Genomic DNA, 72,089 nt, shown 5'->3' on the forward strand with positions numbered 1-72,089 from the left:
CCGAAAGAAGGAGTGCACGAGAGATGACAGCCACTGCTTGGTTTTGAAATTAGATTTTAGATTCCCTACATTGTGGAAACAGGCCCCTTTGGCCCAACCAGTCCACATCGGACTCTCCGAAGAATAACTCACCCAGACCCATTTCCCTCGGGCTAATGCACTTAACACTACGGGCAATTTAGCATGGCCAATTCACCTGACCTGCACATCTTTGGACTGTGGGAGGAAACTGGAGCACCCAGAGGAAACCCACACAGACACAGGGAGAATGTGAAAACTCCACACAGACAGTTGCCCGAGGCTGGAATTGAATCCAGGATCCTTGTGCTGTGAAGCAGCAGTGCTAACCACTGTGCCATCCCAATTAAGTTGATATAATTTTAATTCGGGTGGTTATTGGAACATGTATTGTTGTAGTTGGAGGCAGATAACAAGCAGTTAAGAGAAAGGAGGCTTAGAGTTGTAAATAGTTGTTTAATGTTCACTTTTAGAGTTAAGGAATACATTGGTTTTTTTTCTTTAAATAGTGGAATTTGGGAGTTCTCTATCACTCATACTTTAACAGATTATGAGGTGAGGTGAGCTTTTCTCGGTGTTTGGTTTAATTAACGGAAGGGTTCACTGCCATGTCATAACAATAGATAAGAATGGAACCAGGTGAGAACTTGGTGGATAGTAGTGGAAGGGTCATGGAGGAGGGATGGTTTTGTTAATCATGTTAATCTTTGTAGACAGTCCACAAATGATGAGGGGGATTGGTTTACCATTGTCACAGTCACATCAGATGTAAATTGTGACTTTACTGAAAGCTGTTTTGACGTTGTTGTGGAAGCAGAGACTAAGCTGCTCAGAGAAATAAAAGAATACTGTTGAATAGCACAAGGCTTCCAATAACCAACATTACACAAAAATAATTGACTTTTTGATTCAAAAGTAGAAGAGGCTGGCAACATGAAGGTGGATTTAAATCTGAAATGAGAAAACACAGAATGCAGTTTTTCCAATGTGCATCTTTTACCATAATGCAAGTAAGCTGCATTTATCAATACCAAAACACTAGGAGGAGCACTTTCTGCACATGTTGACTTGAAGTGGCCATGACCAAGCCAGCAGCTATAAGCAGCGGCCAAGTCCAAAGATTATGATACAAGACTTTTCCAATTACTTCGGCAAACATGATCTCAGCCGACCTTTCTCCTCTTTTGTCCTCTTTTGTCCTCTTTTCTCTTCTTTTCTCTTCTTTTCTCCTCTTTTCTCATCTTTTCTCCTCCTTTCCACTCCTTTCCACTCTTTTCTCCTCCTTTCTCCTCTTTTCTCCTCGTTTCTCCTCTTTTCTCCTCGTTTCTCCTCTTTTCTCCTCTTTGCTCCTCTTTTGTCCTCTTTTCTCCTCTTTTCTCCTCTATTCTCCTCTTTTCTCCTCTTCTTATCGCTTTTCTCCTGTTTAACCTGTTTTCTCCTCTTTTCTCCTCTTTTCTCCTGTTTTCTCCTGTTTTCTCCTCTTTTCTCCTCTTTTTTCCTCTTTTCTCCTGTTTTCTCCTGTTTTCTCCTCTTTTCATCTCTTTTCTCCTGTTTTCTCCTCTTTTCTCCTCTATTCTCCTGTTTTCTCCTCTCTTCTCCTCTTTTCTCCACTTTTCTCATCTTTTCTCCTCTGTTCTCCTGATTTCTCCTCTTTTCTCCTCTTTCCTCCAGTTTTCTCCTCTTTCCTCCAGTTTTCTCCTCTTTTCTCCTCTTTTCTCCTCTTTTCTCATCTTTTCTCATTTTTTCTCAGCTTTTCTCCTGTTTTCTCCTCTTTTCACCGCTTTTCTCCTCTTTTCTCCTCTTTTGTCCTCCTTTCCCCTCCTTTCCCCTCTTTTCTCCTCTTTTCTCCTCTTTTCTCCTCTTTTCTCTTCTTTTCTCCTCTTTTCTCATCTTTTCTCCTCCTTTCCACTCTTTTCTCCTCCTTTCTCCTTTTTTCTCCTGTTTTCTCCTCTTTTCTCCACTTTTCTACTCTTTTCTCAGCTTTTTTCCTGTTTTCTCCTCTTTTCTCCTCTTTTCTCCTCTTTTCTCCTGTTTTCATCTGATGTCTCCTGTTTTCTCCTGTTTTCTCATCTTTTCTTCTGTTTTTGTCTCTTTTCTCCTGTTTTCTCCACTATTCTCCTGTTTTCTCCTGTTTTCTCCTCTTTTCTCCTCTTTTCCCCACTTTTCTCCTGTTTTCTCCTCTTTTCTCCTCTTTTCTCCTCTTCTCATCGCTTTTCTCCTGTTTTACCTCTTTTCTCCTCTTTTCTCCTCTTTTCTCCTCCTTTCCCCTCTTTTCTCCTCTTTTCTCCTGTTTTCTCCTCTTTTCTCCTCTTTTCTTCTGATTTCTCCTCTTTTCTCTGCTTTTCACCTCTATTCTCCTCTTTTCTCCTCTTCTCTCCTCTTCTCATCGCTTTTCTCCTGTTTTACCTGTTTTCTCCTCTTTTCTCCTCTTTTCTCCTCTTTTCTCCTCTTTTCTCCTCCTTTCCCCTCCTTTCTCCTCTTTTGTCCTCTTTTGTCCTCTTTTGTCCTCTTTTGTCCTCTTTTCTCCTCTTTTGTCTCCTTTTGTCCCCTTTTGTCCCCTTTTGTCCCCTTTTGTCCTCTTTTCTCCTCTTTTCTCCTCTTTTCTACTCTTTTCTCCTCTTTTCTCCTGTTTTATCCTCTTTTCTCCTCTTATCTCCTCCTATCTCCTCTTTTCACCTCTTTTCTCCTGTTTTCTCCGCTTTTCTCCGCTTTTCTCCTCTTTACTCCTCTTTACTCCTCTTTACTCCTCTTTTCTCCTGTTTTCTCCTGTTTTCTCCTCTTTTCTCCTGTTTTCTCCTGTTTTCTCCTCTTTTCTCCATTTTTATCTTCTTTTCTCCTCTTATCTCCTCTTATCTCCTCATCAAAGTGAAATATAAAATATGTTGAGATTCACACACACACACACACACACACACACACACAGACACATAGACACACACACACACACACACAAGTTTTCACTTCTCTTGATATATTTTTTAAATGTCTCTTGCTGAGATTGTTTAACCAACCAGCACAGCTGACTTATTTCTGAACATGGTTTCTCTAAACACCACTTCCATGGTCTTGTGCTCCTGGAGCTTTTCTCTTAGTGAATATTAAACCATTTAAAACATTTTTGACCTTTCTCAGCTTTGCCGATTTTTAAGCCAATATGACCTTTGCTAACATTGACGCAATTTTCTTGAAAGGAGCTTGCACACACCCTAACCTTCTGCATGGTTCCAATTTTCTAAAAGGAAACTTGTTTCTGTGTCAGTCTGTCTGTGTCAATGGGCATCTCATTGCGATGTAATAGTCCAAACGTTTTCTCCCTTTCTTCTACCATGTTTTCTAAAGCACCGAAACAATCATCTCCTTGGGTTTTTAAAAAAATTATTTAAATCTACATTAAAAAATTCCAGAAAACTCTGTGCCCCTTACAGAACTAATCTAATATTAAAATAATACTATGCCCTTCCCTTCTTAATCCACATTGTATAAAAACAAAAATCATATTTAAATCTATATATACTACTATCCACTTTTGATCTTAAGTTTCCAAAAAACCAGTAACAATGTAACATGAACCTTTATTACAGTTTTTCTCTGTAGATATAGCAGTGGAGTTGAGTTCCTTCCTTTAAATTTCCATCCAATTCACGTGGAGAGAGAATGAGTCGATAATAATAGCCAATACTCAGAGCGTTCAAATTGTGTGGAAAAAGCAAGGTCGGAGGAACTTTGCTGAGCTTCTTAGGAGCAGCACTCAAAGGGATTGGCTTGGACTGTGACCCATCTTCCCCACTCCCACAATAGAAACATAATCATACACTCCAGTTATAACTTGATTGGCTCATCGATTAGCTCAAGTCTAATGAGTTAGCTTAAACCAGGATCCTGTGTTTCAAGCCTTTAATGGTCCTTTTTAAAAATTATTCATTCATGGGATGAGGGTGTTGTTGGCTAGTGCAGCATTTATTGCCCATCCCTAGTTGCCCAGAGAGCTGTTAAGAGTCTACCATATTGCTGTGGGTCTGGAGTCACATGTAGGCCAGATCAGGTAAGGATGGCAGTTTCCTTCTCTAAAGGACATTAGTGAATCAGATGGGTTTTTCCTGATAATCAACAATGGTTTATATAGTCATCATTAGTATCTCAATTCCAGATAATTATTGAATTTAAAATCCACCCTCTGCCATGACAGGATTCGAACCCAGGTCCCCAGAACATTAGCTGGGTCTCTGAGTGAACAGCCCAATGACGGTACACTAAGCCATTGCCTCCCCAATATCTCAGGCAAATGTCATAGCTCCCTTTTGAGTGAGGCAGGAGATGTGGGGCCTTTCCTCAGAGGGTCATTGACTGTGGTGAATCTTGAAAATTTGCTACCTTCATTCCAATGCAGAGGTAGATAGACAGTCAGTGAAAGTAAGCATGCAGGTACTGCAGGCAGTGAAGAAGGCAAATGGTGTGGTTCTTTAGAGAGAGAGGATTTGAGTACAAGAGCAAGGATGTCTTGCTGCAATTATACACAGCCTTGGTGAGATTGTACATGGAGTATTGTGTGTAGTTTTGGTCTCATTATCTGAAGAATGGTGTTCTGTCTATAGAGGGAATGCAATGAAGGTTTAACCAGACTGATTCCTGGGATGGAGGACTAATGCATGAAGAAAGCTAGGAACTGTTGGGATTATATTCACTAGAATTTAGAAGGATGAAGGAATATCTCATAGAAGGCTATAAAAATTTAATTTGGGCTTTTAGATTGCTATTATAGTGACAGTATATTAAACCATGTCTCCCCACGGCCCCCTGAAATAAGTCCATGCCAAATAAAAGTGAGTATAGTGGTGACTTTCATAGAAATAGAGAAAATAACTACAGTGAGTTAAGTACGGCTGCAGGTCCTCATTAACCCCCAGATGCTTCTCCCCTCCACTCTTTGTTGTTATCCACTGATCTTTGTATACATCTCCTTAGTACAGTCCTCATATGACCAGTACTGCTTGTACATTATATGGGAAGGGTAATAATCTGAGGGGTTGCATTTTCCTTCGATATTGTGTAATTTGTCTTGTCTCCATTTTAGACTGATGCTCCTTCTTCATGCTTGGAAGGGAATGTCATAGAATCCCTATAGTGTGGAAACAGGCCATTTGGCCCAACAAGTCCATACCAACCCTCTGAAGAGCATCCCATGCAGACCATTCCCCAACTCTATTGCCCTACATTTTCCTCTGATTAGCATCCTAATCTACACATCCCTGAACACTATGGGCAATTTAGCGTGACCACTTCACCTAACCTGCATGTCTTTGAACTGTGGGAGGAAACCGGAACACCCAGAGGAAACCCACTCAGACAAGGAGCATGTGCAAACTCCACACAGAGGGTGGAATTGAACCTGAGTAGCTGGTGGTGTGAGGAAGCAGTGCTAACCACTGAGCCACTATGCTGTCATATGTGCCCCTGAAAAGCCTATGGATAAAGCAGGATGGTGAAGTTAGGAAAGAAGTTTAAAAATGATTGGTGATCTGATCTTGCCAGAAGCACACAACTATGAAAAGGTGGAGTCGGGAGAGGGGCATTCAAAACAGGAATGGATGATGTAATACAGTATACAAAATAAGGTAAATAAGCTTGTAGCACAGTTTGAAATTAGCAGGTACGATGTTGTGGGTATCATGGAGATGTGGCTACAAGGGGATCAGAGTTGGGAATGAAATATACAAGGATACATGTCCTGTCAAAAGAACAGACATCTGGGCAGAGTGGGAGGGTTGTCTTGTTCATAAGAAATAGAATGAAATCAATATCCAGAAGTGATATAGGGTCGGAAGGCGAATCTGTGTGCGTAGAGTAAGGAATCCCAGAGGAATTATGTACAAGTCCACTAGCAGTTGTTAGGATTTGGGGCAGCAAATAAATCAGGAAGTAGAAAAGGCATGTAAGAAAGACATTATGACAATTATCACAAAGGACTTCAATATGCAGGTGGACAGGAAAAATCAGGTTGGGAGCAGATTTCAAGAAAAGGAATTTGTAGAATGTCTATAAGATGGCGTTTTGGAGCAGCTTGTGGTACAGCCCACTAGGGAACAAGCAATTCTGGATTTGGTGATGTGTAATGAGGCAGACTTGGTCAGGGAGCTTAAGGTAGTGTAATTCTGCTACTATATCTTATGATCTCATTAAACAGAAAATTTAGGTCTTGAGAGATGCTTTCTTTGAATGATACTATAACATACCTCTGGGGCAGGTGGGATTTGAAACTGAGCTTCCTGGTCCAGATGTATGGATACTGCCACATCACTATGAGACCCTATCCATCTCAAAGTTTCTATACATAATTACACATTTAAAATGCCTAAAAATCCACAGCACAATTTGCAAATGAATCTGTCCAACTTTTCAGACTCAAAACCCCTTACTCATGGCAATAACTGAATGTTATGAGTTGAATCTCTTGTTTACAATGAGTAACAGAAGGAGGTTAGCTGCAGAGTTCCTGCCTTCATTATAATATATGTAAATGAAGGGACATTAGGGCTACATGATCGGTAAATTATAGAAATGGACCAAAACAGCATAAAGGGTCTCAGGTTTGGAAGTGAGGTTGAGTGATCATTGGGAATGGCTTCTGCCAATTTGTCCTGTCACAATCCTTCACCAACATCTTCTCAAGTCAATGACCTCTACATCTATAAGGATAAAAGAGCTGATACATGAGAACACACTCACCTGCAACTTCTCCTCCAAGTCACACACCACACTGATTTGGAACTTGCAGTTCCTTTGCCCACTTGCCTCCCTCACATCACTGTGGGCTCACATATGGAACAGTTCATGAAAGCAGCTCCCATTACATTCTCAAAGACAACTAGGGATGGATAACAAATGTTGGCTAAACCAACAATGCCCACATTCTGTACAAGAAAAGTGTCATAAGGGGGTTATCTACCAGAAATAGACTGAAAACAATCATGGATTTCTAGTACCATCACTATACACCCACCATCACCTATGTGTTTAAAGCAACAAATAATTTATGGAAACTATTGCAACAATTTATTATTTGTGACCAATGCCACATGATGACTAATATAATATCTTTATTGATAAGTTATTCCCAGAAAGCCATCCTACTGATACTTATCAGTTTCAATTTTGATGATCATTTTGCATTCCATCAACGTACTGCACTTTCTGACATGAAGGTCGCAACATTTTAAAATTCAGAAATGTCATTCCTCTGAAATCAAACCATCATTATTCGAAATTCAATCAGAAATGGCTACAGTAAAAACTTCTACCTTATGCATTGAAAATGCTCTCTGCTAAAAGAAAACTCTCAGGTCGTGATTGTAAGACCAACCAGAACCATAGGCAAGAAATTAAAATCACAGATTCTCGTTATGTCTTGGATTTTCTTATCATTTCAACAGTTCGGCAAAACAAACGGAGCAATTTTCACCTGAGAGATCAGTTAATATTTTGAAAGGAAATTGTTATTAAAAGAATGACACATCACTGTCTTTTTTGTACAAATGCGTTTGGGAAAATTCAATTTGGCCTTTTTCACTGCATCATTTTGTTTTGTGTTATATTTATTTTATTCATTTTAGTTTACAAATCAGTGTGTTTTGGAATAAAAAGGCAGCAATTTTCACGTTTTTAAATGGGTTTGTGTTTCTACCCATTTTTAGTTACTCAGCGAATTCTTTCTGCTCATAACTTTTAGGATGCAAACCCCTTTACACCATGTGATGTTAACTTCAATGCATAACATTTAAATAACTTTGAAGTATCTTATAATGATGTGGAATTAACTATATACATCTGTTGTTATAGTAGTTAGCTCGAGTTTTATTCTTTAAAAATACTAATTGTTTGAGATTTAGCTGGAGATTGAATTAGATTTTTCCAGTATTTGTTTTTAGATGGAGGTGTTAGGCTTGTGGAACAAAAGTAAGTAGAAGGAAATAAGATGCAAGATCAAAAGTAGTCATTCAACTGGTCGTGGCCTCGTTTTTTAATCATCTAATTCAACATCATATTAGTTAAGTTAACAAGCTTCCATTGATTGATACTGCCTGAGTCATGATCAATATATGGCTGCATTTATTAATTTTATAACATTGGGAATTGTTGGTCTCTCATCTGTTCCTGAAATTCAGAAAGATGCCATTTGAGCAGTCTTGTCTATTGGAGTTCTCTGAAAGAGCCATTAGCTCTTCGCATTCCACAGCCCTTTCTCTGTAGCCCTTCAAATTTTCATTTCGCTTTCGATATGCATTCAGATCCCTTTTATCACATACTATCTCAGCCAATGCATTCTATGTACAATAATGAGATTGTCACGAATACAGTGATATAAACATGACATCAGTGATATGCTAGGCTTCAAGATACAGATAAGCAATAGTCCAATGGAATGATGGAACAGGGTTGTGCAGTCAATGATCTAATGCTGTATGTCTGCTCCAATGAATATATTCGTCATCATGAGTTACTGAATGCCTGGCTGCCAAGTATCTTGGGTGTTCTGAAAAGATACAGTGTAAAGGTTTAAATTGTTACCATCCTTTTTAGTTCGATTTAAAAACTCACGAGTTTCTATGGAAACATAATAATAAATTATTCCATCCAGGCAGCAGTTCATATTAGCTATAGATGAAGACACACTCATAAAACGACGTACATTAGTCAGCAATTTGCAATCTGGCTTTGACATCTCTTGCAGAAATTCAAGCAATAATCCTGTGTGAAAAGGCATGAAACAAAGAAAAAAGATGATTAGATTTGAGACGACAATTTTTATGCTTCGTCCGAACATGAGGTTTCCCTGGGATTCTGTACTTTTTTTGCAGAGAGTCACGATGACGTGATATGAGCAAAAGCTCATAATGAGGAAAGGTATTACAAATCCAAACAACTCAATGGAAATGATAATCCCAGCTTTTGTTGGCTGTACAGTGGTTTTCTGAAAACAAATTTTCTCATCGATGGCATTATTAAATTTTACTTTCAGGAAAATTGAAAGTGAACACACTAAAGTCCAAGTTGCACCACATACAAATGTGGCTGTCATTGGTGACCTGAAGTACTTTGCCTTAAATGGGTACTTTATTGCAATGTATCGATCTACGGTTATGCAGACAATGGTGTAGATGCTCACATACATGTTCACAAAATACAAGCATTCGAGAAATGTGCAGTAGCTCGATCCAAGGTTCCAAGTACTCCTGTAGCTGTACATCTTGAAGGGTAAAGACATGAGCAGGATACTGTCTGAAATCGCCAGGTTTGTCAAAAAAATAATGGTCTCTGTCCATTTCCTGAATTTGCAGCAGAATGCCCATAGGGTCATTGCATTAAATGTTAATCCCAGGAGAAATGTTGGTATAGATATTCCAATCAAAATATAATGCATTTCTTTCGTCAATGAACCATTGCAGTGCACAGTCACATTGTTCGTCATCTTTCCAATTTGCCAAGCTGTAAAACATCAGCATAATATTAAGATTAAAATTGTATGACTATGGAGCTTTGGTCAAATAACTTGTTACCTGGCTTTCTTCAATAGTTATTGTGTTTTATACCATGTGAATTGTCAACTCTGGTTTATATACACCTTAACAGTTTACCTTGCAACACATATTTCTTAATGTGTTGTATCAGTGTATCAGGAGTTGACTGCATCTCATATATAAATTCCATTGGCATTGGTCACATTACCTTTTGTATATCAGTTCCATTTCTTGGAGAAATGTTAGTCAACAGCACAGAGTTATGACGGCAGAATGTGAACCGATCTTTTCCTCTCTAGCATTTCAGTCGCTCACATTATTACTTTAACGTGTATTACGAAGAATCCCAAAACCCATCAGAAACACCTGTCCGATACTGGCCTCTAGCTGCATCCAGGCAGTGAGCTAAGGCACAGAAAACTCAGCTGACGTTGTCTTCATTCACACACACTTCCCAACAAGACAATACAATTTGAAACAAAACCTCACACTGACCTTCAGCCACCTAAAGTCTATCGTCTGGAATTCCCTTTTGATATCTCCCATTTCCATATATTTGTTGAAGGTCCCTGCTAAAGGTAGCCTTAACATCATCTAACCCACATCAAATCCTCTCTCCATGTTATTTTGGCAGTTTAAAACCTGACAAAATGCTTTTTATGACATTAAATGGTGTATAAATTCAAGCTGCTAGCCCAGCAGCCCTGCAATCAAGTGGAATACTATGAGCTATGAGCTAAATCATTGGGAAGGAGGCAATCATTTTGGTACCTACTGCACTTGTTAATGCATTGAGAAATGAAGTATACTAATCTTAGATAGAATGGGTTGTGGCTGTTTCTCCCTGTCAGTCAAAAGTTAAAAGTGAATAAGATTCTGCCCCTTGTCTCTCAGACAAAGGATCCTATGAGTGTCACCGAGAGGTGGGGTAAAGAGCAGAAACATAGCTGATGTCATTCTCTAGTAATGGATAGCAGTTGCTGCCTACAAATGGCATTGCAGGATATAAAATAGAGTTTACTGTATTCCAAAATAAAATGTGTTTTACTTTAGTTTGGAATTGATCTCTCTTCTTTGCAGCATCTCTCTCCTTCTCCATCCTGGAAGTCTCAGTCTCTCTCTCTCTCTCTCTCTCTCTCTGTCTCTCCCACAAATCCAGTGGCCTCCCATTTTCCTCCAGGCTTCCTGTCATTTCCAGGCAAAAGGAAGGCTGGCTGTCTGCACAGGCCTGAACCCTGTTCCACTATAGTCTTCTCCTCACTCCCAATCCCAAAGTGCTATCCCTGTTTCTCCTGCTCCCAATGCAGACCTGAAGCTTGCACCCCTTTGGGTTCTCCTCAAACCCAATCCCAAAGTGCTATACTGACCTCTTCTGCTCCCAGTGCAGTTCTGGATTCTGTTCTCCTATAGGATCCTCCTCAAACACAATCCCAAAGTGCTAACCCAAACTCCCCTGCTCCCAATGACCCTGCTCCCTGATAGGCTTCTGTTCACTCCCAGTCCCAAAGAGCTAACCCGACCTCCCCTGCTCCCAATGCAGGCCTGAACCCTGCTCCCCTATAGGCTTCTCCTCTCCCAATCCCAAAGCGCTATCCCGATCTCCCCAGCTCATATTTTGGAATGATCCTGGTTTGTATGTACATATAGGAGGAGTCCTGGGAACAGACTGTAGAGCACAGAGTCCTGTGTCATGGAGCTGCTGGGACAAACCTCAACAAAAACAATTGGATCTCTCTCCAGAGTCCCTTTGCAAAGACCCATTCCAGAAGGAGCCTTTCTTTTATTTCAAAAAATACTTCATTCATCAAAAAATCTGTTTGGGTTGTGTGACAGTTTCTATCCCTCCACAGCCACTTCGATTGAAACTGGCACTGTTTCAGTAAGACGGGGTCTGTCTTTTCTCCCATTCATTTCGCTGTGGGTGATTGTCTCCGGGTCTTCCAGAGTACCTCAGACATACACTTACAGATAACTTCCATTTCATGTACCTGTTAATCTCTATTTTTAACACTTACTCTTTTTCTTAGACAATTTAATCTGGATGTAGCAAGTGAAGAGTATATATAATTGCAAAAAATTACAGCTTAAACTTAAACTGCATGAGGTTAAGGTAAAAGCAATGGCTTACCCACCTCCTTCAAAAGAAGGCTTTTGGCCAACATTATTTTCTTTAGAATTAGAATTCCTACAGTGTGAAACAGGTCTTTCGGCCCAACAAGTCCATACTGTCCCTTTGAAGAGTATCCCACCTAGGCTCATTACCCTAAACTTCCCCTGACTAATGCATCTAACCTGTACACCCCTGAACACTATGGACAATTTAGCATAGCCAAATCACCTAACCTACTCATCTTTGGACCGTGTTAGGGAATCAGAGCACCTGGACAAAACCCATGCAGACACGCGGAGAATGTGCAAACTTCACACAGACAGTCACCCAAGGCTGGAGTTGAACCCGGGTCGCTGGCACTGAGGCAACAGTACCAACCACTGAGCCACTGTGCTGCCCCTTTATGAGTATAACATGCTAGATATCTGTTATAGATTTGTAGCCAATATTAGGTTTGGGCTTTTGTGGGAAATTTAATCTTTTGGAATAAGTGCATGCAATGAATACTCAATACAACATAAGATAGGTAAGCATCACAAAAGACCTGATTCTGATGTGGATAGAAATGCACAAATCCCTTTTAGTGGTTGGACTACATGTCATTCCACGTATTGCTAAATCAGAATTGAGCAACAGGAAAACCGCAACAGGTTGGGTAACCCATTACTCATTAGTTGGTGACTGAAAAAAAGCAACTGGCTTCTACCAATCAGAGTTTATTTATCATTCAAGTCAAACACTGTATAAATTGTGTATTATAAATTGTACTTTCCTTTGAGATTTTGTATTGTGATTCTATCCTGGTATTTGTTCAGCTTTTCTCAAAAACTTTTAAAAAGTTAGATGCACTCGAAAGCTGACGGAAACTGAGTTGGCATGAAGTGTTTAGTTCTCCTTGTCACGGACAAAGTTTCACAATTCAGGTTCAGAAATGCAACCTCATACTGTGAATACAGTGAGGTTACTGAGACATCAAGCTCCAATACAAGAGGAATAAAGCTCAGGTAGGACTTAAAGTTGCCCCAAGAATCAATATGAAACTTAATAAGGACGGCATGGATGCCCAGTGGTTAGCACTGCTGCCTCACAATTCCAGGGACCCGGGTTTGATTCCAACCTCTGGTGATTGTCTGTGTGGAGTTTGCACAGTCTACCTATGTCTGCATGGGTTTCTTGTGGGTGATCTGGTTTCCTCCCACAGTTCAAACACATACAGGTTAGGCTAATTGGCCATGCTAAGTTGCGTATAGTGTTCCAGAATGTGTAGGTTAGGTGCATTAGTCAGGAGAAATGTAAAATTATAGGATAGGGGAATGGGTCTGGGTGGGATACTCTTCAGAGGGTCAGTGTGGACTTGTTGGGCCTGTTTTCACTCTTTAGAGATTCTATGATTCTAAATGCCCATTCAAAGGTACTGAATTATTATTTATCAGTGACATCAGTGAGAAGCCATTCAATTTAACAAGAGGAAGGTTTTAGGTATAAGCAGGAAGTGCAAGAAATAACTGCAGATATCTGTGGAAATGAACAGAAGAAAATCCTTCAGAAAATTAAATGCCTTCCACAAATCCATTAGAAAAGAAACAAGATTTCAGCTGAAACCATGATCAAGAAAAGGTGAGGGGATATAGAAAGATTTGCTGATGGAAAAATTGGCTTTGATGCCATTAGACCCTGAAAGACCAATTACAATCTCAGTTTATGCATCACAAATTGCATTATGGAATTGTGCAGCAGATGTGGGGTCTTTTGGGGTGGAGGAGAGGGTAGGGAGACAGCAAATGTGTCACCCCCCCGAATGCTGTGGAAATAAGATGATCACAGATCATGAGGGAATGAATGAGCTGGAAATTTGGTTGTAAATTATTTAATTGGTTTCTGCTTCAGTGTTTTTTTTTCAATGCTTGGATGACAAACAATTAGTTAAAGGCTCATTCTTGAAGTCTTTAAATCAGTAGCACAAGGTTTATGTTGAGTGATAATAAGGAGAAAGTGAGGACTGCAAATGTTGGAAAGGTCAGAGTTGAAAAGTGTGGCACTGCAAAAGTGCAGCAGGTCAGGCAGCATCAGAGGAGCAGGAGAGTCGACGCTTCAGGCACAAGCCCTTCATCAGGGAATATGGAGGGGGAAGGGAGATGAGAGATAAATAGGGGGGCTGGGGGTGGAGCTGAGGGAGGGTAGGTGGGAAGGTAATAGGTGGATGCTGGTGGGGTATAATTGTGATAGGTCAGTGTGGTAGATGGAGCAGGTAGGTGGGAAGGAAGATGGACAGATAGGACAGGTCAAGAGGGTGATGCTGAGTTGGAGAGTTGGATCTGGGATGAGGTGTGGGTAAGGCAGATTTGGAAACTAGTGAAGCTGATGTTGATATCCTGTGGTTGGAGGGTCCCAAGGCAGAAGATGAAGCGTTGTTCTTCCAAATGTCAGGTGGCTTGGGGTTGGCAGTGGAGGAGGCACAAGACTTGCATGTCCTGGGTGGAGTGGGAGGGGGATTTGAAGTGATCAGCCACAGAGCGGTTGGCTTGTTTGGTGCTTGTGTCCCAGAGATGTTCCCTGAAACGCTCTGCAAATTGACATTCTGTCTCCCCGATGTAGAGGAGACCACCTCGAGAGCAACAGACACAGTAGATGAGGTGGATGGATGTGCAGAAAAATCTCTGCTGGATGTGAAAAAATCCTTTGGGGACTTGAAGGGAGATGAGGGGGGAGATGTGGGCACAGGTTTTACACCTCATGCAGTGGAAAGGGAAGGTGTTGGGAGTGGAGAGTGGGTTGGTGATAATAAGATTATAAAAACATGACGTCAGAGAGTCCTGTACAATACATGTACATCACTGACGCATTATCAGCATCAATGAATGAGAACACGAAGGCAATGAGAAACATATAGTACATTGATGATTCCATTCAACATGGTTGTATAGTTTTATAAATATTTGAACAGGAGATGAAGTGAAGGTGAGGGCTGATGCCAAGGAGGGCAGGCAGAGGAGATTACACCATTAGGCACTGGCAGTTATTGCCCAGGTCAGTGCTGTCTCTACAGAGGGGACAAATGGCCAATAGCTCTCAAGAGTTTTTATTGCTCGCAGGGTAAATACCACCCACTTCTCTGCTGCCTTACACTTTATTTCTGCTACTGCATTCACCTCCCATCAAGGCTCATGTTCTATCCTCCTGACCATAGGCTTCACAATCTTCCCTCAGTACCTCTCACCCTCTGAAAGCTCCCACAGCAATAACCCCACATGCTCACTGCACTGCCTACTCATTCCCTCAGAACACTTGCTGCAACAGTGAGCCACCCAGTTCATCTCACTCAATCCCTCCCTTTTTGTCGACAATAGGCCAAGCAACTATAACCCACCTCACTACTTGTCAAAAGCATAGTAGATGGATTGCTCTGGAAGTCAAGAAAGGCCTTGCTGGAGTTCTTATCATATTCTGCCATTAATTTCACCATAGCCCAAGTTGCTTTGACTCCTGTAAGATTCCACCTTTTATTTTCTTAGATATTCTGGTGAATTTGATGGTGCTCCCGGGAAAGAATTCTTTCGACAGCTTTGACCATTGCTTCTTCCCATTCCTCTTCAAAGTCTTCTATGTCTGCAATGAGCAGCAGACACCATTACATTCAAACTTACTTAAGCCCTAACTTGCAAAGAACTCTGATAAACTAATTCCAATCAATCCTTTGACATTGTAAGCGTTTTCTTTATTCTGATCAACTACAATGCCTATTACCTTATCCAGATGCCTAGAAGTCTCCAGATGTTTCCAAATGATCCAAATTTTACTTGTGTTTGTAAGTGGATTTACATCTGTGGTTACTGTTGCAGTAAGGGGTTGTTGATTCGTCAACAATAACCTCCATATAATTCAGAACAAAGCAGTTTTTCAAAAAAGTGCTTTAAATATTGACTAGTGGCAGTGTAGAGAGTCAGCTAGCTCAGCTTGTTGGTTTGCAAAGCAGTGAAGTGCCAAAAGCTTTGGTTCATTTCCTGTACCTGCTGAGGTTACCATGAAAGACTCATTAATATGAATGATTTGGTTGTGGATATAGGGAATGTGGTTGGTGAGTTTGCAGATGATACCAAATTCGGTGGTGTAGTGGACAGTGAAGGTTATCTCAGAGTACAATGGGACCTTGATTATTTGGGCCAATGGGCTGAAGAGTGGCAGATGGAGTTTAATTTAGATAAATATATGGTGTTACATTTTGGTAAGGCAGATCAGGGCAGGACTTATACACTTAATGGTAGGCTCCTCGGGAGTATTACCAAACAAAGAGACCTAGGGGTGCAGATGCATAGTTCCTTGAAAGTGGAATCACAGGTAAATTGGTTGGTGAAAAAGCGTTTGGCACACTTGCTTTCATTGGTCAGCTCATTGAGTATGGGAGTCTATTCAGAACATTGGTGAGGCCAATTTTAGAATATTGTGTATAATTCTGGTCACCTTTCTACAGTCATAGAGATGTACAGCACAGAAGCACACCCTTTGGTCCAACTCGTCCATGCCGACCATGCCAATATCCCATATAAATCTAGTCCCATTTGTCAGCATTTGGCCCATATCCCTCTAAACCCTTCTTATTCATATACATATCCAGTTGCCTTTTAAATGCTTCATTGTACCAGCCTCCACCACTTCCTCTGGTAGCTCATTCCATACACACACCACCCTCTGCATGGAAAAAGTTGCCCCTCAGGTCCTTTTAAGCCTTTCCCCTCTCACCTTAAATCCATGCCCTCTAGTTTTGGAACCCCACCCTGGAGAAAATACCTTGCCTATTTACTCTAACCATGCCCTCATGATTTTATAAACTTCCATAATGTCACTCCTTGGCCTTAGTGCTCTAGGGAAAACAGCCCCAGCCTATTCAGCCTCTCCCTATAGCTCAAACCCTCCAACCCTGGCAACATCCTTGTAAATCTTTTCTTCACCCTCTCAAGTTTAACAACATGCTTCTGTAGAATATTACCAGGTTACAATTTAAAAGGCATAAGGATGGTCATATGAATAGGAAAGGTTCAGAGGGATATGAGCCAAATGCTGGCAAATGGGACTAGGTCATATTGGGATGCCAGGTCCAACTCGTCCATGCCGACCAGTTGTCCTAAGCTAATCTAGTCCCATTTGCCAGCACTTGGTCCATATTCCTCTAAACACTTCTTATTCATACACTCATCCAGATGCCTCTTAAATGTTGTAATTGTACCAGCCCCAACCACTTCCTCTGGCAGCTCATTCCATACATGCACCACTGCCTGCATGAAATAATTGCCCATTAGGTCCCTTTTAAATCTTTCCCCTCTCAAGCTAAACCTATGCCCTCTATTTCTAGACTCCCCACCTCAGGAAAAAGACCTTGTCTATTTAGACTGTCCATGCCCCTCCTGGTTTTATAAACCTCGATAAGGTCATCCCTCAGCCTCCGGCACTCCAGAGAAACCAGCCCCCCAGCGTGGACAGGTTGGACAGAAAGATATGTTTCTGTGCTGTATAGCTGTATGACTCTATGGCATCCAAGGAGAAAGTGAGGACTGCAGGTGCTGGAGATCAGAGTTGAAAAATGTGTTGCTGGAAAAGCACAGCAGGTCAGGAAGCATCAAAGGAACAGGAGAATCGACGTTTCGGGCATAAGCCCTTCTTCAGGAAGAAGGGCTTATGCCCAAAACGTCGATTCTCCTGCTCCTTTAATGCTGCCTGACCTGCTGTGCTTTTCCAGCAACACATTTTTCAGCTATGACATCCAACCCCGTCATCCGCGAGGCGTGATGACCCACCACCTATTGTCTGTCTAATGAGACACCAGTTTCTATGCTCTGACAGGATTATAGTGACTTTAGCTTTACAGTAGTATTGTTTTTAAATTGTTCCTTATAGAGGAGTAGCATAGTCGTGATATCACTGGACTAGTAATCCAGGCTAATGCTTTGAGGATGTGGGTTTGAATCCTACCATGGCAAATGTAAAATCTGAATTCAGCAAAATCTAGAAATGAAATGTGAGTCTAATGGTGACCATGTAATCATTGTTGTAAACCACCCATTTGCCCTTTAGAGAAGAAAATCTGTCATCCTTAGGAATTCTGACTTACACGTGATTTGAGATCCCAAAGCTATGGTGGTTATATCTTAACTGCCACTTAATTCAAAAGCAGTTGGAGATGACAAATGTTACACCCACACAGAATGAAGAATTTGCATATTTGACAAGACTAATTTGTGACCTTTGAGTTAGTTTTACCAATGTTGAGCTAGCAGCTGGTCCCACCTAAACACTCAGTTTCCTTCCTTTAGACACCCCGTCATAGCCCTTTAGGAGTGAATTAATCACAGACTGGGGGTTTGGACTAATTGCATTTGTCTGCAGGACAGTGCAACTTAAAAAATATAAATTGGCTACTTAGGCTACAAGGACACCAAATAATCTGTTTTATAAGATTTTAAATGGGATTATTGCTTTAATTTGTTAATTAACTGATTGGTGTAATTAATATTATCAAAATAATTTTTGGTGTCTTTTTAACCACTGAATTTGACTGATTTCAAATCAGATTGCACAGAGATAAAGGATGGATATTTTGCAGGTTACGGGCAGGTGGATGGGAATCTTGTTAAACAGTGGGAAGACTGGTGGAGAAAGCCAGTTGGGTCTGTGGGGAAGGTCCAACAGAATCTGATGCCCATCAAGCACTCGAGTGGAACCCATCAGCCTGTTCCTATGTGAGATGACCAGCAACCAGACTCCTGCTCCAGAGAGCTGCAGACGTGTTGACGAGTCAGAGGCTTATAGAACATAAAATGTTACAATGCAGCACAGACCCTTCAGCCCTCGATGATATGCTGACCTGTGAAAAATAATCTGATGCCCATCTAACCTACACCATTCCATTATTATCCATACGTATGCCCAATGCCCATTTAACTGCCCTTAACGTTGGCAAGTCTACTACTGTTGCAGACAGGCCGTTCCATGCCCCTGCTAATCTCTGAGTGAAGAAACTACCTCTAATATCCGTCCTAAATCTATCACCCCTCAATTTAAAGCTATGTCCCGTCGTGTTTACCTTCACCATCTCAGGAAAATGGCTCTCACTGTCCACTCTTTCTAACCCTCTGATTATCTTATACATCTCAATTAAGTCACCTCTCAACCTTTTTCTCTCCAACAAAGGCAGCCTCAGATCCCTCAGCCTTTCCTCGTAAGATCTTCCTTCCTTGTCACTTCTAAATATATTAACAAGATATTTTGATGTAAAACTAATTTTACAAACAACTGTATTTTAATAAAGGTTGTACGATTGCACTGGCTCAGGGTAGATCTTGCACTCGGTGATATTAAGTTGGTTTGACAAAAAAAATCTCAAGGTAAGTAAAATCACATTTCAAAATGGGTGCAATTCTGGGCAGAAATTATGTCAGAATCAGCAAATGTACTAAATCGAAAACTTTATCACTCATTTTATATGATTACATAAAATCACCAGCAATTAATACAATCTGTTTTTCCCACTGTACTTCAAAGTGACTAACTTCAATAAGGGCAGTCTACGATACTTCTAAATGTACTGAAAGCTTTAATTATTCAAAAGGGACTATTGTATCTTTAGATCATTCTCAGTCACATGTATGCGTCCCCATTAGCATCTCTTGCTTATTCACCAACCCTTCATTCTATTTCCAAGTTAACTGCAGGTGGGTTAGATCATTAGACTATAAGAAACAGGAATGGGAGTAGGCCATTCAGCCCCTCGAGCCTACTCTGCCATTCAATAGGATCATGGCTGATCTGACATTCGCGTATCTACTTTCCTTCATTTTCCCCATAACCCTTGATTCCCCAATGACCAAGAATCTATCCCTCTCAGCTTTAAATAGACACAAACCCCGACAGCTATATGTGGCAACAAGTTCAAAATACTCACAACCCTTTGAGAGAAGAAGTTCTTCCTGATCTTAGACTTAAATTAGGGCCTCTTTATTCTAAGTCTATGTCCTTTGGTCCTAGACTCTCCCATAACAGGAAAATTCCTCTTAAATTTACCCGTCAAGCCCCTTAAGAATCTGATATGTTTCAATGAGATTGCCTCTCAATCTTCTAAACTCCACTGAGGAGAATCTCAATCTGTTTAGCCTTCGCTCATAAGATAACCTCTCTATACCAGGGATCATCCTCATGGACTTTCTCTGAACGTTTTCCAATAAAATAATATTTTTCCTTAAGTAAAACTACTCACAGGATTCCAGATGTGGTCTCACCAGCACCTTGTACAGTCGCAGCTAGATTTCTTTACTTTTATACCCCTTTAAAATAAGGGCCAGCATTCATTAGTCTTCCGGATTGTAGGCTCTATGCTAAATTTCTGTATTTAGTGCACAAGTAACCCCAAGTCCCTTTGTGTTGCAGCTTTTTGCAAAATTTTCTCCATTTATATAATACTTTACTCTTTTATTCTCCTTTCTAAATGGACCATTTCATATTTTCCAGCATTATACTACATTTGCCAACTTTTTGCCCACTTAACTTATCAATACCTCCTCTAAACTGTTTGCAATCCTCTCACAATTTGCCTTTCTATCTACTTTTGTGTTGTCTGCAGATTTGACTACAGTACGCTCACTTTCTTCCTCCAAGCCATTAAGGTATTGGAAACAGTTGTGGTCCAGCACTGATCTCTATGGAACCCCACTGGTTATAGGTCACCAACCTGAAAAAGAACCCCTGATCCCCACTCGCTGTATCCTGCCTATAGGCTAATTCTCTGTCCACGCCAATACACTACCTCCAACTCAGTGGCCTCTTATCCTATGACTTAACCTTTTGTGAGGTACCTTGTTGAATTCCATTTAGAAGTCCAAGTCCAACCTCAATCCACCTCTGGTTGAGATTTCCTCAAAAAACTCCAATAAATTAAGTAGCCATGATTTCCTTTTCATGAAGCCCTGTCGACTTTGATATATTGGATTATGATTTTTTCAAAAGACTTACTATTAGCTCCTTTATAATGGATTGCAATACTTTTCCAGCAAAAAATGCTAGTCAAATTGGCCTATAGTTACCCACATTTGCCTCCCTCTTTTTTGAATAGGAGAGCCACATTGACAGTTTTCCAAATCTCTGGTATAACTTCGGCATCCGGGGACTTTTGGAAAATTACAACCCAATGTATCCATTATCTCTGTCACTTCCTCTTTAACTATCATAGGATCCAAGCCATCAAGACCAGGCCACTTCTCAGCTTTTAGCAGTTTTTATAATGCTACTTCTAGTGATGGTCATAGCATTTCATTTCCCTCCTGTATTCCTTAGTATTAATGGGATGTTTGAAGTATCTTCCGTCATAAAGACTGATAGAAAATATCTATTTAACTCCTCTATCATTTTTTTGTTCTTATAACTGTTCCTCCAGATTCATTTTCTAATGGGCCTATGTTCACTTTGACCTCTATTCCTTTTTATATATTTAAATAAGCTTAGTTTTTGTATTCCTCACTAATTTGCCCTTATAGTTTACTTTTTCTGTCATTATTGTCTTTCTACGTGTTATCTCTTTAATCTTTTTGACCCTGTGTGAGTTTGCTCGTGGCTCAGTTAGTAATCTGGAGTTTATGACCTTTTGCTTCTGTTTATTAATTTAGCCCCTAGCTGCTCATATCCATCAGCAGAACATCTTTCCATTTTCTACCCATATCGCTGATATCCACATAGACCATAACAACTGATCTTTCCCCTCCTACTCCAAGTTCCTCTGCAGCCCAGATGAGATATCCTAAACCTGGGCACTAAGCAGACAACACAACCATTGGGATGCTCAATCTTGGACACAGAGAATAGTGTCTACTCCCCTGACTGTACTATCCCTGATTACAACTACATTTCTTTTTCCTCCAACCGCTTGAGTGGCTTCCTCTACCATATCACTATTGTCAGTTTGCTCATCCTTCCTTCGGTTCCCACTCTCATCTACACAGGAAGCAACGATCTCCCATAGTTTATATTGTATTGAAATGTATGAGTGTAGGAATTAGAATACTGTAGGACCATGTAATTAAAATAAACTTTAGACAGACACATAGATAAACCAGGTAGTCGGTTTAGTACTACAGAGAGAAATGTGAGAAAGGAACATCAGCCACTGAGTAGATTTCTGAATAGATAAAGAATAAGCCATTTTTTCTATAAAGATTGAAGGGGATAGGGGATTATAGCCTGCAATCAATTGTAGGAAGTATTTGTGCACATAACCATTCAATATTTGTGTTCCTAAATTCTCTGCCTCAAAGCAAGCCTTCAACCATTATTTGCTGAAATATGGCAAAGTGTTGAATTTTTAGTTATTGGTAAAGGAAGGAGGCAAGCATTGAAGTTCACATTCAAAATGTAACATTTACTTTACTTGATAGTTATGATGAAGTAAAGCAGTGGAATTAACTATGAAGTCAGCTGACATATCAACAAACTCGCTCTTCAGTCTGCTGCCAGATATGTATGAGATGCTGAGAGGAGCTAACTTATCAGCTTTGATAAGTCCTATCTATGCCTGTGGATTTTAAGGTCAACCTCATGAGTATTTGCAATCATCTGTATTCATGTGTCTCTTGATACAAGTCATTAAACGAGCCAACATGAAAATATGTATAAATGTGTGGAGAGTATTAAACAGACTAAGATAGTTCATATGATATAGAACTGCATAACTATTTAAATTAGAATACTATAGGATAATTAATATTGTTTAATCCTTGCCAATCAGACAGCACTGAGGTAAAGCATGATGAGTATACTTAAAAGAAGAAATGAGACTGTGGGCCAGGAATTAATCTATAAAAGAAAGTACTTCATTTCTCTTTGTCTGACAATTGGAAGACTTATTCCAAACTACTGGACAGTGTACAAAGAAAAATTTACCCAGGATAAACAGTCAGAATTGTGCACACAGGAAAAAAAATGTAAACATAATGTTACAAACCCTGGCTGGATTGCAAAATTTAGGGTATATTTTGCTGTGCAATTCATATACTAGTATCATAAATGGGAATTCATCATCATCAAAGAACATTACTGACAAATTTCACAAGTACTTCATTAGTTGTAACATACAATATTGTATCTTAGAGTCATGAAAGATGGTGTAAAAATGCAAGACATGTTGATTGCAGAATTTAAGGGCAGCAATAGACCATTTAGGATGGAGATGAGGAGATATTTCTTCATCCAAAGAGTGGTGAGCCTGCGGAATTCATTACCACAGGAAGTAGTTGATACCAAAACATTGAATGTATTCAAGAGGCAGCTGGATATAGCACTTGGAGCAAATTGGGTAAAAAGTTATGAGGAAAAAGCAGGATTAGGCTATTGAGTTGGACAATCAGACATGAATGTGATGAATGGTGGAGCAGGTTCAAAGGGCCGAATAGCCTCCTCCTGTTCCTATTTTCTATGTTTCCATGTTAATAGGACTAGTAGCAATAGGGTAGCAACCAATCACAGAAAATAATGTAGCTAATTTAGACTGGAGATAATTTTGACTTGTGAATGTGAACAAGCAATCATTTTACATGTTTAAGCTACTTTTATGCAGTACAATATGAAACTCATGATGCTTTTGTAAAATAAAAACTGACAGCTTTGGACCCAGATTCAAGATTTGTGTGCTTTAGTTCCAAGAATCCATAACCTTTCTTTCAAAAGGCACTGATGCAAGAAAAGTTAGTGAGTAAGAGAAAAGCATTAAGCAAAAATAGCTGGAATTTAAAAGTAGATATCAGTGAATATTTTATCCTCTTTCAAACATATTTAGCTTCATTCTAATAGATCAAACTATTTTGGGACCTGGAACACATTAAAAGACTCCTAAGAAGTGCAGTAATTGCAACCATCAATGGGAATTCTGCTTGTGTAATGTTACCACAGTTTTATCAGATGATATTTTGTTCATTTGACAATTAGGACCCGTAGTAATCTTTGGTTTAATAATATTTTATCATGCTGCTGCTACTCAAGCAGCTGTCTCTAACTGTACTTATACAAATGAGAATAATCAGAAATGCTTACCAGTTTTCTGAAGAAATTCATAAAAGAAGTATTTCGCCTGTGCCCTTAGTTTTCTTAGGTATCAGTACTGTGCATCTGAAATAAATTCTAAATATTTGTATTATGCCTCAGAAAGTGGTTTGACTTTTATACAAATGTCATTGGTCTGTTCTTATCAGTATTGAACATATTTAGAGAACTTCCTGGAGCTCTCACTGAGAGAATCGGAGGGTGTTAAGCAAACCAGATCATATTTGTGGTTTGGGTCTGGAAATGTCATGCTCCTCTTGGTTTCAGAATCTCAAGCATATCGTTAAAGGTAATTACTGCTCTGATCGAGTCTTCAGTAGCCCATTTGAAAATAGCTGAGGAAGGAAAATCCAATAACAATGATGAATGAGACATAATAGTTCAATTGGTCTCATATAGTTCGAAATGGAAGTCCAATGTGACCAGAACAATCATTTCCAAAAAGAATTGATTTTGTTATCTGTTTCCCCCATAATTATAGCTAAAAGATGAACAATGAATACAGCAGGAGGTTGGGCCTGATGCCTTCAGGCCAAACCAGTTCCTGCTTGGTGCATAAAATAAGCATAAGGCCCCTTAGTCACACACTACAAGGCCTGGTGTTTGTTAGGCTGACAGAGAGGCCCCAACCAGATCAGGGGGATATGATGGCTTCATGATATCATGTAATTGGGTTAGTATGTGATGTAGACTAGTCCTTGGGGATGTGAGTTCAAATATCATGACAATGATTGGTAGAATTAAAGTTCAATTAATTTGGTATTGAAAACCTGTCTCAGTAATGGTGAAACTATCATTGATTGCTGAAAGAACCATTTGTTTCACTAATGTCCTATCAGGAAGAACATTTGCCACCCTTATCTGAACTCCCTACATAGGACTCCACAGCAATGTGTTGGATGCCTATCTCTTGAAAACACCCACTCAGTTAAAAGGCATGGATGAGTTGGGGTATAATCTCTGGTTCCATGCTATATATCTCTGTTCATCTTACTCTATGGCAATTAGGAATGTATCATGCAAGAATATTAAAAAGTAAGCCAACCTTGCCATCCAAATAGCCTTACAAATGTTTTTGGTGCATCATTTCTTCATTGTTTGTGGGATATAGATATCACTAGTTGCCCGTTCCTCATTATTCTTGAAAAGGTGGTGATGAGATGTCTTCTTCAAGCATTGCAATCCACGTGATGAAGGCACACTGACCATGCTGTTAGAAGGAGGTTTACAGGTTTTGGAGGCAGCGAAGACTGTGAAGGAATGGGAAAGTAATGGCAGTAGGGATCAGAGATTGGGAAGGTGTGGTTCAAAAGGGCTTGATTGTTTCTATAGTGCATCTTATAGAGAGTACACTCTCCGCTGTGCATTGGTGGTACTGGGATTGAACATAGAACATAGAACATAGAACAATACAGCACAGAACAGGCCCTTCAGCCCACGATGTTGTGCCGCACTTCTATCCTAGATTAAGCACCCATCCATGTACCTATCCAAATGCCACTTAAAGGTCGCCAATGAATCTGACTCTACCACTCCCTCGGGCAGCGCATTCCATGCCCCCACCACTCTCTGGGTAAAGAACCCACCCCTGACATCTCCCCTATACCTTCCACCCTTCACCTTAAATTTATGTCCCCTTGTAACACTCTGTTGTACCCGGGGAAAAAGTTTCTGACTGTCTACTCTATCTATTCCTCTGATCATCTTATAAACCTCTATCAAGTCACCCCTCATCCTTCGCCGTTCCAACGAGAAAAGGCCGAGAACTCTCAACCTATCCTCGTACGACCTACTCTCCATTCCAGGCAACATCCTGGTAAATCTTCTCTGCACCCTCTCCAAAGCTTCCACATCTTTCCTAAAGTGAGGCGACCAGAACTGCACACAGTACTCCAAATGTGGCCTAACCAAAGTCCTGTACAGCTGCAACATCACCTCACGTCTCTTGAATTCAATCCCTCTGCTAATGAACGATAATACTCCATAGGCCTTCTTACAAACTCTATCCACCTGAGTGGCAACCTTCAAAGATCTATGTACATAGACCCCAAGATCCCTCTGTTCCTCCACCTGACCAAGAACCCTACCATTAACCCTGTATTCCGCATTCTTATTTGTTCTTCCAAAATGGACAACCTCACACTTGGCAGGGTTGAACTCCATCTGCCACTCCTCAGCCCAGCTCTGCATCATATCTAAGTCCCTCTGCAGCCGACAACAGCCCTCCTCACTGTCCACAACTCCACCTATCTTTGTATCATCTGCAAATTTACTGACCCACCCTTCGACTCCCTCCTCTAAGTCATTAATAAAAATTACAAACAGCAGAGGACCCAGAACTGATCCCTGCGGAACTCCACTTGTAACTGGACTCCATGCTGAATATTTACCATCTACCACCACTCTCTGACTTCGACCGGTTAGCCAGTTTTCTATCCAATTGGCCAAATTTCCCTCTATCCCATGCCTCCTGACTTTCCGCATAAGCCTACCATGGGGAACCTTATCAAATGCCTTACTAAAATCCATGTACACTACATCCACTGCTCTACCCTCATCCACATGCTTGGTCACCTCCTCGAAGAATTCAATAAGACTTGTAAGGCAAGACCTACCCTTCACAAATCCGTGCTGGCTGTCCCTAATCAAGCAGTGTCTTTCCAGATACTCGTAAATCCTATCCCTCAGTACCCTTTCCATTACTTTGCCTACCACAGAAGTAAGACTAACTGGCCTGTAATTCCCAGGGTTATCCCTATTCCCTTTTTTGAACAGGGGCACAACATTCGCTACTCTCCAGTCCCCTGGTACCACCCCAGTTGCCAGTGAAGACGAGAAGATCATTGCCAACGGTACTGCAATTTCCTCTCTTGCTTCCCACATAATCCTAGGATATATCCCGTCAGGCCCGGGGGACTTGTCTATCCTCAAGTTGTTCAAAATGTCCAACACATCTTCCTTCCTAACAGGTATCTCTTCTAGCTTATCAGTCCGTTTCACACTCTCCTCTTCAACAATACGGTCCCTCTCGTTCGTAAATACTGAAGAGAAGTACTTGTTCAAGACCTCTCCTATCTCTTCCGACTCAATACACAGTCTCCCACCACTGTCCTTGATCGGACCTACCCTCGTTCTCGTCATTCTCAGGTTTCTCACATACGCATAGAATGCCTTGGGGTTATCCTTGATCCTATCCGCCAAGGATTTTTCATGCCCTCTCTTAGCTCTCCTAATCCCTTTCTTCAGGTCCCTTCTGGCTATCCTGTATCCCTCCACTGCTCTGTCTGAACCTTGTTTCCTCAACCTTATGTAAGCCTCCTTCTTCCTCTTTACTAGACATTCAACCTCCCTCGTCAACCAAGGCTCCCTCACACGACCATTTCTTTCCTGCCTGATCGGTACATACATATCAAGGACACGTCGTATCTGCTCCTTGAAAAAGTCCCACATTTCCACCACATCCTTCCCTGACAGCCTATGCTCCCAACGTATGCTCCTCAAATCCTGTCTTACAGCATCGTAATTTCCCTTCCCCCAATTGTAAAAACTTCCTTGTTGTGCGCACCTATCTCTCTCCATAACCAAGGTGAAAGTCACAGAATTGTGGTCGCCATCACCAAAATGTTCACCCACTAACAAGCCCACCACTTGTCCCGGTTCGTTACCGAGTACCAAATCCAATATGGCCTCCCCTCTGGTTGGACAATCTACATACTGCGTTAGAAAAGCTTCCTGGACACACTGCACAAACACCGCCCCATCCAATCTACTTGATCTAAAGAGCTTCCAATCAATATTTGGGAAGTTGAAGTCGCCCATGACTACGATTGAATGGGATGCTGATTAATTCGGCTGCTTTATTCTTGATGATGTTGAGTTTCTTGAATATGTTTGAGTAGCACCCAGCCTGGCCAGAAAATACTGCATTATATTCCTAACTCATGCTATTTAAAAAGTGGCAGATTTGCCAAGTCCAGAGGTTAGTTAAATACAGTGGAATTCTGAACCTCTGTCTTGCTATTCTGCACAGGATTGAAATGACTGTTCCAATTCAGTTTCTGATAAATGGTAGGCCCCATAATTTTGATGGTAATAATGCTGTTGAATGTGAAGAAGAAATGGTTAGTCTTTCTCTTTGTCAAAATGGTAATTGTTTGCCATAATGTTGCACAGTCAAATTGCCACCTGTCAGCCCAAGCCTGACTGCTTCCTTGATCTTTCTGCAAATGAACATGGACTGCTTCAGTACCTGAGAAGTTGCGCATGGGACAGAACACTCTGCAAAATGTCCTTACCTTGGACTGAACGATGGAAGGCTGAGATGACTGGCATCCAGCAACCGCAATCATCTTCCACGTAGAGAGACCTGAACTTAAGAGGGAGGAAAAGACAAGGGAACGGCAAAGACTTGAATTCAAGTTTTCCAAAAAGGAAAGAAGCTGGAAATTAGAATTGGACAGAGAATGTCTTTGATTGTGTAAACAAGGAGGAACAAGAAGATTTGATTATTTTAATCTTGTTTTCTATTTAATTGGGAATATTCACATAACGTGAAATGCTAGGTGTTGAAAGGTATCTTGTGCCAGGCTTTCTGATGAGTGTAGATTGCCACTTCAACCTTTCTTTTTTACAAAAGTATTCCACTCGAGGCTCCCTCAGCAACACAAAGGGTGTCCTTCCATATGGTTCTTACATAGCATTGAACTTTCAGGAGAAGGCAAACCATGCCCCCTTTTCACAGCTGTCAATGTGAAAGTTGTTGTGTTGTTTTTTTTGGGGTGTGTCCCAGGACGGGGACGAGTATTGAGGTTGTTGGGCAGGTACTGAAGCAGTCCATGTTCATTTGCAGAAAGATCAAGGAAGCAGTCAGGCTTGGCTTGACAGGTGGTAATTTGATTGTGCAACTATGTATTTGATAGTCTAACTTTTCCTGAGTAACTATTTAACTTAATTGTATCAGATCCATCCAAAATCTCTGTTTTTGTTATTAAGACTTTCAGAGGTTTCCAGGAGTAGAGGAATTACCGAGTGGAATCTTCAATTTCCCAGGCAATTCCTTTGGAGTCTGCTATAATGGTCTCCATGTGCATCTTCTATCTACACGAGAATAACAACTGTCTGGCTAGTGGAGTGCCTACCCCCTTCTTTGCTTTGAGAAGGTTGCTACATCGGTAGCTTGCCTATAAGAGTTGTGAACAGAAGGATTTAATAAGAAAGTTTTAGATGTCCTCTTAAGCAAACAACTTCAGGTAATGTTACAATTAAGGCTGTAATTAAGGCATATGAATCATCATAGAATCCCTACAGTGTGGAAATGGGCCATTCAGCCCAACAAGTCCACACCGACCCTCTGATGAGTAACCCACCCAGACCCATTCCTCTGCCTTATTACTCCACATTTCCCATGACTAATGCACCTAACCTACATATTCCTGAATGCTATGGGCAATTTAGCATGGCAAATTCACTTAATCTGCACATCTTTGGACTGTGGGAGAAAACCAGAGTACCCAGAAGAAACCTGCACTGACACGGGGAAAATGTGTAAACTCCACACTGACAGTCAAATGAGGTTAGAATCAAACCCAGGTCCCTGGCGCTGTAAGGCAGCAGTGCTAACCACTGAGCCACCATACTGCATTTCCAGAATATAAACCTTGCAGTTAAAAAGATAATCATATTAAGTACTGCACTTGACATTTTAGGACAAGTTTTGTTAACTGCCTACATGTAATGTGAACTCAAGATGGTATTTTTCTTTGACATTTTTCTGTTTTTCAAAGGAGTTCCTTTTCGTTTTGTAATTTAATAACAAACTGGGAATTACTTTATCCAAGTGTAAAATTTGAACGACACAAACATATCTAAATTCCACTTATATCATTCAGATGTCTTTTTAGCCTACTTTATAGTATTTCAAAAATTTGAGGATTGTGTTATCTCAATCAAAACCACTGCAATCCTCGTAGTGAAGGTACTTCTACAGTGCTGGAAAATAGGGAGTTCCAGTATTTTGACTCAGCGATGATTGAAAACTTGAGTTCATCCAAAACAAGTGTTGATATTTTTATTATAATACGATATTAAACTTAAAAACCTAAAATGTGACTGGTATCATTGCTGCAAAATCTATGATGCACTGGAAATTTATAGTCGAGCAAAAATCCTTAATCTTAAACAAGTTCCAAAGTAGTTTCTTTGGCTGTTTGTATGTGTGCTTGAGAATTGTGTTGCAATTACTCACCTTTCACTTTAAACCCAGATACCAAGTTGTGCGTGCAGCCTTATTTCAAGTGTTTGTGAATCATGTGCAACCTAAGGTGAACTGTTCTGTTTCACACAAATGTCTTTGATGTTAAAATCTTTATTCTGCAACCAAATATTGGGGGGAAAAGAGGAGAGGCAGTATACTGTAGAGGCTAGAAATCTGAAACAAACAGATTCCTGGAGAAACTCAGTGATATGAAAAAGTCATATTTCACTCAAAATGTTAACTCTGTTCATCTCTCCACAGATGTTACTAGACTAAATATAGGAGATAGTTGATTTTTGGGAACAATGGAAAGGAAGCATGGAGCATGTCAAACTTGCTTTTTCTAAAATCTCAATTAATCTCAGGCCTATAAAAGACTAAAGGAAAATATCTTTGCATGAAAAGACATGTGAGATGCAGAAAGCTATGGAATAAAACTTCTAAATCTGAGGATAAACTGAATCACACATTCATAGAATTGGGTTGGAGAAGAGAAATGTTTTATTTATTGGAAATTGAACAAAACTTTGAGGGAGTTATTGTGGCTGGATTGCTCAACATTGACAGTGACATGAATGATAAGAAAGTTAGGTAACATTGCTTTTTAAACTTAAAATAGATAAGAAAACAAGGAAACAAGGAAATAAGTAAAAAGCAAGTTTGTAGGTTTATAGTAGAACTGAACCCTGGTGAATGTTCATATGGCAACGTTCACCCACTTTGTGACTGTTGATATGACAATCATTTCTGATCTCAACTCCATCAATTATTATCTCAGAAACTGGTTCAGTTTTCTTCTCAATATCTGCTCAATCATCAGTATCATCTTCTTCTAAATCTGTAATATTACCAACTTCAGTCCATCTCTCTGACATCATTTCCAGACTCAAATTTTCCAGGACCCGCCCAATCAACTTTGAGATTTATGGGGAGGAAGTGGCAGAGTGGTAATGTGGTGGGACTAGTCATTTCCATTCCATGCTGCATATCAGGATAAATAAGAAATTGGAGTTAAGAATTTGTATAAGACAAGAACATACTGGATATTTTTAACGATATAAATTGCAATGGTCTTAGTTACTTCCAGCCAATAATTTGAAGCTTTGTCTGTTCCAATGAAGAGATACTGTTTTTCCTGCTACATTCTAGCTCTCTGTCATTTCCTCTTACTACATGCAATCCCAGAGAATGCAGCACATTAGTTCTGAAGAAGGGTTACTGAACTTGAAACGTTAACTCTGCTTTCTCTCTCCACAGATGCTGAGTTTCTCCTGCTCTTTCTGTTTTTATTTCAGATCTTCAGCACCTACAGTAGTTTGTTTTATTATCACAATCGTCATTGGGTTGCTGTATGTTTGGATGTTCCTGACATTGTTGAATACGTGCAGCCACGTAATTTGGGTGTAAGACTCGCATCTTGGGGAAGTGTGTGAATGAGGTGAAGGTCAGGCTTGAGTCCTGACACGTGAGTGATGGGGGCTTTAAGCAGTGTATAATATTAGTGCTTTGGTAGGTACAATGTGTGTAAGAACGGTGGAACATTTGCAGCACTGCAGCCAGGTTCTTGGGACAGTTTTCTTGCACAGACCTCCACAGCTACCTGCTCTCATTACCTTTCATAGTGTTTGTGTCTCCTCATTCCCTGTGAAAACATGACTTCTTTCCTCCTGACAGTGTTCCTTCTGACCTGATGATACTGTTCCTTCTCTAAAAAATGTGCATGGGCTGCTACAGTCTGAAAGTACCCTCCCTTAAAGTGAGCGGGTTGCCTTTAAGAAGTGCAGCTTAACTATTATTTGTAGCTCTGATCAGCCACGCATATACCTGAGACCACTGTTGAGCATGCATATTGACAATAATGTGCTTAGCACTCAGATGTACACCACAATCATAGTGATAAGCAAGCAGCATACACTTTGTGTGTCACATCTCAATTTGGCTTGGGGTAATTGTGCTTCATTCTTTCCATAATTTGCACAAGCCTTATTAAGTTTTTAGATTATGATTAAAATTACATTCATATTTGTGAAGGCTAGAGTCAGGAATACAAATCACAAAGTGCTTAGATTACTTGCAGTCAACAAATTTGTATTGATTAAGGAAATGATCCCTACGACTTTACCGAATATGACTATTTCTCAATTACATGCTAATTTGAATCCATTGCCAAGAGTTGGTGTGTCCAACTCCACACAGAGTCTACATGTCCACAAAGTCCACAAACCACATGACTGCAAGAGAACCTGTCCCATTATACTTAAGTGTGAAGGTGGCAGTAGCATGAAAATGGACGTAACCATTGTCATTGATACTTCTATTGGAGTTTGTTCCACCTTTCAATCATGGCTGATACATTTCTCAATCCCATTCTCCAATTTTCTCCCTGTAATCCTTGGTCCCTTGACAATCAAGAACCTATCTATCTCAGTCTTAAATACACTCAATGACTTGGCTTCCACAGCCTTCTGTGGCAATGAATTCAATAGATTCACTACTCTCTGACTGAAGAAGTTTCTCCTTATCTCCATTTTAAAGGTCTTCCTTTTACTCTGAGGTTATGCCTTGGGTCCTAGTCTTTCCTATCAATGGAAAAATCTTCCCAACATCTGCTCTATCCAGGCCATTCAGTATTCTGTATGTTTCAATTAGATCCCCCCTCATCCTTCTAAACTCCATTGTGTACAGACCCAATGTCCTCAAACATTCCTCATATGTTAAGCTTTTCATTCCGAGGACCATTCACGTGAATCTCTTTTGAACATGCTCCAGGGCCAGTACATCCTTCCTGAGATATGGGGCCCAAAACTGCATTCAATACTCCAAATGTGGTCTGACCAGAGCCTTATAGAGCCTCAGAGCTACATGCCTGCTTTTATATTCAAGTCCTCTCAAAATAAATACCATCATTGCATTTGCCTTCCTAACTGTTGACTCAAACTGCTAATCTAACTTGAAAGAATCCTGGACTATAACTCCCAAGTCTCTTTGCACTTCAGACTTCTGAGTTTTCTCCCTATTTAGAAAGTAGTCAATGTCTGTATTCTTCCTACCAAAGTGCATGACCTCACACTTTCCCATGTTATTCTCCAAATGCCACATGTTTGCCCACTCTCCTAACCTGTCCAAATCCTTCTGCAGCCTCCCTGTCTCCTCAATGCTACCCACCCCTCTACCTATCTTTGTATTATCTGCAAACTTAGCCAGAATGTCCTCAGTTTCTTCATCCAGATCATTAATGTATGATGTAAAAGATTGTGGTCCCAACACTGAATCTTGCAGAACACCACTTGTCATTGGCTGCCATACTGAGAAGGACCCTTTTATCCTCACTTTCTGCTTTCTGCCAGACTTCTATCCATGCTAGCACCTTGCTGCTAACACCAAGGGCCCTTGTCCTACTCAGTAGTTTCCTGTGCCTTTTCGAAGTCCAGGTAGATAATATCCATTGGCTCTCCTTGGTCCAACCTGCTCGTTACTTCCTCAAAGAATTCTAGCAGATTTGTCAGGCATGACCACCCCTTGATGAAATCATGCTGACTTTGCCCTATTTTACAATACACTTCCAAGTATTCAGAAATCTCAGCCGTCACAATGGATTCCAGGATCTTACCCATGACCAAGGTTAGGTTAATTGGTCTATAATTTTCCATCTTTTGCCTTACTCTCTTTTTAAATGGGAGTGTCACATTAGCAATTTTCCAGTCCGCTGGCACTCTCCCTGATTCTAGCAATTCCTGAAAGATCACCATTAAACACTTTCACTATCTCTTCAGCTATCTCCTTAAGAACTCTGGGGTGTAGCCCATCTGGTCCAGGTGATGTATCCACCTTCAGGCCATTCAGTTTCTCTAGTTTCCACCTTTTCCTTGGTCATAGCTACCCTACTCAGTCTAGCCCCCTCACTTTCTTGAATGTTTGGGATATTACACGTATCTTCCACTGTGAAGACTAACACAAAGTAATTATTTAGTTCCTCAGCCATTTCCTTGTTCCCCACTACTATCTCTCCAGCGTCATTTTTCAGCAGCTATCTTTTGCCTTTCATATATCTAAAGAAACTCTTACAGCCTTCCTTTATATTACTGGCTAGCTTACCCTCAATTTTAATCTTCTCCGTCTTTTTTTTGTTGTTCTCTGTTGATCTTTGTCAGCTTCCCAATCCTCTGGTTTCCCACTGCCCTTTACCACATTATATCTTTCTCTTTTGCTGTTATGTTATCCCTGACATCCCTCGTCAGCTATGGTTACCTCCTCCTCTCTGTAACATGCTTCTTTTTCCTTGGGATGAATCTCTGCTGTGTCTCCTGAATTACTCTCAGAAACTCCTGCCATTGCTGTTCCACTGTCTTTCCTGCTAGGTTCCTCTTCCAGTCAATTCTACCCAGCTCCTCCCCTCATGCCTCTGTAATTTCCTTTATTCAACTGTAATACTGTTACCTCTGATTCTATCTTCTCTCTCTCTCAAATTGCAGAATATTATGATCACTGCCTCCTAAGGGTTCCTGCACCTTAAGCTCCCTTACCAAGTCTGCCTCATTGCAGAATTCGAAATCCAGTATTGCCTGTTCCGTAGTGAGCTCCATCACAAGCTGCTCCAAAAATTCATTTTGTAGACATTCCACAAATTCCCTTTCTTGCAATCCACTACAAACCTGATTTTCCCAATCTATTTGCATATTGTAATCCCCCATGATCACTGTAGCTTTGCTTTTCCTACACATCCTATCTCCTGGTGTATCTTGCGCCCCAACTCCTGACTACTATTAGGAGGCCTGTACATAACTCCAACCATGGTTTTTTTTACCTTTGCTGTTCCTCAATTCTACTGAGATTCTACACCATCTGAACCTACTTCATTTCTTATTAAAAGGATAACCCCACCCCTCTGCCCACCTTTTCGATATGATGCAATCCTTGAGTATTCAGCTCCCAGTCCTGATCCCCTTGCAGCCACATCTCCGTGATGCCCACCACATCATACCTGACAATTTTGATCTGCTCCACAAGCTCAGTTACCTTATTCCTTGTACTGTGTGCATTCAGCTATAACACCTTCAGTCCTGTATTAATCATCCCTCTTCTCATTGTCATTCATTTGTCCAGTGTGCTTGAAATTTGATCGCTAACTCTTTCCATACGCTCTGTCCTATTTGGGTCTGTGCTGGAGATTTTACTAACCTCTCCTAAATTCTGCCCTCTTACCTCCTCTTTTAATTTGAATTTTCTCATTTCCACTATAACTGAACCCTGGCACCTATTGAGTTTAAAGCCCTGTCTACAGCCCTAATTATGTGATTCGCTAGGACTCTGGTCCCAGGATGGTTCAGATGAAGACCGTCCTATCGGAACAGGTCCCTTCTTCCCCAGTACTGGCACCAATGTCCCATGAATTCAAACCCATTTGAGTTGAGCATTATTAAATCAGCCAAGGAATGGCAGGGAACATTTGATAGGCCAAGAGGTCTACTTCTGCTTCTATATCTTATATTCTTACAGTCCAATTACTCCTTAATTTCATCTTTTATTTGTGCTGTCCAACAGCCTTGAGTACAACATCAGTTTTTAAAAAAAAAATCTATGTCACAATCACAAAGGAGTGTCATGCTTTTCCTATTAGAAAATTGATCTATTTGAGGAAAGAATATGTATTTATGTAGCACTTTTCATAACTGCACAATGTTCCAAAGCTCTTTACAGCCAATGAAGTATTAAAAGTTCAATGCTAGAAAAGTGGTAATCAGTTTATCAATAGTACATGGCTGACTTTTTCCTTTACAAATTATTCCCTTTAGCTATGTACTGTGAAAGGTGTGAAATATTTATGAAGATGTTTATTTGTTCATGACTCATTATGGTGCTATAAGCTGAACAGGTGACCACAGTCACATTATTTTAAGATAGAATTATGAGGTCAACTTATAAAATTGATAACAACTCCTCCATTAAAGTTATCTCTGGTTGATCTTTTATCTTTCTTGACTGTTCTGCAGCAGCTCCAACAAGCAAACCTTAGCCTTTCTAATGTGGATACTATAACCTGAATCTCAATTTCCTTTGCAAAACTGTGCAGCAGAATTTTTACAACTAATTCCAGTGTCTACATTAGCCTACAGGATTGATCATCAGCTTGTACTGTTTCTATATTCACTTTGGGTCGGGAATGGCAAGAATAATATATTTGTCTTTGGGTGCTGGGGCTAAATTTAATAAATGGAATATCGGGCGCAGTTTCAAATTCTAAACATGCTTTCCCGAAAAGATGGATCTTGAATGGTTTTATTTTGGAAAGCCAAGAAGTGCCAAGGCAGAGGATTACGCTAAAGGGAAAATCTTATTCGAATACCTTTCAGATTGCAATCATTAAAAATGTACATTCAATTAAAATAGGTATGTTGAGTCTGGTTGTATCAAATCAGTAAAATGAAGTTCAGCCAGGCCAAGATGCAAGCTGATTATCTAAATACTTTCATGTCGGACCGTCTGCATTTCTTACAACAGCACATAATTTTCCAAATTTGAATACACAGCAGACACCTTAAATTTCACACAGATAACTTGCTTTCATTGCAGTGCATTTAGCTGGGCAAATGGAAAAATCTGCAGCTTGCCATTAAAGGAAGCATGTGGTTGTGACAGAAAGAATTGAGCAAGTCATGCTGAAGAGTTGAATAGTCTGCTGTAAAGTCACAAAAGTAGACTGGTCCTATTTTGGGTTAAAAATAACTCTCTGTTCAGAGCACAACTGCAACATATGTGAAAAGAGCTCAGTGCAGTCATCAAGGTCCTTTGGGTCTGGCTGAAATAGCGTGGATATTTGCTGGCATCAGTCGGAAGGTGAGAATTTCACATTTCGGTAGAGTCATCAAGCAAACAGAAAGCCTTATCTCAATACCTAAGCATTACATTGGAGTGTAATTGAACATTTTTTTGTACAGATAGAGCAACAGATCAGAAATCTCTCCATCGCTGAACAATCTATCAATGAATGTAAACAAAAACAGAAATTGTTGGAAAAGCTCAGCAGGTCTGGCAGTAACCTGTAGAGAGAATCAGAATTAACGTTTTGGGTCGAGTGACTCTTCCTCAGAACTGGATGTAAAGGATGGCTTTGGTTTTTGAAACACCATCCCTCATTACTCTTCCTCTGACCAAAAATGCACACTCTATAATAGGTTGAACATTGAAAGCAGAATCACTACATGACCATTACTACATGACAGTGACCATTTATCATGTGTAGTGATGTTTCAGAGGATTAATTATGTGTAAACTCTTTCGGTTCATGAGAGCTGTGGAATGATAGCAACTAGGAGAAAGTGAACACTGCAGATGCTGGAGATCAGAGTTGAGAGTGGGGTGCTGGGAAAGCACAGCAGGTCAGACAGACTCCGAGGAGCTTACGCCCAAAACATTGATTCTCCTGCTTCTTGGATGCTGCCTGACCTGATGTGTTTTTCCAGCACCACACTCTCAAATGATACTAACAGCCCAGATACAAACATGGGTCTCACCTGCAATGTCTTATCTCAAGATGCTGCTGGTGAAACTCTGTCCTCTCTCTAGCTGGCAACTAGAACATAACAATGAAGAGCAGGAGTAGGCCATCTGGACTTTTGAATCTGCTCTGCCATTCAATAAGATCATAGCTGATCTTTTCATGGCCTCAGCTCCCCTTACCCGTCCTCTCACTTGTATCCTTTAATCCCTTCATTGTTCAAAAAGCTCTTAGCTTTACCAACATTTTCTGATATAGTGTCACTGGGCTATTCCCTACTTCACCGGGCAGGGAATTCCATTGATACACAACCCTCTGGGTAAAGAAGTTCCTTCCCAATTCAGTCCTAAATCTGCTCCCCCTAAGTTTGAGGCTATGCCCTCTTGTCCTAGTTTCACCTGCCAGTGGAAACATCCTCTCTACATCTATCTTATCTACTCCCTTCATGGACTACCCAAAGGGCACAAACCAGACATCCCACTCAGACCCATAGTATCACTACCAGGGACACCATCACACAAACTGGCCAAAGAACTACAGCAGAAACTGAAACACCTGATCAGCAGATCCAGACAATCTATACAATCGACACAGGAATTCTTGGACATCATCAGAAATATACACATAGACAAGGAAGAACTATGGTCTCATTCGATGTAATGGCACTGTTCACCTCCATCGACAAAACCCTAGCCAAAGAAACAATAGCCAACCTGCTGGACAGACATAACAGACAACAGGACATTGAACCTATCAACAAAGACGGCATACTTAAACTACTGGACTTGTGCCTCACAACACACTTCACATTCAACAACCAAATATACGAACAAATCAATGGAACACCCATGGGCTCACCGATCTCTGGACTCATAGCAGAAGCAGTAATGCAAAGGTTAGAACAAACAGTCTTACCACAAATTCAACCCAAACTCTGGGTCAGATACATGGATGACACCTTTGTAATAATCAAAAACACAGAAATAGAGAACACACACCAGACCATCAATGCCACACTCACAGGAATCCGATTCACTAGAGAGGAAGAAAAGGACAACCAACTCCCATTCCTAGACGTAATGGTATAGAGAACACCGAATGGAGAATTCACCACAAAGATTTACAGGAAAGCCACACACACAGACCAAGTCCTAAACTATGAAAGCAACCATCCCAACACACACAAACGAAGTTGCATCAGGACACTATTCAAAAGGGCCACAACACACTGCAGCATACCAGAACTACAAAAAGAGGAAGAGGAACACCTATGCAAGGTATTCGTCAAAAACGGATACCCTCGCAATTTCATCAACAGATGCCTAAGGGAGAGACAACGGAACGAGGACATGCCGCAACCCAAAGGACTAGCCACACTACCATACATCAGGAGCATTTCCGAACTGACAGCCAGACTACTGCGATCACTAGGACTCATAACAGCACACAAACCAACAGCCACGCTCGACAACAACTCACCAGAACAAAGGACCCGATACCCAACATGTGCAAAACTATTGTAGTGTACAAAATCCCATGCAAGGATGCAAGGATCCCATACAAAACACTACATCGGACAAACAGGAAGACAGTTAACGATCCGTATACACGAACACCAACTAGCCACAAAACGACACGACCAGCTATCCTTAGTAGCAACACACACAGACGACAAGCAACATGAATTCGACTGGGACAACACTACCATTATAGGGCAAGCCAAACAGAGAACAGCCAGGGAATTCCTAGAGGCATAGCACTCATCCACAGACTCTATCAATAAACACATCGACCTGGACCCAATATACCGGCCACTACAGCGGACAGCTCGAACTGACAACCGGAAGCGGCAGAGACAGGCCACTATAAATGCCGGAGGAAACAGCACAGAAGCGCTTCACAGGAGACTCCCAAGCACTGAGGATGTCACCTAGACAGGGGACGAAATGTTTGCAAGACAAATTCCCAGCTCGGCGAACAGAACTCCCTTTAACTCCCTTCATAATTTTATATGTTTCTATAAGAACCCCCCCTCGACTAAATTCCAATGAATATAAATCCCAGTATACTCAGTTTCTCCTCATAAGCCATGTGAATAATCACAGTCCCAACACTGATCCCTGAAGGACACCACTAGTTACTGATTGCCAACCAGAATAGCACTCATTTATTCCCACTCTTTGCCATTAAAAATGCTTGATTGATTACAACACAGCTTGTGCTATTTGTATGATGCTTGAGTTAGACCACAGTCTTCTGATGTTGAATATATCTGTTGTAAGATTCCATGAGGTACTGAAGACATTTGTCTTGGGCAGTTGTACAAAACAGACATTATAAGGAGGCTAGTACAATTGCAACATTTAGAGTCATAGAGTCATAGAGATGTACAGCATGGAAACAGACCCTTCGGTCCAACCCATCCATGCCAACCATATATCCCAACCCAATCTAGTCCCACCTTCCAGCACCCGCCCGTATCCCTCCAAACCCTTCCTATTCATATATCCATCCAAATGCCTCTTAAAGGTTGCAATTGTACCAGCTTCCACCATTTCCTCTGGTAGCTCATTCCATACATGTACCACCCTCTGCATGAAAATGTTTGCCCTTAGGTCTCTTTTATATCTTTCCCCTCTCACCCTAAACCTATGCCCTCTCGTTCTGGACTCCCCAACCCCAGGGAAAAGACTTTGCCTATTTTCCCTATCCATGCCCCTCATAATTTTGTAAACCTCTATAAGGTCACCCCTCAGCCTCCGACATTCCAGAGAAAACAGCCCTAGCATGTTCAGCCTCTCCCTATAGCTCAAATTCTCCAATCCTGGCAACATCCTTTTAAAAGGCATCTGGATGGGTATATGAATAGGAAGGGTTTAAGAGGATATGGGCTGGGTGCTGACAAGTAGAACTAGATTAGGTTAGGTTATCTGGTCAGTATGGACGCATTGGACAGAGGGTCTGTTTCTGTGCTGTACATCTCTATGATTCTATGACTCTATCAATTGAAGATTCCCGGGATTGGGACCCATGATATAGTTTGTATTAAATCTGACTTCACCAATTGCTTAACATAAGCAAATTGAATTCAACTCTTCAATCAATTTTATAACATATCAGAACTAAAGTAAACAGAAATTATTGGAGAAACTCAGCTGGTCTCAACATCCATGGAGAGAGAACAGAGTTAACTTTTCAAGTCCTGAGATTGTTCTTCAATATGTCGCCCAGTTCACTCATTGGGAATGGCTGCTTGATTTCCGTTGAAGATGTAGAGTGAAGAGTAGCATCGGTTATACAAAGGATACTATCAAGCTGGAGAGGGTTCAGAAGAGATTTACCAGGAGGTTGTCGGAAATGGAAGGATTGAGTTATCAAGAAAGGCTGGACCAGCTGGAACATTTTGTCACTGGAGTGTAGGAGGTTGAGAGGTGATCTCACAGAAGTTAATAAAATAATGACAGGTGTAGATAGAGTTGATCGTAGTTGTCTTTTCCCCAAGATGGGGAATTTCAAGATGAATGGAGAGGGATTTAAAAAAGACATAAGAGGCAAATCTTCTACACAGAGCGTGGTTCGAGTGTGGAATGAACTTCCCGAGGAAGTGATGGATGTGTATACAATTGCAATGTTTAAAAGCAATTTGGATAGACACATGAATGGAAAAGTTTTGAAGAGATATGGGCCAGGAGCAGGCAGGCGGGACTAGTTTAGTTTTTGTTATAATGTTCAGCATGGACTGATTGGACTGAAGGGTATGTTTCTGTGCTGTATGATTCTATGACTCTATGTGAAGAGATGCTTTGAAAGGATGATCAAAACATGGTTATACCATCCCTGACAATGACAATTACAGTGGCTGTGGAAATGCACCTTATTGCTACCACTGAACAGTTAAGCAACCCAAGTGAAGCAGTATGCCTACTGACACTGTAACCCGACATGTAGAGATGGATTCAAGTCCCTAATTGGCATTTTTGGACTGTTTTGGGTAAATCAAGTGCCACGGTTCCTTGCAGCTCTCCATTTTTCTCTCCGTCCAGCTATTATTTCTACTATTTACCTAAAGGAGAATTTATAAGTTGCATTCACAACCACTATTGAAAAGAATGGGAAGAACAAAGAGTGGAGAAAACAGATACACTACATTCCTCAATTGAATAAGGAAAATTTCACATTTGACATATCTTGCAGTGTGTAACTCTTCCCTTGCATAAAAAAAGAGAACGGAATGTTATAAAAACTTGAAAGAAATATTGGTCGTTTTCATCAATACTCGATTGCATCAAGTGGCATGGTAGCTCAGTGATTCACATTACTGTCTCACAGAACCAGAGACCTGCGTTCGATTCCAGCCACAGCTGACTGTCTGTGTGGAGTGTGCATATTCTCCCCGTGTCTGAATGGTCTTTCTCTGTGTGTTCCGGTTTCCTTCCACATTCCAAAAGATGTGCCAGTCGGGTGAATTGGCCATGCTAAATTGTCCATAGTGTTAGGTGCATTAGTCAGGGGGAAATTAGTCTGTGTGGGTTACTCTTCAGAGGGTCAGTGTGGACTTGTTGGGTTGAAGGGCCTGTTTCCATACTGTAGGGATCTAATCTAAAATAATTAACCAGGCCTGTAAGTCTTTCTCAGATCAAGTTTTAAAAATATTTTTAAGAAGTACTGGGAATACATAGCCACTTAAAATATCTGAAAAGAGAACAATACATTTCTACTTTTTCTAAAGACCCTGCCATGCTTTAGTTCTGCTTATGTCTGCAAACATAAATTAGGCAAATGACTACATCTATATCCACGAGGACCATTTGCTCCAGCATCTGGCCAACTCCTCCTCTGCTCCCATAGCTCCCCATACCCACCCACCTTCCCATGCAATTGCCGAAGGTGCGACACTAGCCCATTTGCCTCCTACTTCATCCAGATACACATCTCGGGTGAAGCAGTAGCTCATGACACTCAATCCAGTCTCCTGTATTTGCTGCTCCCTCTGCAGTCTCCTCTACATTGGGGAGATGAAATGCAGACTGGGCAACTGGTTCGCATGAGGTTCTGTCCACACAAATGACTCTGAGGTACCAGTTGCCTGCTACTTCAACAGACATTGTGTTCCCTGCCTATCTTTCTGTCTTGGGCCTACTGCAGTGTTCCAGTGAGGCTCAGTGCAAGTTGGAAGAACAGTTCTCCTGCTCCCCTTGTGGACCATGCAGCCTTTAGGACGCAATACAGAGTTCAACACGTTTAGAACTTGAACATATACAGTGGTGTATATGAGTTCCAGGTAAAGTTCCTTGCAGCTCTCCATTTTGCTGTCCATCCATCCACTTCATGTATCAATCCTTCCATGCCCTTTACCCAGCCCCTGTCATGGCATCGGCTGCTTTCATCACAGCCAACACATTTTCACCCATTTCTGACTCTCCTTTTGGCTTTTCTTTATCCCTGGCTCACCATTAGCCATCATCTTGTCTGCCTCACCTCTGTTTCCTCCCTCTGACTTTCTCTTGTCTCCATCTCTACTTATTACGTACTCCCTACTTTCACCATCAGGGGCGCCAGTGTTGGACTGGGGTGGACTGGGGAGGAGTCACGCAACACCAGGTTATAGTCTAACAGGTTTATTTGAAATCATAAGCTAGTGAATTCATGTTTCCTAGCCACTATCAATGCTGAAGGAGGGTCACCAGATATAGGACATCAACTCTGCTTTCTCTCCACAGATGCTGCTAGAGCTGCTGAGTTTCTCCAGTAATTTCTGTTTCGGTTGCACAATGTCAATCCATTTGTTTCTGATTTTGTATTTTTAGTTTAGCAATAACTCTAATAGAAGGACAAATACAATCAGTTCAGTTTCTCTGCAATTCTTTCCTCAGGGGACATTCGTTCAGAGTTTCCTTAGAATGATCTAAAGAAAAACTGTTGATCTGTAGTAACTTAGTTGATTTCAAAGAGGAATATTTCTGCCTTTATGCTTGTGAATGAGTTATATTATTCATTTGATATTCAGGACACTGAGTGGAGCTTTGTATCAAACAATCGCACATTTTCAACTGCACAACCTGAAATTGAAATGAAGGTAATCAATCATCAAATTCATACATAGAACATAGAACATTACAATGCAGTACAGGTCCTTTGGCCCTCGATGTTGCGCCGCCTGTCATACTAATCTGAAGCCCGTCCCATCTACACTATTCCATGTACGTCCATATGCTTATCCAATGACGACTTAAATGCACTTAAGCTTGGCGAATCTACTACCGATGCAGGCAAAGCATTCCATACCCTTACTACTCTCTGAGTAAAGAAACTACCTCTGACATCTGTCTTATACCTATTTCCCCTCACTTTAAAGTTGTGTCCTCTCGTGTTTGCCGTCCCCATACTTGGAAAAAGGCTCTCCCTGTCCACCCTATCTAACCTTCTGATTATCTTGTATGTCTCTATTAAGTCACCTCTCAACCTTCTTTTCTCTAATGAGAACAGCCTTAAGGCCCTCAGCCTTTCCTCATAAGACATTCCTTCCATACCAGGCAACATCCTAGTAAATCTCCTCTGCACCCTTTCCAAAGCTTCCACATCCTTCTTATACTGCAGTGACCAGAACTGTACACAATATTCCAAATGTGGCCATACCAAAGCTTTGTACAGCTGCAGCATAACTTCCTGGTTCCTGAACTCAATCCCTCTATTAATAAAGGCCAAAATACTGTATGCCTTCTTAACAACTCTGTCAATCTAGGTGGCAACTTTCAGGGATCTGTGTACATGGACACCGAGATCTCTCTGCTCATCTGCACTCCCAAGAATCCTTCCATTAGCCCAGTACTTTGCATTCTGATTACTCCAGCCAAAGTGTATCACCTCACACTTGTCCATATTAAACTCCATTTGCCACCTCTCAGCCCAGCTCTCCATCCTATCTATGTCTCTCTGCAACTTACAACATCCTTCGTCACTATCTACAACTCCACCGACCTTAGTGTCGTCCGCAAATTTACTAACCCACCCTTCTAAGCCCTCATCCAAGTCATTTTTAAAAATGACAAACAACAGTGGACCCAACACTGACCCTTGCGGTACACTGCTAGTAACTGGACACCAAGATGAATATGTTCCATCAACTACAACCCTCTGTTTTCTTTCAGCAAGCCAATTACTAATCCAAACTGCTGTGTCTCCCACAACCCCATTCCTCCACATTTTGTATAATAGCCTATTGTGGGGAACCTTGTCGAACACCTTGCTGAAATCCATATACACCACATCAACCGGTTTACTCTCATCTACCTGTTTGGTCACTTTGTCAAAAATCTCAATAAGATTTGTTAGGCATGACCTACCCTTCACAAAACCGTGCTGACTGTCCCTGATCAGATTATTCTTTTCTAGATGATTATAAATCCTATCTCTTATAACTTTTCCAGTACTTTACCAACAACTGAAGTGAGACTCACTGGTCTGTAATTACCAGGGTTGTCTCTACTACCCTTTTTAAACAAGGGAACCACATTTGCTATCGTCCAGTCCTCAGGCACTATTCCTGTAGACAATGATGATTTGAAGATCAATGCCAAAGGCTCGGCAATCTCTTCCCTTGCTTCCCAGGGGATCCTAGGTTAGAGCCCATCCGGCCCAGGGGACTTGTCTATTTTCACACTCTGTAGTATTTCTAATATCTCTTCCTTGTGAACCTCAATCTCTTCTAGTCTAGATGCAAGTATCTCTGTATCTTCCTCGCCAACATTTTAATTTTCATGTATCATGAAAATATTGACGCTTGTACAGGGTTAAGGTCTCAAAAAGTGCCTTTTTAAAAATATGTTAATCCCAGGTGGCAGGCCAAAAGTCATTCACAGATTTCAACATATTAGAAAACATTAAACATCATGGGTGGCACAGTGGCTCAGTGGTTAGCACTGCAGCCTCACAGCACCAGGATCCCAGGTTTGATTCCAGCCCCGGGTGACTGTCTGTGTGGAGATTGCACATTCTCCCTGTGTCTGCGTGGGTTTCCTCCCACAGTCCAAAGATGTGCAGGTCAGGTGAATTGGCCATGCTAAATTCCCCATGGTGTTAGATGCATTAGTCAGAGGGAAATAGGTCTGGGTGGGTTACTCATCGGAGGGTTGGTGTGCACTTGTTGGGCCCAAGGGCCTGTTTCCACACTGTAGGGAATATAATCTAATCTCTCAACATATCACATTTGCAAACACTTTCACACGGTCTGAACTTCCAACAGCAGTTTCCTTTCAGAATAATAACAGAAATGGAAACACAAAGAGATTAGATAGCCCTTACTTCCCCGCCCCACCCCCAACTCCGTTTTTATTCACTATAGCACAATATGTTGCAATGGGGCATTGACAGAATGCAGAGCTGGGCTGAGAAGTGGAAGATGGAATTCAACCTGGAAAAGTGGGAAGTGATTCATTTTGGAAGGTCGAATTTGAATGCAGATTACAAGGTTAAAGGTAGGATTCTTGACAGTGTGCAGGAGCAGAGGGATCTTGGGATCCACATTCATAGATCCCTCAAAGTTGCCACTCAAGTTGATAGGGTTGTTAAGAAGGCATATGGTGTGTTGGCTTTCATTCGCAGGGGGATTGAGTTTAAGAGCCTGCGAGGTTTTGCTACAGCTCCTTAAAGCCCTGGTTACACCACACTTGAAATATTGTGTTCAGTTCTTTCGCCTCATTATGGGAAGGATGTGGAAACTTTAGAGAGGGTGTAGAGGAGATTTACCAGGCTGCTGCCTGGACTGGAAGGCATGGCTTACGAAGAAAGGTTGAGGGAGCCAGGGCTTTTCTCACTGGAGCAAAGAAGGATGACAGGTGACTTAATGGAGGTGTATAATACAATGAGAGGCGTAGATAGAGTGGATAGACAGACTTTTTTCTCATGGTGAAAATAGGTATCATGATGGGGCATAATTTTAAGGTAATTGGTGGAAGATTTAGGGGAGATGTCAGAGGTCGGTTCTTGACACAGAGAGTGATTGGTGCGTGGAATGCACTACCAGCTGTGGTAGTAGAGTCAGATACATTCGGGATATTTGGATAGGCACATGGATGATAGTAAAATGAAGGGATGTAGGTTAGTTTGATCTTAGAGTAGGATAAAAGGTAGGCACAATGTCGAGAGACAAAGGACCTGTATTATGCTATGTTCTATGTTCTATTTTGAACTTTTGTTGTGACCTTTAGTTTCTTTTTCCTTTTCCTGATCCTTTCATAGTGTTACCATGTCAGCTCTAATTCTTCAGAAGACATTAATGGAAGTGATGTCAAGCAAAGGCTGCAGTATGGTAGGTGTGGATTAAACCTTTCACTGGCCCAAGGTCTCATTCACCTCACCATAACACCTCAGTTCACTGGGCCACTCTCCTGAAATCAGTTTCTTGACATTTATTTATTTTTGGTTTCTCATTTCTCTCCTCCACAAAAACGTAGCTGGGGTCTTTGAGATGTTTATTTCTAGATTCCAACATGATTTGTGTTCAGCATCCCAAGATTACAATAAAGCAAAAAAAACAACATAAAAGAAAGTTAGCAACTACTGCAAATGATCTGATACAAAACTTCATTAGGTCTTTGGATAGCTGTCCCAATTCAGATTCATGAATATTTTAACCAGTGCTTTTAACCAATCCTCACTGCAGATAGATTGCAGCATGGATATAGCAAGCTTTGTCTGTCTTTTCTCTGACAAATGTACTTCAATTAAGATGGGCGTGAAATGTTGATATTGAACTGTTCGAACTTCAAGCTTATACTTATGGCACCAACTGCCTGAGCTGCATGTTTCACCAAACACTATTTACAGAAGATTAAATTGTTCAGTGCATGAATTGAGTCCACAGCATAGCAACCGGCCAGAATCATGGTTTCATCATGTCAACCTGGCCTGGTCCATTCTTGTTGCTGAGATTGACTGCTATTGTGCAACCTCAAATCTTGGTCACGTTTACTGACTTGACAGTTTCAAAGCATCAAAGCACCATTTAAAATCTCTCAGATCTGTAAACAATGGGATTCGTGGCAACATTACCCTTTCATCGCTATTTTATGTATTCTAATTGGGAACAAGATACAAGAGGCCAGAGTTTGAAGGGTGAAGATAACAAAGAGGGTTATGGAGATTGCGAGGGACAAAATCATCATGGGACTTGAAAACAGAGAAAACAATTTTAAAGTTACTATAATGGCAAATGCAATTTTAATTTTGTTCCCTGAAGTATTTGTTTCATTAAAACATGAATAAGATCTCTATGCAATTGCATAATTGAGTAATTCAATATGTTTGGAGAAGACAGTATTCTTCAGATTAATCTCTATTGGTTGTTAAAAATGTAGCATTCATGAGAGTCAATAATGTTAATGACTCATCATTCTTTTCTTTCTTTTCATCACTTTTTATGATGACAGCCAATCGCGCGATAAGAGGGTGCTGCGAATTTGTTATCTCATTTTCAGAACCCAGAGTTACCTCAAACTTTTAATGTCATTGAAACTCTTCAATATTCAACAGGCCTGCAAACACATCAACTCCACTCAACATTAACTGCTTGATTCAGCAGCATTCAGATATTCAATTTACTTTTTAAAATCTTTTTTATTCACTCGTGGGATGTGAGTGTCACTGGCTGGTCAGCATTTATTGCTCATCCCTAGTTAGCATGGAGAAGGTTGTAGTGAGCTACCTTCTTGAACTGCTGTAGATTGACCGACAATGCCCTAATGGAGGGAATTCCACAGTCTTGATTAAGCAACAGTGAGGAAACAGTGATATATTTCCAAGTCAGGATGGTGAGTGTTTTGGAAGGGAACTTACAGGGGCTGGTGTTCCCATATGTCTGATGCCCATGTCCTTCTAGATGGATGTAGTCATGGCTTTGGAAGATACTGTCGAAGGATCTTGAGTGAATCTTTACAGTGCATCTTGAAGGAAGTACACACGGCTACTTCTGAGCAGCAGTGGTGAATGGAATGGATGGGTGTGGCTATGGTGCTAATCGAACAGGCTGCTTTGGCTGGATGATGTCAAGCTGCTTGAGGTATGTTGGACCTGCACCTTTCCAGAGAAATGGGGAATATTCCATCACAATCCTCACTTGTACCTTGGAGATGGTGGACAGGCTTTGGGGAGTCAGATGATGAATTACTCACTGCAGTATTCCTAGCCTCTGACATGTTCTTGTAGCCACTATGTTTATGTGGTGAGTCCAGTTGAATTTCTGATCAATGATAACTCCCAAAATGTTTTATAGAGGGATATTCAGTGATGGTAGCACATTGAACGTCAAAGGGCAGTGGTTAGATTGTCTCTTATTGGAGTTGGTCATTGCCTGGCATTTGTGAGGCATGAATGTTACTTGCCACTTGTCGGCTCAAGGCTGCATTATGTCCAGGTCATTGATGAAGCAGCTGAAGATTAACAGGCCTAGGACATTACACTGAGGAAGTCCTGCAGAGGTGTGCTGGGGCTCCAATGACTGACTACCAACAACCATGACCATCTTCCTTTGCATCAAGTATGACTCCAACTAGAGGAGTTTGCCAACAGATACCTACTTATAGCAGTTTTGCTAGATTTCCTTGATACCACACTCAGTCAAATGCATCCTTAAGGGCTGTCACTCTCACCTCACATGATATCTTTTTGTCTGGAAGTAGAGGTCACTGCATAATTTATGATGTTCAATCTTTCACAGTTCCCATAATAAAAGTCTGTTTCCCACAACATAATAGGCTAACTAATTTCAATATAGTGCAGCATGTCTCTGAATAAGAACAATGCAACTTATATAAAATGGTCAAATTATCACATACTTATAAAAATCCAAGAAAATTAGTTTGTTATTTTTTTTCTTTCTTCTCATGGTTTTCCAAATACCTGAAATATATCGGAAGAAAAAATAGTCTTTGAAAAAGAAGAACATTTTCAACCTTCAGCCCTGTTTATCTCTATTGAACTCTAAAACAGTTCATTGTCTCTCATCTACAGTGCTGTTTAGCTGGAAGCTAATATTCCAGTTGTAACATTTATTGATTTATAAAACAGAACATGTGTTCCATGCAGCAAATCACCTTCCTTGTGTCACAGTATGAAATGTCATCAAAAAATATTCAAATTCTTGTCCATTCACCTAGAAAACACATCCAGGAGACTAATAATGGTGGATGTATACCTCTTATAAGCTTACAATAAATCCAGAATTGTTCAGGCTTACAGAAGCCGTGGTCAACCTTCTGAATGAGTTGCAATGCCCAACCCACATGCTGAAGTGAGAGATGTATTTCTACATGAAATGAATCATCTAAAATAATGTTGAAGCTACTCAAAAACTCTCAGTGAGTTGAAATGAAACCTGAACTCATCCCATTTTGCTACAGATACATCTGTGTGAACATCTGAGCGTTTCAAACACTTTCCAGTTTTATTTCAGAGATCCAGTACTCCAAAGGTGTTGTTACCATTTAGAATCAGAATGGGTTGGCAATGGCATGAAATGTCTCTTTACAAATAAAGAATGGACTCAAATCGTTTGATTTTATCTTTGTCTACACTGTAAAGCATTGATAAGTATGTGTGATTTTAGTAAGAAGCATGCAGGTATATCTGATAAAACTTGCAGACCACATCTCAGCTCCATTTGTTGAGTTGATAAATATGCAGTCTTCTGCATCTGATAGAACACAACAAGAAAAAATAAGTTACATTCTGATGGTTTCAAGTTGACATTATAAAATATACTGGCCAATATTTTGGATGGGTCTTTCACTAATGAATCACCAACTAAAATAGGATGAAAAATATTGCAACTGAGTACTTTTGATGTCTCCATTTTAGAGCAAAATAGAGCCAAACTAGATAATGGAGACAATGGTCAAATGCCCTCCTTCAGCACTATAATACTTCCGTGACTCTGTGACAAAGCTTCCATTTAGGATGTGTTCAATTTTAACCTGAAGGTTAAGGATTAGAATAAGGCTATATAAAAACATATTTTAGTTTGATAAAGAAGCTAAAGTTTGAAACCTTGTTTAGTCCTTGCAGCATTGGGAGAGCATTTTTGTTTTCTTATGTTTTATGGGATGGTTGTAACGAAGTTGAGAAAAATCATACTAACTATTATGTGGGATGAGTGATTGAGCATCTGTTGTTACAAGTACATGATAAAAACGTTATTGAATTGAATTGAATTTATTGTCACGTGTACCAAGGCACAGTGAAAAGCTTTGTCTTGTGAGCAATACAGGCAGATCACATATGTAAGTATCATAGATAAGTGAATAATAGGTAAACAGTGGCAAAAAACCGAAACACAGGTACAGGCAAATGTGAAGAATTTATGAGTCCATTCAGTATTCTAACAACAGTAGGATTGAAACTGTTATGAAACTGGCTGGTGCGTGTGTTCAGGCTTCTGTACCCTCCCCCTCAATGGCAGAGGTTGTAGAAAAGCATTGCCAGTGTGGGATGGATCTTTGAGAGTGCTGGCGGCCTTTCCTTGACAGCGGGCCTGGTAGATGGATTCTATAGATGGGAGGTTGGCCTTTGTGATTGTCTGGGCCGAGTTCACCACTCTCTGTAACAGTCTCCGATCTTGAATGGTACAGTTGACATACCAGGTCGTGATACAACCAGACAGAATGCACTCAATGGTGCACCTATAAAAGTTGGCAAGGAGAGGTTAACAACAGTAAAGAAAGGACATTAGAGAGTTGCATAAAAATTCTAGTGCTGAACCCTTGAATAGTTCAGAACTCCAAGGTTATTTTTAGATTAGATTAGATTACCTTTTAAGTTTTAATTCCAAAATGTATTTCTTTTAAAAGATAACTACCAGAGAAAAGGAATCTTTTGATTTAAGTTCAGTGACTATCTGGCAAAGCGCTGTGTGGACAATTACACCTGTAAAGTGTTGGGAAGACTTCATACAGGAAGAGACTTAGTGAGAAGTGATCATGAAGGGGTTGACTATCTTGCCATCTTGGCAGAAAGCCATCTCTTGCAGACATGTATGTTTTGCCCTTTAGGGTCTTCACAAGAAAAGTGGTTAAAAACCAACTGTTACCTCAGTGTATGTGGACTAACAATCTGTGAAGGCCACCACGTTATGAACAGCCATTTTAATCACGATTGCACTGCAGGGAAAACAAGAGGACCCATTTCGGAATGCCAGAATTCAGTCACTGTCAAACAGCATCAGAACAACAGCACTTCAACCAGCTTTCAAAACGAAAAATCAGGAAATCAACTTTTCAACTGCCAGTGTGAAAACTAGTGAACTTATCAAAAAAAAAGCTGTAACATCTTTGTGCCTGCTGTTAATGAAAATTCGAAGACTGATCCATTTTTTAAAAATATTGTTTCATGTTAGGAATTAACAAATTGATAAAAGGGAGCCGGTTTCTCTCTCCTTACCCAGGAGCTTAACTGTTTGGGGTATCCATTTGGAAATGTAGCAAGTTGGAGAATCTTGCCAGGGTCTGGTCATAACAGCTTGAACAAAAGGGTCAGAAGAAAATAAACATTAAAGCTCACATGAAGAATAAAAATTGTAGGGACATGAGAAAAAACAAATGCATCTTCTGTCTTATCTATTAGTGCTTCTGCTATTGTTTTAATGTCCTATCTTTTAAAAATATTGTTGTGAATGTCATAGCTGTCAAGCTATAGAAAATTCCACTGTGACACATTAATGCAAGAATTTTTTATGTGCTCACCAGTGGCAGATGTTTTCACTGCCGCTGGGACATTCCAGTGATCACACTGCCAGCGCCTAGAATAAATTGTCATTTCAAATGGTCCAAGCCACGAATTGCCCTCCGCAGTTAGTGTTTCTAAAGAATAGCCTGAAAGATATCTAACAGAGGCAAACTGTCTCCCAGGGCCTTGGAGGAGGATGGAGAGGAGGACAGGAAGGCTGTCCACAAGGATAAGATCCACCACCTTCTCTCTGCTACCTCACCCTTGCCGTAACTCCTTTATTGTATCCAAGGCTCACGGTTTACAGATGGGTTCCTGATGAAGGGCTTATGCCTGAAACATTGACTCTGCTGCTCCTCGGATGCTGTCTGATCAGCTGTGTTTTTCCAGCACCACATTCTCGACTCTGATCTCCAGCATCTGCAGGCCTCATTTTCTCCACGTGGTTTGCAGCTCTCACTATTGAGTGCAGCAACTTCCCTCATTTGCTGTCACCCATCCCATTCCCTCGAGCTGCTAAGCCTTCCTGCCATATGTGCTTACCACTCACTTACTCAGGATATCTCCCCAGGTATTCCCCACCCGCACTAACAGTAACAGCAGTACCAACTACTTGCATTTCATTCCATCTCTGCCTTCTCATTGCAGGAGAAAACAGCCCACAGTAGGATGGAGAGGGCTAAGCTGTGTGGCAGGGCAGCTGACATCTTCTCCTCAGATAGAATGAGGAAACATTCTTGAGCTCACGATAGAGTCAGCTCAGCAGGAATGTTGAGACCTCTTATTTTTGCCAGGCAAGTAAGATTCATTGTGGTGTGCTGCACTGCTCCTCCATTAACCACCACTGTGAATACATTCTTAACATACTCAAACTTCTAACTCTATTGAGCAACTCATTCCCTCTCTTGTCTTCTTCAGGCACCAGCAGCATTCAAACAGCTTCCTCTCACAAGTGACCAGCCCTGCTAACCACAAACTCCTCCTTCATCTCTGAAGAAGAAGGCACAGATCCCCCAGAGGAAGCACTGGCAAAGTTGTTTCCTGCACTCCCCACTAGCTCAGATACCGGCTTGCTATCTATATAAGAGTCAGGAGCACAATCTCGTGAACACATCATTGGCTCTACAGCTGGCTGAGGAAGAAATGTCCCTGGTTGCTGACATTCGCAAGACTGTTGGAGACCAGGCACCTCTTCGAGACCAGGCACCTCTTCAGGCCCAGGCAGGAGAGGGCTCCATGTTGCTGGTTATTAATAACTCAGTGCAAATGCACAACCAAACACAGGATCAAAGGCTGTCTAAGATATTGGCAAACAGGATCAAAGGTCACAGGAGTTCACCAGTGTTACCTGTCTCATGCTGGCTCTGGCATGCTTGTGTCTCCTGGTTCAATAAACAGTTCAGTGGCTGCCATGAAAGGAGAGGCCCACAAGAATGCTCATTGACTGCTAGAGGGCGCATGCAGAACTGTACTCCATTGCTGTAACCATAAGGTGCTCAATGCCAAAGCAGAAGCGATGGTTGGCTGAGGGACCAGGATGCCTCTTTCTCTCAAAGTGGTGCCAGCTTCCCCTGTAGTCACCTCCTGGGAAGTTCCAGAGGTGCCACCATCACTCAAATCTTCATGGTCAACAAGCTCCAGTACAGCACAAACACCTTCCAACCCAACTGGAGACCTCAGAACTACACCTAAATGTAGTGGGAGGACAAAAAAGATAGAAAACCTCCGAGCCCATATCGCTGGAATGGTGACATTTCAATATAAGTAAATTTGTAAGTATATGGCACCTGTCTGATTGACTGTCATATTATTTGTAACTACAAGAAGGAAGGTAGAGAGTTTAAACATCATACAATGTTAGAATCCTGTCTAAAAGGCATTCTTGTTCCCTAATGCCAATTGTAGCTTAACATCTTGTCATTGCTGAAGGTGGAAGCTACAGATGTTATAAAGCCTTCGCACAGTTGTTAACGTCAGCATTTATTGGACAACAGGAAAATCGGAGAAAGAAGAAACTGAAAGATTGTACTTGCATTTGTGCTGAGTGCTTTTCATGCAGCAATATATTTACAGTCAATGAATTATGATTTCAGCTAACTCAGATTGATTAAAAGCTGGGTGTTAATTAAAGCTGTCTGGTTTCTTGTGTCTGACACTGTACCATACTACCATGCTGAAGGTGATGATCTTCCTGCTTGATGTTCATATCCCTCCTCAGAAGACTGTTGCTATTCACTCTACCCTTTAGCAAGCATGGTATTCCTTTCTTTGCTTGCTCCAGTTGTGCAGAGCATTCAAGGATTATGGGGTAGCCTCTCTCTGGAGTGCACTGAATTGCCCGAGCCCCAGACCTATCCAAGCATCAGAGGCTCATCTTCAGGAGGACTGTTGTTTGCTTCATGATGGCCTTGCTGGAAGGAGGGGCTCCTATGAATGTAAGCCACAGTCAGGAGTTGGGTAATGGAGTGAGCAATCATGGTACCAGAGGCTAGCCTTTGTCTCCCTGCAACCATCCTTAGACAGCATCTGGCCCATGATATGAAGCAGGAACCTGAGAATTCTCAAGGATAGAGGCATCATGGCAGCTTAAGGGATACCTGGCGCTGAGTTCTAAGATGTGGTTTCCAAAAATCACAGATGACTTGGGCGTATGCTGAATGCAACCCTTTCCTGTTATTGAAGTCAACACTGTTGAGATGTGGCATGGTAAATGCACCGTGTGCAGTTTATACAGTGCCGTACATCTGGAGTGCTCTGACAAATGATACAGATATATCACACGGTCCTGAGACATCATGACTCTGCTGGTATCACATCTTCCTCATCTGGAGGAAATAACATGAGGACAATAGACTCTGGTCATCCTGGTTCTTCCTCTGCATCCTGAAGGGATTTTTCTACAGCTACTTGTTCATGTGGAAGCTGTTCAGCAGCTGCTCAGAATTGTTGCCGGTCCTGAGCTTGCAGACATGTCGTTCCCCTCAGATTCTTTGTGGCTTTGTGGCTGTAGCAACAGTAGCGCCTGCTGCAGTTGGAACCATTGGAGACAGTTCTAATGGGCCTGCATGGGGAATATCAGAAACAATACAACTTCTAAGTTAAGTGAACAATCAGCACTCATTGCTCAAGCAACTGAGACTTTGCCATTGGCCTCGATAGAGTGAGAGATGGAGGCTTCACACAAGGAGGGCCCTAGCATATAGAACACATAACATTACAGCTCAATTCAGGGCCTTCGACCCTCGATGTTGTGCTGACCTGTGAAACCAACCTGAAGCCCATCTATCCTACACTATTCCATTCTCATCCATATGCCTATCCAATGACCATTTAAATGCCATTAAAGTTGGCAAGTCTACTACTGTTGCAGGTAGTGTGTTCCACGCCCCTACTACTCTCTGAGTAAAGAAACTACCTCTGACATCTGTCCTATATCTATCACCCCTTAACTTAAAGCTATGTCCCCACGTGCTATCCATCACCATCCAAGGAAAAAGGCTCTCACTGTCCACCCTATCTAATTCTCTCATTATCTTATATGGCTCAATTAAGTCACCTCTCAACTTCTTCTCTCTAACGAAAACAGCCTTTCCTCATAAGACCTTCCCTCCATACCAGGTAACATCCTAGTAAATCTCCTCTGAATCCTTTCCAAAGCTTCCACATCCTTCCTATAATGCGGTGACCAGAACTGTGCGCAATACTCCAAATGTGGTTCCACCAGAGTTTTGTACAGCTGCAGCCTGACCTCGTGGCTTCGAAATGCAATCCCTCTGCCAATAAAAGCTAACACACCACATGCCTTCTTAACAACACTATCAACCTGGGTGGTAACGTTCAAGGATCTAGGTACAGAGGAACCTCCATTATCCGAATATCAATTATCAGAATTTTGCATTATCCAAAGAAGATCTCAAGATCCCAATAAAAATTTTACATCAAAGAGGTGTTTCTAACACTGATTGCGTCTTTTGTTTACAATGATTAAAAATCTACTCGGCTTACTGAAATGCTGCCGAGAACAGTCCAGGTCATCAATGAAAGGCCCCGTCTCCAAATGACTGACTGCCTGCCCCCCTCTCTCTCCCCACACTTTCCCTGGAGTTCTACACAGTGGTGCACCCTGAACCCCGCTTCCCCAGATAATCTCTCCAACATTGTCCTGTACAGGGCAAAGGTGGAACTGTCAAAAAGTTACAGTAAAAAGGTATGTGTGCAGCTGTGTCTGCGTGTGTGTGCGTGCGTGTGTGTGTCTGTGTATGTGTGTCTGTGTGTGTGTGTGTGTGTGTGTGTGTGTGTGTGTGCATGCTATTTGGAAACTCACTCCCCAAAGGCAGCAACAGTCTTGTTTTTGGTGTCCAGTCTGGCTGCACTAGAGTGGTGGAGGGGGTATTTGGGGGAAAAGGGGACCAATGGGGGGCTCACAGGAATGGGGTGGCTTGGGGGGTGGGTGTGGATGGGGGGTTGATGGGGGTGGGTGGCTGAGAGCTGCGGAATGCGGGACAGATGGTGGGTGGGGGCGAAAGCGGGAGTCGGGGGTGGACACAGGAGCGGGGTTGGACAGGGACAGGGGCTGGGGCAGATAGGCGGCGGGGATGGACGAGGGTCAGAGGTGGACCAGGTGCGGGAGTGCTGACGGGGGTGTTGGACGAAGGTTAGGGGCAGACAGGAGGCGCAGGCGCATGTGCTGCTGCTGCCGCCTAGTCTCCTGAATGGAGAGTGGGTTTAGCAAGTGCTCACTGTGTCAATCCCATTGAACTGATGGGAGTTGGTGGGGGGTGGGGGTGGTGCTCAGGAGGCTTCAGCAATGCTGCAGGTCCATTAGACACAAGTGTGTGTCTGCTCAGAAACAAACACTGAGACAGAGAGAGGGAGCAAGGCAGGCAGAGTGTGGAAGAAGGAAACTTTAGAAAACTCCGAGCCCCAGAGGAGAGGTATTGAATTAGTTATCCCAACAAATTCTGACTGCCCATCTCATTTAGATAATCGAGGTTTCTCTGTACATGGACACCGAGATCTCTCTATTTGTACACACTACCAAGAATCTTACCATTAGCCCAGGACTCTTTATTCCTGTTGCTCCTTCCAAAGTGAATCACCTCACACATTTCCGCATTAAACTCCATTTGCCACCTCTCAGCCCAGTTCTGCAGTTTATCTATGTTCCTCTGTAACCTACAACATCCTTTGTTACTATCCACAACTCTACTACCCTTAGTGTCATCTGCAAATTTACTAAGCCATCCTTCTATACCCTCATCCAGACAGCAGTGGCCCCAAAACAGATCCTTGTGGTACACCACTGGTAACTGAACTCCAGGATGAATACTTCTAATCAACCACCACCTGCTGTCTTCTTTCAGCTAGCCAATTTCTGATCCAAACTGTTAAATCACCCTCAATCCCATGCCTCCGTAATTTGTGCAATAGCCTACCATGGGGTACTTTATCAAATGCCTTACTGAAATCCATATACACCGCATCAATCACTTTACCCTCATCCACCTGTTTGGTCACCTTCTCAAAGAACTGAATAAGATTTGTAAGGCACAACCTCATCTTCACAAAACTGTCCCTAATCAACTTATTCCTTTCTAGATGATTATAAATCTTATAACCTTTTCCAACACTTTACCACAACCAAAGTATATCCCTACGTATCCCACCTTATTCAGATGCACAAGCCATGTTATGCATTAAAGCAAGAGATTATAGTGTATCAGCATTACTGAGTCCTTGCCCTTCCTCTGCCCCTAGCCACATGACTCAAGAAAGACAGCATTATACAGAAGAGCATGTTGTGAAATACTTAAAGTTCAAATGAAAAGAAAGCAGCTTTGCACCCTTGTGTAGCCTATGAGACCTTGGAATGTGTTTGGGACACTTTAAATGTTGCTTGTGAGGTCGGGGTTATTCGTATGTACAATTTGTAACCTGCATAGCTGGGCAATGGATGAGGTACACATGCCAAGAATTTTGTGATTACGCATGTCTTCAATCCAGAATCTCTGGGTTTATGCAATTGTCCCTTGAAGGATTTCATTTCACCAATTAATAAAGCCTGCCACCACAGACAAATACAAAATACTTTGCTCTCACTGAGAGTGCTGGCAGCCAATTTTCATCTTCATTGTGCAGTTGAGATCCAGATCCAATTACACATTGCACTCAAGAGAGTAAGTTACAGGCTCTGCATGTTCTCCCAGGCATTTATTTTCCATTCTGCATTGCAGTCTCTGTCAGTCCTATCAGCCTTGAGCCTCCCTACGATCGCACCTAGTCTCTTTCTCACATCTCCCAAAGTACCCATTATCAGCAGGCCTAGAGTTGAGTATTGTCCAAAGTGGTCCGCACTGTTGAAGCCTTGGTGGTGGTGACTGTGAATGGTCAATCTCACACAATACCGTGACCCATTTCCCTGAATGACCATGGTCCCTTTTGAGTGAACTCAGGACTACTCTCCTTAAATATTGAGGCATGGCCATTTGGTAGAAACAGATTCAAGTGTACAAAGTTAAAAATCACACAACACCAGGTTACAGTTATAGATATAAAAAGTATAACCTGGTGTTGTGTGATTTTTAACTTTGTACACCCCAGTCCAACACTGGCACCTCCAAATCATGACATTCAAGTGTGTTAGCCAAGTCAACCGCTAGCACCTGCTATAGGTGTGACCTTCATGTATTACAATGCTTTGGTGCAATGTGTCCACCTCCCTTGCCTATTCATTGCTGACAAACATGACAAGCTGCCTGACTTTGTGTCAGCACTAGAAAGTAAGCTGAAAGTGCTGTATTAAGTTCTGAATGAAGTGGCAAGGTCCAAGAGAGCAGGACAGAAGAAGTTTCATTCTGGACTTATCTCACTGGAGCGTAGGAGATTGACAGGTGACCCGAAACAAGTTTATAAAATAATGAGAGGTATAGATTGAGTTGACGGTAGTTGCCTTTTCCCCAAGATGAGGAATTTCAAAACTAGGGGACACATTTTTAAGGTGAGAGGAGAGAAATTTTAAAAAGGCACAAGAGGCAATTTTTTTTACAAAAGGGTGGTTCACCTCCTGAGGAAGTGGTGAATGTGGGTATAATTACAATGTTTAAACGACATTTGGATGGATACATGAATAGGAAATGTTTGGAGGGATATGAGCCAGGAGCAGGGAGATGGGAACAGTTTAGTTTAAGATTACTTTCGGCATGCACTAGTTGGACCGAAGGTTCTGTTTCTGTGGTGCATGGCTCTGTGACTCAATGGACTTGCAATGTGACCTCTATTTCTCTCTCTCTGTTGATGCTGAGTCAGACCTGCTGAGTTTCTCTATCACTTACTGTTTATTTTCCAGATTTCCACCATCCACAGTATTGAGCTTTTATTTAAGTCAATAATCCCCCTTCATTTGCACTTCACAGCTGCCTGCCAAGAAACTCAGCACACCACTTGTCAAAAGCAAAAAAAAGAAGGAACAAGTTGCTCCTGACATTAAGATCAGTCTCACTGGACTTCTCCAATTGTGTCAGAAATCTCACCATAGTTAGCCTGTCACTCAGAGCTTTGTAAAATTCCAAACTTCAAGATGTAAAGAAGTATTTAATTCTGGACCAAGCACTGAATCTCAGAATGGAGGAGCTCCATCTGAGGTCTACTGTTACAATGAACGTCTCTCCTGCAGCCACTTCTAGATTCTGCTACAGTCAGAATGCGGCTTGTCATTGAGATTAATTAGTGCTAGCCTCACAGAAACCTGGACTCCATACTGGCTTTTAAACCACCCAGAGAGGGGATGGGTGTGGGAGACAGAAGGTGAGAGGTGGAGGCAGAGTGATGGAGTGGGAGAGGGAAGGAATGAGGGAGAAATAAAGAGGAGATGGAGGAGAGAATGACAGGTATCTTCTGTCAAAATATTTGAACCATGCAGGAGGGAAGATGTGAAACCTGTTGAGATGATGCAGAGACCTCTTTCCGTAAGGATCAAGCATCATAGTTGCCTCGAGAGAGCAGAAAAGCTGGCATTGTTCGTGTAATGCAGACAAAGGTACGGGGAGATCGTGAGGAGATCCTCACCATTTATTGTGGTAACTAATGATCCGGGAGAATTCTTCCCCTGCTGCAGTTAGTTAGAACCTAAGCAAGCAGTACTTGGGTAGTTTGAGCCCTAGCAGGAGGCTAAACTTCTCTTCAACAAAAACAGAAATTGCTGGCGAAACTCAGCAGGTCTGGCAGAAGCTGAGGGGAGAAAGCAGAGTTAACGTTTTAAGTCCAGTGACTCTTCATCAGAACTGATAGCAATCAGGGAAAGGTGGCACTTGGTTGGGCAGAGAATAGGAGGAAGAGGTAAATGGAGAGTGGAGATGGAGCCCAGAGCGAGAAAGAATAAAAGGAGCAGGCAAACAAAGGGCTTATTAATAGTAAGCCAGGACAGAAGAGAAGTTTAGATCAGAGTGGTGCAGGAAAAGCACAGCAGGTCAGGCAACATCCGAGGAGCAGGAAAATCGACGTTTCGGGCAAAAGCCCTTCATTAAGAAGGGCTTTTGCCCGAAACGTCGATTTTCCTGCTCCTCGGATGCTTCCTGACCTGCTGTACTTTTCCAGCATCCCTTCATCCCCACCCCCATCCACCTATTGTATTCTTTACTACCTTTCCCCCAGCCCCACACCCCTCCCATTTATCTCTCCACCCTAGAGGCTCCCTGCCTTCAGTCCTGATGAAGGGCTTTTGCCCGAAACGTCGATTTTCCTGCTCCCCGGATGCATCTTGACCTGCTGTGCTTTTCCAGCACCACCCTGATCTAAACTCTAGTTTCCAGCATCTGCAGTCCTCACTTTTTCCCAGGACAAAAGAGAAGCTGAATAAGGGATAATGAGAGCTGAGAGTAGGAGAGATTGGACAGGTTATGCTGAAATCAACCTATATAATGTGATAATAGGCCAAGGAATAGGTGAGAATGGCTGATTGTGCTAAAAGTAACCTGTGTCATGACAGGATCGGGTGTGGGGTGGGTACAAAACAAGAAAGGCCCAAAGTAATTGGGTCCTTGGGGCTGCAGGGTCCCCAGGTGGAAAATGAGAAGCTGTTCTTGGAGCTTGTGCTGAGCTCCATTGGGACACTGCAGCAGGCCTGAGACAGAAATGCTAACATGGGAAAGGGAGGGTGTGGGGAAGTGGTAGGCGACTCAAAGCTCACGTTCTTTTTTGTGGACAGAACATAGGTGTCCTACAAAGTGGTCACCCAGTCTGAGTTTTATCTTCCCAGTATAAAGGAGATAATGTTGTGAGCAGCAAATACAGTAGACTGGATTGAATGAAGTGCAGGCAAATCACTGCTTCACCTGGAAAATATGTCTGCGGCCTTGGATGGTGAGGAGGGAAGAGGTAAATGGGTAGGTGTCACACATCTGTGATTGCATGGGAACGTGCTGTGGGGCTGTGAGGAGGTGAGCAAGGTGTCCACTTCTCATCAGAGAGACGAGGTCCTGAGGGCACAGCCACAGAGTGAAGGGACAACCCTTTAGAACTGAGATGAGGAGAAATCTCTTCAACGAGAAAGTGGTGAATTTGTGAATTGCATTGCTGCAGAGGCTAAGTCTTTGTGAGTATTTAAGACAGAGATAGGTTCTTGACTAGTAAGGGGATCAATGGTTTCAGGGATAAGGCAGGAGAATGGGGTTCAAAAATGTATCAACCATGCTTGAATGACAGAGCAGACATGTTGGGCTGAATGGCCTAATTCTGCTCCTATATCTTATGGTCTAATGGAATTATTGGTAGATATTGATGAGCATTAGGGCATCTTTATCACTCTGTAATTGAAGTGCATATTGTAAGTATATTTTTTAACATATTGTAACAAAGTGTTTATTTTAAAAAATCAAAATGTTTAGATTTGTTATGACAAAACTCCACTGCCCTCTCATCCTGAGGTGGTGCTTGAACCTGGATCTTTTGGCCCAGACATAGAAACACTATCCCTTTAACAGAAGCTCAATGTAATTTCATGGTATGAAATGTAGAGCTTGAAAGGAAGACTGGAAGAAGTACGAGAAAATCACTTTTTGTTTTGGTCAGGTTTGAACTGTGTAATTTGGCTCAGAGCTCAGCGGTGAATTTGAAACTCACAAATAAAGAATCATACCAATGGTTAGATACTCATGTTGAATTGTGTGATGCGAGCGCATGAAAGACAAAAGACATGACTCTGTGGTTGCTAAACTGATATCTGTGTGTGACAAAAAATGAGAACAGGGAAACATCAAACTGAAGTGCAGCAGCAACACTTATCTCTGAAGGTGGTGGCATTCCGTTTTTTTGGCTGAAACTACGTGGAGAGTTTTTGCATTGTCCTTCTGCTAACTAGTCAATCTTCCATTGTCTATAATCCTTTGTTTCAGAATCCTGGCAGTGATGTTTCCGATTGTTAATGTACTGGATCATGGCTTAAACCATACAATGGTTCTTCTGGGGTATAATCAAAAGAAAGGGTTCCTGCTGAAGCTATGTTGCAATGGAGATGCCTAGTACTCTCATATCAGTCTGTTTGGTTTGGAAATGACTGTATTTTAGGAATACATACTATATGTCAATCATAGAGCTGGCAGAGATCTGAGAAATCTCAGCTCCATAGAGTAAAAATATGATAGACTTGTGGTGATATTGCCAGATAAATTGGTAAGACATTGGTTGAGCATTTTCTTTATAATGCAGCTTAGATCTCCCCATGGAAATGTGAGGATTTTAATTTATTTAATAAAGGCTGTAAATTAGAAAAATCTTCTAATAGTTAGATTTCACAGTAGGCACAATAACCTTGCAGCATTTTGTGCACAGTGTTTACTGGACACTATGTTAGCATCAGTTACTGTACGTAACAAAGAGTAAGAATTGATGAGTAAAACCAACAAAAGTATGTCACTTTTATAACCAAATGGATTTCAAAAGGCAGCTGATTAAAATGCAATTTATCTTTCTTCAGGACATAGTTAACCTTTGCTCGCAGGAATTCTTCATGGAGCAATTCCAAATGCCATAGATGACTGTATTTGATGGATGGCTTAGCGAACAATATTGATGATTTCTATCACTACAAGAGTGAACTTTGTTTGATTCATTAAGAGGTCTATCTAAACTGAGAGGGGGTTTGGGTATCATCAATGTCGAAGTATCATCTAAATATTAAGAAGAGAAGTAAATTTTTGGACCTCTCACAACTTCAAGCTTCAAAAGGCAATAGGATCCTCCAGGATCAAAAACCATTAAAGGTAAAAATAAAATGAAAATATACACCATGTGAATTCTCACAATTTACAATAAAATGGATCTTCAGAGAAGCAAATATAAAGCAGTGAAAAAAGGGCTGCCGAAGTAAGAGTGACATTGTGATAAATGCCCTGAATCCAGATGCCCAGAACAGAATCTTAACTCCTAAATGTGTGTGGATTAGGATGCTATCAGAGATTCAACTGTGAAAGATGTTCAACAGGAACTCAATATGCTCATTTCTAGTTTTAATGTTCACTCGGATTGGTTGTTTAGTTATTATATCTTGGCCGTGTACCTTCATTTCAACAGTTGTTCCATTTCTAATCAGTCATTCAGGATTTACATGCCACAGGAAACCTGGTATAAAGTGGGTGAGCAGGATAAACCTATTGGTATCTGCCTTTGAAGCACTGTTTGTAGACTAGAAGGAGCAAGAGTGCATTATCCAAGTTTAACTATGTAAAACAGCAAAATGCTCTCTCTGCAGCATGCTTACTCACCCAGCCATCACTATTGGACCTCATGACCATCCGAGAAATCTTTTCCAAGATTCATCCCACAACTTTCACATTTGCCCACCTCAAGTGGAGACCCAAGGCACTCAGTTGGAATCAAATTGCATCTGGATCCTTCTTCTTCCAGATGAACTCTCTCATCCACCCGATGCATTGAGCTGCTCTAATCAGTTTTGGTCTGTGAAGCAGGCTTATCACCCAAAAGCCTCGAACCTGACAATCAGGCTGCCCGTCAGCAGGATCCCAGCTTAAAGAGATTCTGTAGACAAACGCTAAAGGACATTTGGGGAACCACATATCCAGGTATCCTGAATCCACAACAGCCAACATCCATGTAGCACTTGTCCCCATGGATTCATATCATTTATTGCTGATCCCCAATTACCCTTGAACTGAATGGCTTTCACGGTCAGCTAAGTTTTGTTCAACTGAATCGCTGTGGATCTGCATTTACATGTAAGACAAACTGAGTAAGAATAGCAGATGTCCTATCCAAAAGGACATCTTATACCTGTAGCAATCAAATTCAGTTTCTAAAAGTGGCATGATTGTCCAGATTGTGCATCATTTTCAAATACTGAAGAACATTACTACTTATACTTCTTAACTGTTATGAATTCCTTTTTTGTTGAATCAATTGCACTCAGAAGGTATAGCAATATTCAGGAGTATAGACTGTTCTAAAGATGTTCCATTTGACTGTTCCAAAATATTAGTTGCATTTAATTTTGTCTATTCAATTCAACAAGGGCATAGCCTATTTCAACGTATTCAAATAGATTACTCAAGACAGTTTGGGATCACAGAAGAGGAGTTCAAACAAGATAGACAGTGACAGTAGAAGTGTCTGCAAGAGAGGAATAATCAGACTCTAACTTAGGAGTGCTATTGTTAACTGTGATGCTAAAAACACCTGGAACCCACCAGTTCTGTGTATTTGGGGTTTGGGGAAAACCTAGAGTAGATTCTGTGTGGTGAGGACTTAACAAAGTCCAATAGGCTTTGAAGGGCTCCAAAAAAGCCAGCATGCAAGTAATTGCTCAGTGCAGCAGAGAATCAGGTTGGAAAGTAATTGTGCACTCAATTGTGCAACTGAGCTAGATTAGAGCTCAGGAAGCAAATACAAGGGAGTACTAGCCTGGTGAAATTCAAAGTTTTTGAAAAGCTGGAGTTGTGCTTCTAAGTAAGTGCTGGAGTGCATTTTCCAAGAATCCAGGGCAGGTTGTCCCAGAAAAGGAATGTAGAACACAGATTTAAGCATGCCGTATTGAAAAGGCTACTGAGGGAGTTTCAAGGCCTGAGCATCAAAAATCTTCAAGGCCAGAAGAATCATAATCCCTTTTGTGAAGTTTATGACCCACAGCATCACCAGCAGTTGAGATGCGGGAGGGAGGGGGACAGACTTGCTCAGAAATCAGTGGCATCTATTTTGATTGAATTTGCTAATTGGTGAGCTCTATGGGATGTTTGACTGTAGCTTTTCAATTATCCATATTGCCTCATGTCAACTTGAGATATTAGAATATAAATCATATTTCAGTGCTCTTGAGGCCCTCTCCCCACTGTCTCTCTTCTTCTGCTCTCCCTCGTGACCCCAAACCCCACTCCAACCCCAGGCCCTTCAGTTCTCCTGTGTAGGTGATCCACACTACTGTTGGGCAGGCAATTCCAGGATAATGATGCAGCAACAGTACAAAAGAGGAAGTATTGTTTAAAGTGTTTCTGGTGCATGACTTAAGGAGAATCTTGCAGTCAATGGTGTTCCTATACATCTGTTTAGGTGGTCGAGGTCTTAGGTTTGGAATGTGATATTAAAGGAACCTTTGGGAGTTGCTACTGATTTATGATGTAGCAAAATCTTCATAGCAACTGCAATTTGCACGTACAGACATTTAATTTAGAATTTCTACAGTGTGGAAACAGGTCACCGACCCTTCAAAGAGTAACCCATTCCCCTACCCTATTGCTCTACACTTACCCCTGACTAATGCACCTCTCCTACACATCCCTGAACACTATGGGCAATTTAGCATGGCCAATTCAGCTAGCTTGTGCATCTTTGGATTGTGGGAGGAAACTCACACAGATACAGGGAGAACATGCAAACTCCACACAGACAGTTACCCAAGGCTGGAATTGAACCTGGATCCCTGGTGCTGTGAGGTAGCAGTGCTAACCACTGAGCCACCATGCCACCCCACTTAAGTTACCATCACTTCAGTGCAGATACCAAGCTTTCCAAAATAGATCTGCTAATCCCTGTACAATAGAGAATAAAATTCCTATGGATGCTATAAGAAGAAATTGTAGCCTAAAATTTGAAGACCTTTAATTTCAAGGCACTTGTTTGGGTTGGGGCAGTGGTTTTCATTCTAAAATACTGAGGGGTGACTGGATGTAGGTCTTTGAGATTACCTGTTGGGTTACCAAGACCAGATGTCACATAAGTATAAAATAATCACTAATAAATCAGGAAATCCAGGAAAAATCTCTTCTACCAATGAGTGATTAGAATGTTGCACACCTTACCAAAAATAGAAGCTAACAAGGTTAACACAGGTGTATTTAAGGGGAATCTAGGCAAAAGCACAAGGGATAAAGGAATAAGATAATGTTGATAGGGTTAAATGATACAGGCTTGGTGGAGGCTCATGTGGAGCATAAACACTGATGATTGACCAATTCTATCTAATTGTATGTAATTCAGACATTGCAACAAAGATGAGCTTTACTAAAAAGCCAGAATGCTATTTGCTTTTCAAATGATGTTTTCAAAAACATAAACATAATTTACAATTTGCATCAACAGCATTTCCTAATTGTGTCAAATGCTAAGAATATGGCTATAAGGATTGGGCAGCATATAATTTGCCTACAATATTAAATCATCCTTCTCCATCCAGGAGAGTTGTCGAGAGAGGATTGACAAATCAAGGCAATATTTCACCTCAAATAAATGCAATAAGAACTGTGGATGCTGGAAATCAGGAACAAAAACAGGAATTGCTGGAAAAGTTCAGTAGGTCTGGCAGCAGCTGTGGAGAGAAATCAGAGTTAATGTTTTGGGTCCCGTGACCCTTCCACAGAACATGTTTAATATTTCACCTCACCTTGTGTGGGAGACTCAAAAGTGAGAATTATGTGGTATTACTTGAACCTGTGAAACACGGGGCTCTGGCAGATTCTGGGAGCATGATTCACAGTGATGCTTTGATGATGAAGTATAAAAATATCTTTGAACTTAGATTTGATTAGATTCCCTACAGCGTGGAAACAGGCCATTTGGCCCAACAAGTCCACACCGGCCCTCTGAAGAGAAACCCACCGAGACCCATTTCTCTACATTTACCCCTGACTATAGGCAAGTAACGTTAAAATGGCAGAAACTTCACAAAAGTGAATTGATTGAATTGCAGTTTGCACAAATGCATTCCTTAAAAACACACTGTTGACAAAACTTGACATATACAGGACATGAAGGTTAAGGTGAAATAAATTTGATAATTTTAAAATAAATGGATACAGAATGGTTCAAAGTAATTCATTTTCAAAGTGGCATCTACTGCTTATGTTTTATGTACAAAAGGTTATCATGAAAGATACACAGATTCAATTTGGTGTAGGTTCAATCACTTGAAGCATTTTCAAATGTCAATACATAAATTCAAAAGAAACTTCACATTTATCTTACTTACTTGATGCCAATAAAGATAATGCACAAATATTATTCAGTATTTATAAATAATACGTGCACTGATGTTAAGCCCAGAAACTGCATCCTCATTCAAGAGTCACAGTATATGATTCAAATGCATTAATGCTTTAGAATAAAAAATTGTCCAATTAGTATTAGAAATCTAAACCCAATCTTCTAAGCTTTTAATGGTCTGAATTTCAGATAAATGCTGTGGTCGAGCTAGCTGTATATAATTTATTAAATATTGTTGTTAGTACAATGCAGGTAAATTATCAGTAAGTAGATGGAAACTACATATTGTTTCAGTGCACATTTTTTTTAGATTAGATTACTTACAGTGTGGAAACAGGCCCTTCGGCCCAACAAGTCCACACCGCCCCGCCGAAGCGCAACCCACCCATACCCCTACATTTACCCCTTACCTAACACTACGGGCAATTTAGCATGGCCAAATCACCTGACCTGCACATCTTTGGACTGTGGGAGGAAACTGGAGCACCCGGAGGAAACCCACGCAGACACGGGGAGAACGTGCAAACTCCACACAGTCAGTCACCTGAGGCGGGAATTGGGCCCAGGTCTCTGGCGCTGTGAGGCAGCAGTGCTAACCACTGTGCCACCGTGCCGCCCAACACATCTTAGTGAGTGTTTATTATCCACTTGTATCTTGAAGATGTTTTAAAATAAAACTCCTTTAATGAAGAAGCTTAATTGTTTTATGCCTAAAACATGGATACCTCCATTGTCAGTGCAATATTTATAATCTTTATAGAACATGCCTCCAACAACACCAAGTAGTTGGCCATTCCATACACCAAACAAAGAAATATGGCTAATAATTGTGTCTATTCCAATCCTCATCCTACTGCAGTTAGAATTAGGGTTACATTGACTATCTGGTTATGGTCATGGTCTAAAGTTTTATAAGGTGTCTTTAATGAGGAAATGAAAGGTAGACAGGTGCATGTGTATATAGAGGGGACTCTAGAACATAGGACCTCAGCAGCAGAAAACATAGTTTTGATTCGCATACCTTCAGGAGGGATTAGTCCAAGTTAATACAACTTAAAATAGCATCAAGGCCGCCAGTTCTGATGAAGAATCATACTGGATTTGAAATGAATACTCTCTCCACAGATGCTGCCTGGGCTCCATCATTTGAGCAGCATGGTGGCTCAGTGGGTAGGCAGTACAGTGGCGCAGTGGTTAACACGGATGTCTCACAGCGCCAGGGACTGTCTGTGCGGAGTTTGCATATTCTCCCTGTGTCTGTGTGTGTTTCCTCCCACAATCCAAAGATGTGCAGGTCAGATGAATTGACCATGCTAAATCACCCATAGTGTTTGGTGCATTAGTCAGAGGTAAATGTAGGGTAAGGAAATGGGTCTGGGTGGGTTACTCTTTGGAGCGTCGGTGTAGACTTGTTGGGCCAAATGGCCTGTTTCCATACTGTCAAGAATCTAATTTCTCCAGCATTCTCTGTGTTTGTTTCAGGTTTCCAGAATCCACAATATTTTGTTTTTAATCTCCTACTTGCTTTTTCCACTGGTCTTGCAATAAACAGCAACATTCCTCTTGCCTTCCCAATTACTTACTATACTGATATACTAACATTCTGTGAATCAGTCTCTCTCCATTTGAAGACTGTGCTTTCAATTCTTTCTACTCAACTAGATAACTCCAGACTTCTTATATTTTGCTCTGTCTGCAAATTTTCTATACACTCACTTTGTTACAAGCTCAAGACAGCAGGCAAAGTCTTATAAGGCCTGAATGATGTGAACTATGGTGAGAAAAGTGAAGTCCAGTGAGTCCTATCTCGATGTCAGGAGCAATTGAATGCATCTCCTAACTCAGTTCTGCGTGTTGAGGAAAAGTTCTCACTAAGTAGTACCAAGTTGTCTATTAAGGAAGATCTTTGCTTGTTAATGGCCTATTAACTTCTGATCCTTCCTTAGTAATATTAAAATCCCTATCCTATCAACTACTGTGAGCTAACTGGAATTACAGAACATAATGTATAGTAGCAGGAGTAGGCCATTCAGCGCTTTAAGTCGACTTTGCCATTCAATATGTTTCCACTTTCTTCTACTTTCCTTTGGTTCCTTTACTCCTAAGAACTATATCTGCATCTTTCTTGACTGGAGTCCAGAAAAAGGATCAAAGTCTAAGGATGAGTGGTAGGCCTTTTATGACAGAGATGAGGAGGAATTTCTTCACCCACACAGCAATGAGTATGTAGAATGCTCTGCCACAGGAAACTACCAAGAATTCACAACATGAAAGTCACAGCAGATACCTGGCGACTTCAGCTCACTGCCTGTATCAAAGGCAGTATATTACAAGTGGCATCAACATCACAAGGATGTTCCACAGGCATCAGCCATATGCATTCCACATCCAAGGACATTGACATCCAATGTGTGCTAGCTTATAACAATTCTCATGGTAGCTCACTGAGCCAATTACAGGCTGCTTCTGCACTGCAACGCTGTCCTTCTGGGTGCAACAGAAACTATCACTGAAATGCTACAGCGAGGGTACTGTGTTCTCAGTGACATGCACCCAGCTCATGGACTGGCCCAGGGTCTATTTCTAGCCTGGTCATTTGATCTCATAGCACTCACTCACTTTGATGCCACCATATGTGGGCCAGGATAGTGTCTATTCTATCTCAAATAAGTGTCCCAAAAAAGGTATGAAGTTAACTACTTTATGCTGCTCCTATGCAATAGCAGCATAGATGGTGTTCTCCCTTCACAGGATACTACCATCAAAATAAAAATGAGTAACATGGTCTAAATATCAATGCCACTTTGATTCCTGGTGTGTGGGCTCTACTTCCTCGTGCCTGATGAAATGTATCAAATGTTGCACACTCCTTTAGTTGTTGGCAATAGCTGAGTACTGACTATTCAATGCACCCCATGCTTGCAAAAACATATACAGAGGAATTATCTGAACGACACAGGTGGGGAGTATTTTGTTTGGATAATCAAATGTTTGGATAATCAAATGCCAGATAACACAGTTTAGCCAAGCATCGGGACCTTGCGATCTTGTTCGGAAAGTCCAAAATTCGGATAATCGAGGTTCCGCTGTAATGCTTAAAACTAAATGTGATTTGGTGATTAAACAGAACTTGTTGAAAAATACTAAGCATGCTAAAAATTAGAAGAAAAATCAATTTAAAATTATCAGTCAGTCTCACACTGTACCTTAATTACATTTGCTCTCAGGTACATATATTCATAGGCTGTTCTCTCTTAGTTGAATGAAGATATCCAGGTGCTGTTCTTTTTTGAATCAGCATGGGGCAGCATAGATTTGTGATCCCACCTGATGTCATTCCTGGATAAGTCTGGCTTGATAGGTTATAAGTTTTAATTTTGAAAAGTGGTTAAGTCACTGAACATACAAGAGATTGTCAAAGTACTTTTAACAAAAGAGCATTAAAATCTAGAAAAAAAGCATTAACAAAGCTTTGTAGAGCTCTTACATAAACAACAAAACAAAACAATTCAACACTCTTCCCAAGCAATATTCAATCCCATTGAAGAACCACATCTATTTTCACTTTGAAATTCTTAACTCAACCGACAAAGTTGTAAGCAGTTCCTTTTGGCGAATTTCAGCATATCTACCAGATGTGATCCCTCTGCTTCTGTCTTTCCTCAAGACATGCACACATCAGTTAATCCACTGACTTTTCCTCACTGGACGCTAACAAGATGTCAGACCTTTCTTCATTCTGTTTACATGGACTGCTAAGATGATTTATGATTTCTTTTCACTTCAAAAAACCAAATAGCCTTTCTGTTGGTATGGATCTTCTGAACAGTTTGTGGCTCCACTCCATCTCTCTCTCTCTCTCTCTCTCTCTCTCTCTCCTGATTGTAAACATTAACTTCTGCAACATTTCTAATATAGATCACAGTAATGGAGCAGCTAGACTGGCAAGACTATAACAAATTATTTTGGATAAGGGAAAGCAGAAATGAAAACTAATAGGAAGTGTTGGTGCTATGTTCAGATCATCTACAGTATAGCAAAAGCGCAACAGACTTTGGTGTTTTTTCAGAGAGGGTTGACCATCTGAATTGTTTACATTTAGGCAACAAGACATGCTTTAGTTTCTGAGGTTTTGAAATGCTTCATTGTAATGACATTATTATCATCATAATAAAGGTTTAATTAGTATGAATTTTTGTTGTACCAAACTATATCCTTACTATAAATATTATTTTTGAATGTTGATGGATAGCAATATTACCTCCCCCACCTAATTTGCTTATTCATACGTAGTCCTTTGGACAACTTACAAATGATTCTGTGCTGAAAAGACTTTCTGACTACAAAAAATTCCAGCACTAAATCTTATATAAGGACTCTGAGGATTTGTGAGTATTATAGATAGCTACCACTGTTCATTCTCTATTGTGAACT

General features: G+C 41.2%; 1 protein-coding gene across 1 annotated transcript; it reads right to left on the minus strand.

The window, feature by feature from the left end:
* Positions 1-8,030: 8,030 nt before the first annotated feature.
* Positions 8,031-23,760, minus strand: LOC140479051 (G-protein coupled receptor 35-like). Its single transcript, XM_072572860.1, has 2 exons — positions 23,704-23,760; positions 8,031-9,498 (listed from the first exon to the last, which is right to left on the minus strand). Exon 2 carries the CDS (start codon positions 9,479-9,481, stop codon positions 8,510-8,512), a length of 972 nt encoding a protein of 323 aa, XP_072428961.1. The 5' UTR covers positions 9,482-9,498; positions 23,704-23,760; the 3' UTR covers positions 8,031-8,509.
* Between the last annotated feature and the right edge of the window lie 48,329 nt (positions 23,761-72,089).

This window comes from Chiloscyllium punctatum, chromosome 6 (genome assembly GCF_047496795.1).
Source record: "Chiloscyllium punctatum isolate Juve2018m chromosome 6, sChiPun1.3, whole genome shotgun sequence".
Classification (NCBI taxonomy): domain Eukaryota; kingdom Metazoa; phylum Chordata; class Chondrichthyes; order Orectolobiformes; family Hemiscylliidae; genus Chiloscyllium; species Chiloscyllium punctatum.

Excerpts from the sequence above, each read along its gene's own strand:
- LOC140479051 (XM_072572860.1), bottom strand. The coding sequence starts at position 9,481 with ATGACGAACAATGTGACTGTGCACTGCAATGGTTCATTGACGAAAGAA.